Consider the following 72,089-nt stretch of genomic DNA (forward strand, 5'->3'; position numbering starts at 1 on the left):
TGAGAGTTGTGGTGAGGTTTCTCCACCCACAAGGAGCTACGTGAGCTAGCCGGAGGTCTTCCGGGGAGTAATCCACCGACGGATAGGGATCGTCCACCTTACGGACACGCCGTGGAGTAGGAGCTTTATCTCCGAACCACGTAAATGATCGTGTAGCTTGGTTTGCATTCTTTCCTTTAGTATTTAGCTTTCTACTTGCTTTGTTTGCATTTCCGCTTGCGCACTAACGTTGTAGAAAGAAGCGATGATTTGGGGGTGTCGTCTATCCAACCCCCCTTCAAGCCGGCCGTCCGATCCCCCAACACCCCTCACCTGTGGTACAATAGCTCATATGGTTTTCCATGAAGATAGATTGCTTAAAAACCTAGGGTTGCTTTATGGGAATTTCGGCCAAGACAAAAGGAAGAGTCTAAGAAATTGTAAACTAGATATGCTTATTATTTTCTTATGACATGTACCCTATGTAGGAGGTTAATCTAATGTTTTCATATTAGAATGATTAATTAGAACTTAGATCCATGAACCTTAGACTCTCGGCCAAGCATGAACAAGAGGACTAGGTAAGCTAAAGACTCAAACTAAACATGCCCCCTTGTTCTTGTGTTATGTACCCTATGATGATGTTGTTGTTAACTTTTTCTCTTACTTGTATGTTGATTGAAACTCCATTTTATGCTCATGAACATTCGGCCATGGAAGAACAAAAGGCCTAGGAGAGCTTTAAACCTAAAACTAAGCATGCTATGATTTTTCCTAAGACAAGATGTGAAGCTAAAATGTTATGCCATGATTGTATGATTGGTTTTAAATTCGATTTCATGCTTATGAATATTCGGCCATGGAAGAACAAAAGGCCTAGGAGAGCTTTAAACCTAAAACTAAGCATGCTATGATTTTTCCTAAGACAAGATATGAAGCTAAAATGTTATGCCATGATTGTATGTTGGTTTTAAATTCTATTTCATGCTTATGAAGATTCGGCCATGTTGAGATTTGAGGCCTAGGAAAGTTTAAACCAAGTCTAAGATGCTCATGACCTTCTTGATGAAATGTTATGAAACTAGTTTGATGTTCTTATGGTTGCTTGTTACATAGAAAATTGGTTACATGTAACTTTCGACCACACTAAGTTTTAGGGATAGGATGCTTAGATTTTTAAACTAAGTTTACTCATGTTGTTTCTTGTAATGATGCCATGAAAAATTGTGTAGGGTTTCCATGCTTTTAAGCCACATGAAAAACACAATTCCATGCTCACATTTTTCGGCCACCATGGGTTTAAAGGCCTAAGGAAATTTAGAACCCAACTTAGATTTGCTCATGATATTTCTTGTGATAAATGCTATGAAATGTAGTTGTGTTTTCCTTGCTCTTATGCCACTAGAAACCTAGTTTCCATGCTCACATGTTTCGGCCACCATGGGTTTAAAGGCCTAGGGAAATTTAGAACCCAACTTAGATATGCTCATGATGTTTCTTGTGATAAATGTTATGAAATGTAGTTGTGTTTTCCTTGCTCTTATGCCACTAGAAACCTAGTTTCCATGCTCACATGTTTCGGTCACCATGGGTTTAAAGGCCTAGGGAAATTTAGAACCCAACTTCGATATGCTCATGATGTTTCTTGTGATAAATGCTATGAAATGTAGTTGTGGTTTCCTTGCTCTTATGCCACTAGAAACCTAGTTTCCATGTTTAATATGTTTCGGCCACCTTGAGTTAATGGGTTTAGGAAGTTTGGAACTTGAACCAAATGTGCTTATGATGTTCCTCATGAAATGTGTAGGATATTGGCTTAAGGTTCAACCTTTTCATGCTACATGTAACCTAGAATAAGGCTTGCTAGGGTTCGGCCATGACAAGGTTAGAAGCTTAGGGAACTTAGAACCCAAATTAAACATGCTCAAGTTGTTCCTTATGAAATATGATTTGATATGAGTTTAGGGTTTACATGTTTGCATGTTGCTTAGAACTTGATTGCTCTTCATGAAGGTTTCAGCCATGAAAGAATTAGGAACCTAGGAGGGCTTAAAAATTTAGGCTAACATGCTTATGATCTTTCTTATGATAGGATGAGAAGTTATCATGAGTTTCTTATGGTTGTATGTTGTCTAGAGTTCATGTCCCTACTCTTGACTTTCGGCCATAAAAGGTTTAGTGACCTAGATGTACCTCCCATGCTATGTTATGGATTAGGAGATGTTATTTAAATGATTCCATGTATGATTATGTCTTTCTATGATAAGTGATATGTTCATTATGTATGTTTATGATCCATGCATGTGCTGTGTGCCCAAATATGCATGCCTTATGATGTGATAAATGACATGTTCATTATGTATGCTTATGATCCATGCATGTGCTGTGTGCCCAAATATGCATGTTTTATGATATGTTAAGAAATATGATATGCATGAAATGATAAGAACTATGATATGTATGACATGATATTTTACTTTATGTATGGCTTGTACCAAGAGTGGGCTCCATAAGCGCCCCGGGGTCGATGGACTAAGAAAGGAGCCTCGTTAGGGATGAGCTCCTAAGTGCCCCTAGGTCGATGGACTAAGAAACAGGCCTAGTATGTATGCCTTGTAGGGTTCAAGACTTGCTACCTTGGACCTACATAGGACGCGCGCATTTATGTATGTGGTACAAGCCGGGGCCCTAATCATGTTGAGATTATGTTTAAGTATGTATATTATAAGTTTTCAAAAGACATGTTGCATATGTTTTATGATACATGATTAAGAATTCACCTTGCATATACTTTATGATTATGCCATGATATTTATAATGATGTTATGCTATATCAGAATACATTTGATGATCATGTTATATTATGCCATGATACTTTATGATGATTATATGCCATGATATGTTGCTTGATATGATAGATTTGGTTCCATGCCTTATGACTTATGATTTTGATATGCTATGCGATTTTTGTGAGTAGGAAAGGAACTTACTGAGCCATGAGTGCTCACAGCTTACTTTCTTGTACCACAGATAAAGGCAAGGAATGAGCGTACTAGGGGAGCAGCAGGAGGGGCTAGAAGGATGTGTGTGGTAGTGGCTTGGCTAAAGGGAAAGACCTGCTTTTGTTTAATAAGAAATATGTCATGTTTATGTTATTACATTATAACTCCATGACATTAGTTATGTGTTTAAGTTTTATGACTCAAAAATTCATGTTAAGTACGCTATGTGGTTTTATATGTCCATGGTGATTTTCAAGTAAGGAATAGTATTTAGATTCTCTAAATAAGACTTCCGCTGTATTAAGTCAGTATGTATGTCCAAGTAACCCCCGTCGCCTTAGCAGGAGGGGCGGGGCGTTACAGTTTGGTATCAGAGCCAGGTTTAGCCTCTCCACTACACATGTCAAGCCTCCATCCTACCGCTCCAAGTAAGATTTTATATGCTTAATTTAATTTTTGTTTTGATGTTGTAATATTATGCATGTTTATTTATTCTTTGATTTAGTTTAGGTATGCATGATGGTAGGATAGGAATAGTAATGACCTTATGACTGTCGAATAGGAATAACGATAACTTGTTGCTATTTAATGAAGATAAGCATGGCTAGGAGACGCACTACCCGAGCGGACGAGACAGTAACTCCACCAGATCTGACTCAGGTAGTTACTGACCTCCAACGTCAGATCACGGAACAACAACAGTTGATCACGACTTTGATGGGTCAACAAGGAACTCCTACCACCCCGCCAGTAATTCAGAACGCAGTGCCCGTCGTACCAATAATTGCACCAGTACCACCGGTAGCCCCTGCCCCAGTGGTTCGACAGGAGACCTACTTGATACAATGGCTGAGGCTGAAGCCGGAGAACTTCTCGGGTACTTGCGAGCCGTGGGATGCCCAGGCCTAGTTCAAGACGGTAGAAAGCACAGTGGAACTACTGGACTGGCCTGAATCAGAGAAGATCAAATGCGTATCTTTCTGCTTCTCCGGAGATGCGAGAATGTGGTGGGAAAGAGTTAAAGCTAAGAGGAAAGTTAATCTGATGAATTGGACGGACTTTGAGACAGAGTTCTTCGAAGAGTTCTTCCATACGCAAGTGACGAACCGGCACTACGACGAGTTCACCGAGTTTCGGCAAGGTGACTTATCAGTAAACGAAGCAGTAAAGCGCTTCAACCGTCTAGCACGCCTTTGTCCCGAATTAGTGCGTACAGAAAGAGAAAGGGTCAGACTGTTGCTGAAGATGCTTCGACCTGAGATAGTACTGAACGTGGCCGGCGGAGTTAATAGACTGCAGACTACAGAGGAATTAGTCAACAGTGCACTGATTACGGAACATTATCAGAAAGCAATGAAGGAGAATAAAGGTCAGACACGAGCTGAAGGACAGAGACCCCAAAGTACCAAACTAGGCTGGAAAGGAACTTCTACCGGAAAAAGAAAGCAGTGGGATAATGCAATAGGTGGGTCAGTGAATAAGCAACCGAGATACCCCCAGTGTTCTATTTATGGGAAGCTGCATTCCGAATTGTGTCACAAAGGTACAAGAAAATGCTATAATTGCGGACAGGAAGGACATTTGGCCAGAGACTGTCCTACTCAGTTCCAGGCATCATTCTAGCAGAATAATCAGAACAAGAGTGCCCCTTCACAGCTACACCAGATGCAAACTGCTATAGAAGGGACTTCGATCAGCCAAGGGAGATTGGAAGCCCCGCCAGCGACGACGAATGCCAGGGTTTTCGCGATTACTAGTGAAGACGTGGCGAACGCCTCTACTGTCGTTACAGGGCAGCTGCCTATTTTTAATCAGCATGCTTTAGTATTATTTGATACTGGGGTGACACACTCGTTCGTCTCAACACCATTTACAAGGAAATTAGACATACCACCTCAAACACTAAATGGTACGTTCTTAACAACCTTACCATCCAGGGAAGTTATGCCATCGGATCATATGCTGCGGGCCATACCTATCAGAATCGCAGACAGAGAACTCTACTGCAACCTGATAGTACTTGACATGCGGGATTTTGACATTATACTGGGCATGGACTTCCTGAGCAAGTACGGCGCCTCAATCGATTGTCGTAACAGGAAGGTAGTCTTCCGACTTGAAGCTGAACCGATGTTTGAATTTATTGGGGAATCTGGGAAAGAAACTGAAAGATTCTTATCAGCGGTAAAGGCACAAAGTATGGTAGACCAAGGTTGTAATGGATTTCTAGCGCACGTGGTTGATACAGGACAAGCCGGAAGCCAGAAGCTAGAAGAGGTCAGAGTAGTATGCGACTATCCGGAAGTATTTCCTGATGAACTACCGGGATTAGCACCTGATAGAGAAATAGAATTTACGATTGAAGTAGTTCCGGGTACTAAACCAATTTCTAAAGAACCTTACCGGATGGCACCGACTGAGTTGAAGGAACTTCAAGAACAGCTACGGGAGTTACTTGACAAGGGACTTATTCGCCCTAGTCACTCTCCATGGGGAGCTTCGGTACTGTTTGTGAAAAAGAAGGATGGGTCTATGCGAATGTGTATAGATTACCGAGCACTGAACAACGCGACAATCAAGAACAGATACCCCCTTCCGCGGATCGATGATCTGTTTGACCAATTGAAGGGAGCAACTGTCTTCTCAAAGATTGACTTAAGGTCCGGCTATCATCAAGTGAAAGTGAAACAAGAGGATATACCAAAGACAGCCTTTCGAACAAGATACGAGCATTATGAGTCTGTAGTTATGCCCTTTGGAGTGACAAATGCCCCTGCTGTGTTCATGGATTTGATGAATCGGGTATTTGCGGCGTATCTTGACAAATTTGTGATTGTCTTCATTGATGATATTCTCATCTACTCGAGAACCCAAGAAGAGCATGCCGAACACTTGAATACGGTATTGCAGATCCTTCGAGAAAAATGACTATATGCAAAATTCTCCAAATGTGAATTCTGGCTCGATCGAATATCATTCTTGGGTCATATTATCTCCAAGGATGGAGTAATGGTGGATCCGAATAAGATTAAAGCTGTAAGCAACTGGAATAGGCCAAAGAACGCCAGTGAAGTCAGAAGTTTTCTTGGGCTAGCAGGCTACTACAGGAAGTTTGTAGAGGACTTCTCCAAGATAGCAGCCCCGATGATAGTTCTCACCAAGAAGAATAAAAAGTACGAATGGACGGACGACTGCGAGAAGAGTTTTATGGAACTGAAACGGAGACTGACCAGTGCTCCTATTCTTACTCTTCCGAAAAGCAACAAGGACTTTGATATGTATAGCGATGCTTCCTTTTTAGGACTCGGAGCTGTACTTATGCAAGATGGCAAAGTCATTGCCTATGCCTCTAGACAACTCAAAAAACATGAAAGGAATTATCCCGTTCATGACTTAGAGCTAGCAGCTGTTGTCTTCGCTCTAAAGACATGGAGGCATTACTTATATGGGGCTCAATGCAGGATTTATACAAACCACCAGAGTCTAAAATACTTCTTCACGCAGAAGGACCTAAATATGAGACAACGCAGATGGCTCGAGCTAGTCAAGGACTATGACTGCGAGATATTTTATCACCCTGGTAAAGCAAACAAGGTAGCCGATGCACTCAGCAGGAAGTCCGGTACCACCTGACGGAACTATTTTAAGTTCGAGGACGAACTTTCTATGAGGTATGGGGTACTGTAACACCCACAAAATTATAAGATAAGTATATGGGTGTTATTTGCTTTAGAGCATAAAAGTAAGAAGAATCAAAAGAAAAAGAAATAAGAGAAATAAAAAGAAGAGGTGAAGGTTTGAACCTTGAATCTCTCACAAAGGATAGAAATAAATTATGTATGATAACCACTAGGATAATGAATAACATATGAATGGAAAATGATGGGAATTGTAGTTAAAAGTGAGGATATAATTAAGTGGGGGAACAAGAGAAAATCAAGTAGCTTTCTTCCTCTTGTTTACCTCTTGGTTAAGAAAAGGAGTAAGCAAAAGACAAGTTGTCTTTTTTATTTTTTTCTCCTTATTTTCATGGGGATTAAGAGAGGGAGGATGAGGAGAATTAAGGGAGATGAATGAGGACATATTCTCATTAGAAAAGTATATACATGAATTAAGGAGAAAGGGAAGCAAAATTCATATTTGTTTCTTCCACCCACTTAGCATAAAAAGGAAAGAAAGAAAAGGATTTCATTTTCTTTCTTCTTCCTCACCATTGCCGAAACTAGAGTCCTTCTCCCTCATCACCACAAGCCAAGCTTAGGTTTTCTCCCTAAGAGAAAACTAAATTACAAGAAGGAGCCTTCGAGGTGTACCCTTCCAAGCAAGAGAAACCAAAAGGAGTGCTAAAGGAGGAAGCTCTCTTCTTCCTCTTCACCAAGGGTACCATTTCCTTAAGGATTAACAAGTGAACACTAGGTAAGCTTCCCCTCTCCTGTGGTACAATAGCTCATATGGTTTTCCATGAAGATAGATTGCTTAAAAACCTAGGGTTGCTTTATGGGAATTTCGGCCAAGACAAAAGGAAGAGTCTAAGAAATTGTAAACTAGATATGCTTATTATTTTCTTATGACATGTACCCTATGTAGGAGGTTAATCAAATGTTTTCATATTAGAATGATTAATTAGAACTTAGATCCATGAACCTTAGACTCTCGTCCAAGCATGAACAAGAGGACTAGGTAAGCTAAAGACTCAAACTAAACATGCTCCCTTGTTCTTGTGTTATGTACCCTATGATGATGTTGTTGTTAACTTTTTCTCTTACTTGTATGTTGATTGAAACTCCATTTTATGCTCATGAACATTCGGCCATGGAAGAACAAAAGGCCTAGGAGAGCTTTAAACCTAAAACTAAGCATGCTATGATTTTTCCTAAGACAAGATGTGAAGCTAAAATGTTATGCCATGATTGTATGATTGGTTTTAAATTCGATTTCATGCTTATGAATATTCGGCCATGGAAGAACAAAAGGCCTAGGAGAGCTTTAAACCTAAAACTAAGCATGCTATGATTTTTCCTAAGACAAGATATGAAGCTAAAATGTTATGCCATGATTGTATGTTGGTTTTAAATTCTATTTCATGCTTATGAAGATTCGGCCATGTTGAGATTTGAGGCCTAGGAAAGTTAAAACCAAGTCTAAGATGCTCATGACCTTCTTGATGAAATGTTATGAAACTAGTTTGATGTTCCTATGGTTGCTTGTTACATAGAAATTTGGTTACATGTAACTTTCGGCCACACTAAGTTTTAGGGCTAGGATGCTTAGATTTTTAAACTAAGTTTACTCATGTTGTTTCTTGTAATGATGCCATGAAAAATTGTGTAGGGTTTCCATGCTTTTAAGCCACATGAAAAACACAATTCCATGCTCACATGTTTCGACCACCATGGGTTTAAAGGCCTAAGGAAATTTAGAACCCAACTTAGATTTGCTCATGATATTTCTTGTGATAATTGCTATGAAATGTAGTTGTGTTTTCCTTGCTCTTATGCCACTAGAAACCTAGTTTCCATGCTCACATGTTTCGGCCACCATGGGTTTAAAGGCCTAGGGAAATTTAGAACCCAACTTAGATATGCTCATGATGTTTCTTGTGATAAATGTTATGAAATGTAGTTGTATTTTCCTTGCTCTTATGCCACTAGAAACCTAGTTTCCATGCTCACATGTTTCGGTCACCATGGGTTTAAAGGCCTAGGGAAATTTAGAACCCAACTTAGATATGCTCATGATGTTTCTTGTGATAAATGCTATGAAATGTAGTTGTGGTTTCCTTGCTCTTATGCCACTAGAAACCTAGTTTCCATGTTTAATATGTTTCGGCCACCTTGAGTTAATGGGTTTAGGAAGTTTGGAACTTGAACCAAATGTGCTTATGATGTTCCTCATGAAATGTGTAGGATATTGGCTTAAGGTTCAACCTTTTCATGCTACATGTAACCTAGAATAAGGCTTGCTAGGGTTCAGCCATGATAAGGTTAGAAGCTTAGGGAACTTAGAACCCAAATTAAACATGCTCAAGTTGTTCCTTATGAAATATGATTTGATATGAGTTTAGGGTTTACATGTTTGCATGTTGCTTAGAACTTGATTGCTCTTCATGAAGGTTTCGGTCATGAAAGAATTAGGAACCTAGGAGGGCTTAAAAATTTAGGTTAACATGCTTATGATCTTTCTTATGATAGGATGAGAAGTTATCATGAGTTTCTTATGGTTGTATGTTGTCTAGAGTTCATGTCCCTACTCTTGACTTTCGGCCATAAAAGGTATAGTGACCTAGATGTACCTCCCATGCTATGTTATGGATTAGGAGATGTTATTTAAATGATTCCATGTATGATTATGTCTTTCTATGATAAGTGATATGTTCATTATGTATGTTTATGATCCATGCATGTGCTGTGTGCCTAAATATGCATGTCTTATGATGTGATAAATGACATGTTCATTATGTATGCTTATGATCCATGCATGTGCTGTGTGCCCAAATATGCATGTTTTATGATATGTTAAGAAATATGATATGCATGAAATGATAAGAACTATGATATGTATGACATGCTATTTTACTTTATGTATGGCTTGTACCAAGGGTGGGCTCCATAAGCGCCCCGGGGTCGATGGACTAAGAAACGGGCCTCGTTAGGGATGGGCTCCTAAGTGCCCTAGGTCGATGGACTAAGAAACGGGCCTAGTATGTATGCCTTGTAGGGTTCAAGACTTGCTACCTTGGACCTACATAGGACGCGGGCATTTATGTATGTGGTACAAGCCGGGGCCCTAATCATGTTGAGATTATGTTTAAGTATGTATATTATAAGTTTTCAAAAGACATGTTGCATATGTTTTATGATCCATGATTAAGAATTCACCTTGCATATACTTTATGATTATGCCATGATATTTATGATGATGTTATGCTATATCAGAATACATTTGATGATCATGTTATATTATGTCATGATACTTTATGATGATTATATGCCATGATATGTTGCTTGATATGATAGATTTGGTTCCATGCCTTATGACTTATGATTTTGATATGCTATGCGATTTTTGTGAGTAGGAAAGGAACTTACTGAGCCATGAGTGCTCACAGCTTACTTTCTTGTACCACAGATAAAGACAAGGAATGGATGTACTAGGGGAGCAGTAGGAGGGGCTAGAAGGATGTGTGTGGTAGTGGCTTGGCTAAAGGAAAAGACCTGCTTTTGTTTAATAAGAAATATGCCATGTTTATGTTATTACATTATAACTCCATGACATTAGTTATGTGTTTAAGTTTTATGACTCAAAAATTCATGTTAAGTACGCTATGTGGTTTTATATGTCCATGGTGATTTTAATGTAAGGAATAGTATTTAGATTCTCTAAGTAAGACTTCCGCTGTATTAAGTAAGTATGTATGTCCAAGTAACCCCCGTCGCCTTAGCAGGAGGGGCGGGGCGTTACAACTGCTACCAACTCTGGAGGCGGCATCGGGGGATGGAATGCAACTCCGACATCTCGTCCTCCATGGGTTAGAACGCCTACGCTGCTACCCTTTGCGTCCTTAGTCAAACAAAAGGCAAGCTGTGCTGTGCATCGATCTAGGAAGGGGACGAGGGAGATAAGGTTGAGAGAGATGGTAGGACGGGTAGCGGCGAGGAGGAAAGTGGTGGTGGTGTTGTGAGACGACGCAATATAGGTTTAGGTTTGGAGGGAAGAGTGAAGTGTTACAAATTTCGGCTAAGTATTGGTGGGAAAATTAAATTATTTTATTTTATCATCGATATTGGGTTTTAAAAACCGCTGTTAAAATCGGTGTTTATTAACAAAAAAAAGGCGCGCATAGACATCGGCTTAAAAACCGATGTCTATGAGCGAAAATCTGCGCTTATAGACATCGATTTTTGGAAAAACTGGTGTAAAATACTCAAAGACATCAGTTTTTGCTTAAAACTGTTGTTGTTCCACCGATGTCTATGAATGTTTTTCTTGTAGTGTTAACTTCTGTAATATTGTTTAACTTAGGAAGATCATATCGGTTAAACTTGAAGTGAAAATGTTAAGTATCGTTTCCAATCCAAGTTTAACTTTTGAAGGACAATTTGGATTAATAATGTTAAGCATCGTTTGCAATCCAAATTTAACTTCAGTAGAACGCATGGGTAGCTAGGATAGTTCTATCACTACAACAAAAACCCTCATAGACATCGGTTTTCCACCGGTGTCTATTACATTTTCGACCGATGTCTATGAAGCCGATGTAAAAGATCTGCCATTTTAGACATCGAGTTAAACCTGGTGTAGTATCACTTAACGACACCAGTCTTCGAATCGGTTATTAGCCAGTGTAGTATCACTTAACGACACCGTTTCATCAACGGTGTAAAACCGATGTAATATTGTATGTTAATAACACCAGTTTTGGCAGCGGTATATGACCGATGTAATATTAGTTAATAACACCGGTTTTACAGCGGTGGAAAACCGATGTAATATGGGTATTTTTTAACAGCACAAATTTGATTTCCGAAACAATAAAAAACCGACAGTAATAAAAAAAATACACAAATATTCTTCATTCAACAGTATCCATAAAATACACAAATATTCACAAATTATATAAATAATCTTCTTACAACAGTATCCATAAAATACCCAAACATTCTTTTTACATCAAAAGCTAGCTAATAGATATCAAAATCAAGGTAGAACATTCTTTTAACAACACATCAAGGTAGAACCACACTTCAAATGTAATCTAGCATGCATTCAGCCCACTCGAACCGCACTTCATCAATTTCAACTCTAGAGTACTTGAGATTTGTAAACTGTTAAAACACATAAATAATATATTAGTAAAGATGCAATTTTGAAAGCTGGAAATGGTAAAGATGCAATTTTGATTTATTTATTTTTTTCCAAATATCTGCTCTAGCTCTAACGAGGCCAGTCTAAAGATGCAATTTTGAAAGCTGGAAATCAAGCATTTTGAAAGCTTTTCAGTGATATGATTTTGGGTTGAGAACTACCAATAAACTAAATTTGGAATGCAAAATATCTAAACCAAAGAAAGTCCCTTTCTAATTGATACTTGCAACAAAGATAATCTACAATACTTTATACAAAGTTAATTCATGATCATGACCCAATAATCCACCATATGTCAAATAACTAAAATAAATGTGTACATGTATCAAATAAAATATAATACTGAGTTTTTAAAGGCTGCTGTGGAAGACTATTGTTCATAATGCTTAATTCATTGAAGGATAATTGCGCGCATCTGCATACACACCGATACACATTTACATATGCAATTTAGCACAAAAAAATCATTGTAACAAAAGCATAGCATCCGGTTTGTATCAAAAAAATCATAGCAAGCACCAGGGGAAAAGCATAGAAATTATCAAAATCACCAGGGGAAAAGCATCCGGTTGTTCACAAATAAATCATTGTAACATAGAAACACATCAAGCACCAGGGGAAAAGCATAGCAGTAGCAAGATCTCAAAAGCTAAGAGATGTTCATAATCAATCAAAATCAATGAGTTTGTATTAATTATGATACTGAAACAGTGTTGGAAAATGCAACAAATTATCTTTAGGGCTTATATGCAAAATGGAAGATATTGTATTATTACCATTGCTGGAAGTGAATCCTTGTGGTCAACTCCAAAATTTTCAATTATATCTTTCATATATCGCATGATATAAAAACCACATTGCTCCACATCCGGTTGTTGAGGAGCCTATGTTAGAAAAGAAATATTGGAATAACTCCTTCAAGGATAGTGAAACAGTTGCTAATCAAAAGGACATACCTTGACAACTACCCATGTTGGTTGTTTTTTCCCTTTCCTTCCAGCCTCCACATTATACATTTTCAAGGCCCTTCATGCATATAACCCGTGGGAATTGTATTGCCACGTCAAAATACATACATGTTTCAACAAAGGTAAGAAAAGAAGCCAAAAAATTTACATGTTGACAACATATTTCCAATCTTGATCACGAATGCGGTGACTAAGAGGATCCAACAAAAAATAATCTCCTTCTCAACATTGATGATAGTCAAAATCCAGTGAAAACTACACAAAGAAATATAATTAGTGTATATATGCATCTTGCAAGTTCTCAAAATATGCAAGTGAGAGTGATATATAATGTTATTCTTACTCACCCAATGTTGCATGGCACAACAACCAATTGACCAGACGAGGTACCAATTAGCCTACTACTTAAGTAACAAGCCTTTTTATTCAACTGTTCTTGGATGAAATCTCTATTCTGATTTCTTGATGGTACATATTCCACAGGCACTGGATCCACCAATCTGAAATTCTGCAGCAACATCTTTTCCTGCATCTTTCTATATAGATGCCTACAATTGGAAAATATCCCAAAAAAATGATGAAATCTAAATTAATGAAACACATAAATAAAGTCCAATTCAATTGAAAGCTTACCACATATACACAACTATGCAAGTGTCTGTGATTGGCTTCAATTCACAAAAGGGAAATATGTCATCGCAATTAACATGGACTGTGCGCTCCATGCCAAATACATCAGGAACTAATTCCAAAATCACATTCTCTGTTTCATCAAGACGCTGAAAATAACTATATAAGATGTGTAAGGGTCTTGACACATTGGACGATTGTAACTTAGACTTCTCTTATCTGTTGTCAACTTTTTTCTTCCTAGTCTTCTACATATGTAGATGCAACCATATATATATTAGATATGTGACATACTTTAAATGTACACAAAATTTAGACAACACTTTATCACATTTACCTCATCCCGCATGCTGATTAAGTGCACAGGCCAAGCCACATGGCCACCTACAGCATCCCCAATACTCTGACATGCAGACGGGATTGCAACAGGCAGTGGTGTTGATTGATCAATTGCTTTATCAATGGCAATCCTCATGCAATTCACGGGTAATGGAACATCATCAATAAAGTTGCCAGGTCCATTAACAGAGACAATTGCCCCACATGCAACAGTCTTGTCGTTAGGCTGCAATAACAACATCACTGCTTTTTCCTATAAGACAAACAATTCATGAATCTTCAACATATAGTGCTTTACAAGATTCATTAGATACTAACGATGGGATAATAATATCAACGTGAAATATATATTTAACCTGTAAAGTTGAATCCTTCTCAATAACTTTCACATCATCATCATCATGTTCTTCTAGGCCTTCATTTGAGAGGTGCCTATGACGTTCAACTTCAGGTTTTATATCAAGGAGGCATTGTGGTTTAACTGAGCAGCTACCCTTCTGCTCACTCTCAAATTCTCGACCAGATAGTTTCAACACCATTGCTTCCAATTTTTCTATTCTATCACCTTGGTGAGAAAGCATAGCTTTTGCCTCCTTAAACTCTTTCTGTTGCCTTTCATAGGCAGCCTTATCAATTTGCACCTTCATTCTAGCAACCTTGAAGAAGGATGATGGAGTGACATTTGCTCCTATGCCTCTCACACGTCCACCATGTTCGTTAGAATTCAAGGCCTTCGTGAGAATATCTTCAAATGGTTTGGTAAAGGGCATCTTACCATCCTTTTTTTGGACAATATAATCATCCTGTCATGCATCCAAATACAATAACTTTAAATATATACATATATCATATATGTACAAAATAAGCAATTTATGTATACTTTTGCTTACAATCTTATTCACTGTTTGCTTCAACTCATCGCCAACAAATTCCCCAGCTTTGTTGAGCCGCCCTCTCTTCCAGAGGATGGCTCTGTTTATCTCATCGTCATCACATAAAACACTGGACTGTAAGCAAAAAACCACATGAAGTCAACGTACTCAACACCAACTATGACAACCATAAGTAGGAATTTAATGTTAACTAAATACTTACTATTTCATCAGACAAACCCGCATATCCTTTTCGAGAAAGACGATGAGGGTATATGTTTGCCTTGCTTCTTTGACTTTGTAGTTCACTTTTCCTCTACATAGTGATAGATGAATTATAACCACATATATCAACTAGAATTTAAAAAGACCGCCTTAAACAACTTACTATAAAGTCTTCAGACATCCGATTAATCACAAAACTACTCCAATCTTCACGTGAAATGCAATGCCCTTGAGGTACCTTATTGAGAAGCTTCGGATTATTTCTATTTGGCTGGATGAATGTCCTGATGAGGTGAGTTTTATACTGACGCCACTTGGTGTTTGCAGAGATCAAACACCCATTCCTCCATTTTGGGTCCATTTGGTATGTCAACTACACAAACAAATATCTTAAGTATATAAATAAAGGAAAAGAAAAAAATGCATCACATAAGAAAGTATCATGTTACTTACATTGACGGATTCCCATATCATGTTCTTAACTTCATTCGGCACTTGCTTCCAAGAGTGGTAATTAATATTAACTTTTTCCCGAGCAAGCACACCAATAAAACTTTGCAATTCAGAAGCCTTTTGGCCAACTGGCTGTCGATACTCATTAAATTTGACACTTTGTTTGACTCCCTGAACCCTTTGAACAACAAGCTTATTCATTTGTGTACGACCTCTTTTTGATCTTGTTGTTTGGGCCGTCCCGTCTGATCCTATGTCCTGGCTATCCTCAGCACCCTCTTTCTGATCTTGTTCTTTGTCTTTTGCATTTGTGTGTGAATACTTATCATCATCACGTGCTAAATGGGCCTTTTTTCTAGTGTTCATTGTGTCAAAAACCTAATCATAACAGTGAGAATTTGAAATAGAGCAGAGCATATCATTCAAAATCACAACAAAGTAAACATTCGTATATTTAAAAAAAAAACTACTACCAAACAATGAACCAAAGTTACCAAAATAAAGTAAATAGTCACATATATAAACCATAAATAAAGTTACCAAACTAAAAATTCTCATTGTCAACCCAAATCCCATCACAATCTCCACGAATACCGGATGGTTCATTGTCATTAGTTTCATCAATATCCATTGATGGCATCCCTTTTGTGAAGCATTGGTAGTGGATTGAAGGATCTCCCAACTTATCATCAGTGATGTATTCAAAATACTCTCTATTTGTAGTTGAAAGTACAATAGACCATGTGGGATCTTGAGGGTCTTCTACATGAAATACTTGCTTCGCTTGAGTGCCCAAGATAAATGGGTCGGATTTGAATCCCATTCTCTTAAGATTTACCAAGGTGAAACCATTATCATCTACTCTAATACCAGTGTTATTCTCTGCCCAATCACACTTAAACATTGGAACTCGAAAATCATGGTAATTGAGCTCCCATATTTCTTGTATCACACCATAATACATCATGTCTGTTATAATTGGATTCTTATCCTTTGAACTTGCAACTTGCATTGTTTGTGCGAGCAAGCTTACACTCGAGTTTTGAACAACTGTTACATTATCACATTCTTTCGTGTAATAAGTGACCCCATCGATCATATAACTAGAGTATTTTAGCACTTGCTTGCTAGGTCCATTTGCCAACAGCTTCACTTTTTCTGATAATTGATTGGAGGAAGATGATGTTGTATTTGTAACCTACAATTCATCATAAGGGGGTTTAATTATTAAAATTCTTAAAGTTCTTGTGTTCAATAATAAACATGCTAATATTTATGGTACTTACATGTTCATGGAACCAAGAAATAAAACTTCTGTGGTGCTTATCTTGTAACCACTTTGCACCTTTAATAGGAAATTTTTGCTTCAAGTGTGTCATATGTTCCCTAATCAAAAAATTTTGAAGAGATTAATCAGATATTTTTTTAAACAATTTTAGGAGATTATTACTGAACTAGAGGGCTTACACAATGTAAGGATCAACCTCAGCTTCATTTTCCAATACATAATGATGTGCTTGTTCCCACTCATCGTGACAACAGAAGTGCACCTTGGCACCTGACAAGGACTTAGTGAGTATTGTTTCACGATGCTTTGATGGAATCCCTATCGTGTTCATATTAAATAGAAATTCTGAGCAAAACTCTACAACTTCTTTAGCAATATAACATTCAGCCATGCATCATTCTGGTCAATTTCTATTCCGCACATAACCTTTCAATGTTTTCATATATCTTTCAAATGGAAACATCCATCTATACCAAACTGGTCCACACAACTTGACCTCACGCACGAGATGAACTGTTAAGTGAACCATTATATCAAAAAATGAAGGTGGAAAATACTTTTCAAACAGACACAACGTCGTCACAATTTCTATTTGTACATTATCCAACTTTGAGGCATCTATTACTTTGTTACATAACACATTGAATAAGAAACAAAACCTTGTGATAGCATTTCTGACATGCTTGGGTAGAACACCACGGGTGGCAATTGGAAGCAAATGTTGCATTAAGGTGTGGCAGTCATGTGATTTAAGACCAACCAGTTTTAGGTCCTTCATTGAGACAAGGTTTTTGATGTTGGAGGAGTAACCCGTGGGAACCTTAATTCTGAACAATGAATTACAAAATCTTCTTTTCTCATCCTTGCTTAATGTATAACATGCTGGGGGCAAAAATGTCCTTTTCTCCCCTTTTTTTGGTGCTAATTCTCCCCTAATTTTCATATCCACTAGGTCATTTCTTGCTGCAATTTCATCTTTTGTCTTTCCAGGCATATCAAGTAATGTACCAATCAAACTTCGCAAACGTTTTTCTCTATGTGCATCACATCAAGAACATGTCGAACATGCAGATCTTTCCAATACTCAAGTTCAAAGAATATCGATTTCTTTTTCCAGCAGGACTTACCATCATTTTCCTTTGATTGAATATTTGCTCTAATTTTTCCCCATCGGCATGTAATTCCTTCTACTTTTTTTAAAACTTCATCACCGCTTAGTGGTTTTGGGGCCATAGTAAAGTCTTGTGTCCCATCAAATGCCTTCTTCTGCCTTCGATAAGGATGATCTCTATGAAGAAACCGTCTATGACCTGTAAATGACATATTTTTACTATGCTTCAACCTTTTTGCACAAGTTTTCTCACCACAGATAGGGCATGCTTGATATCCTTTTACAGTGCATCCTGCCAGGTTTCCATATGCGGGAAAATCATTAATTGTCCACAATAGGACAGCTCTAAGCAAGAATCTTTCTTCTCGGTGTGCATCATATGCTTCAACACCAACTTCCCATAATTTTTTTAAATCGTCAATCAAAGGCGCCAAGTACACATCAATGTCATTTCCCGGCTGTTTAGGACCAGAAATCAACAACGTGAGCATCATATATTTTCTCTTCATACACAACCATGGAGGAAGGTTATAGGTGATCATCATAACTGACCAACAACTATATGTAGAACTCATCAAACTATGAGGATTGATCCCATCAGCTGCTATGGCCAACCTTAGATTTCTTGTCTCAGAAGCCAAATTTGCCCAATTATGATCCACAAGTCTCCAACAAGGTGCATCAGCTGGATGTCACATATAGGCATCACATACTCTTTTATTAGCATGCCAAATTAACTCCTTAGATATTTCCTTGCTCTGAAACATTCTTTGAAATCTAGGAATAGGAGAAAAGTACCATAAAATTTTTACAGGGACTCCTTCAATTATCCTAGAATTCTTGTCCAACTTCCACCTTGACAACCCACAAGTAGGACAATCGGTAAAATTCTCATACTCCTTCCGGTATAAGACACAATCATTAGGGCAAGCATGTATTTTCTTATAAGTCATCCCCATTGCACATAAGCTTTTCTTCGCATCATATAAAGATAAAGGCAATTCATTGTCAATGGGAAGCATTTCTCCAAACAAGACAAGTAGTTTAGTAAAACTATTATCACTCCAGCTGTATTTCGCTTTTAAGTTATATAATTGCACAATTGCAGATAACTTTGTAAATTTAGTACACCCAACATACAGGGGTTTCTCAGCATCCCCAAGTAATTTTATAAATTGATCTGGATTCTCTGAACTTTCATATACAGCGTGTACCATATCTATAGGTTTATTAGCAAAATAGTTTTCACTTTCTCCAACTGCATCATTCTCTTTCTTTAAATCTCCTAATACAGATTCTTCCCCATGCCATATCCATTTTTTGTATGTTAAGTCTATACCATTACAGTACACATGTGCCCTTATGCTGTTAATATTATTGTTCCATAGATTGCCACATTTTGTACAAGGACAAGGTATACTAGTAGGATTTGTAGCATGTTGCAGCGCAAATTGCAAGAAAGATTCTAGTCCAAGTTCAAACTCATGTGATAATCTATCCTTTGCCATCCATGCCTTGTCCATTTTGTTGTACTAATGAATCTAAAATCAATCAAAAATATCAAGACAATTACAACAATGAGCCAAAATTCTTAATCCATCATTATACAAATAAATTAACTATGCGGGTCCTCCAAGAAACCAACTACGCTTACCAAGAAAAGGATACAAATAAATTTCATAAACCAGAAACCAACTACTTCATCATTATACCAATAAATTTCTAAACCAGAAACCATGACATATCAGTGAAAAGAATTAGCATAGACATAAAAGAAACTTGATAGTTCAAGGATTACATAAAACCAACTTAGCAACAAGAACTAACAACTCCTCAATCTATCAAACAAAAATGATAAAATCAACTCAAGGTAGTGTTTGAGGAAATTCATCAAACACATTGCGTGCATCAATCAATTAATACTTGCAAACAAGAGATCAAGAAGATGAAACTGTCGAAGATGAGGAAGAAATTCAGTAGCAACGATGTATAAAGGAAAAATTACCGGAATGTGAAGAAGGACTCGAGCGGTGGCAGTGAATGCTGGACCTGAGATGAATGAAGGAAAAACTACTGGAATGCGAAGAAGGCCTCCTCTTCTCAACCAAATGGAGGAGTTGGAGGAGATGCGGTGTGGTTGGACGGAGAAGCAAGGGCGTCGTGTCTTGATCCTGATCGGGAGAGGAAGGGGCGTCGATCTAGGAAGGGGGAAGAGGGAGATGAGGTTGAGAGAGATGGTTGGAGGTTTAGGTTTAGGCTGAGAGAGATGGTCGGATGGTCGGAGGTTTAGGTGAGAGAGATGGTCGCGTTGACGAAGGGGCGCGATATAGATTTAGGTTTGGAGGGAACTTCACAGTGTTGCAAATTTTGGCTGGTGGGAAAATAAAATATTTTATTTTGGTTCATTAACACCGGGTTTTAAAAACCGCTGTTAAAATCGATGTCTATTAACGAAAAAAAGGGCGCTCATAGACATCGCCTAAAAAACCGATGTCTATGAGCTAAAATCTGCGCTCATAGACACCGGTTTTTGGAAAAACCGGTGTAAAATACTCAAAGACATCGATTTTTTGCTTAAAACCGTTGTTGTTCCACTGATGTCTATGAGGGTTTTTGTTGTAGTATATGCTTGTACAAATTTTTATACAGGGAAACTAGAACAGTATTCATTGTAGCAACCAACAACTCTGATTTACGACAGACTAGGAATTCTTAGTTCTATGCTTGCGGAGCTCTCAGTCCTCTTAGCCGCACACTAGTGGCTTCACCTTATGATAGACTCGAAATTTCTAGCTCCATGCTAATGGAGCTCTCAATCCTTCTAGCCCCTCGCTAGTGGCTTCACCTTACAACAGTCTCAAAATTTATAGTTTCATGCTAGCGGAGCTCTCGGCCCTCCTAGCCCCTCGCTAGTGACACTATCTCATGACAGACTCAAAATTCCTAGTTTCATGTTCTCCTAGCCCCTCACTAGTGGCTCCATCTTACAACAAGCTCAAAAATCCTAGTTTCATGCTTACAGAGCTCTTGACCCTCCTAGCCACTCGCTAGTAACTCTACCTTATGACAGACTTAGAATTCCTAGCTTTGTGCTAGGGGAGCTCTTGGGCCCCTAGTTCCTTGCTAGTGGCTCAGCCTTACGATAGGCACGGTGCTCCTAGCCCCACATTAGGTATTAGCTCTGTGCATCGCCGAAATTACCGTCTCATCTTCTCCTCACCTCCACGGGGTCCGATCGGGCTTATCATTGAGCTCTGAATCTCGATTCGATTTCACACCATCTCGGAGGGTTCTGGGAGGTTTACAAGAGGGCATAGAGTCCAGCGACCATCACACGGTGGCACGGCAGTGACTGAGGCGAGGCTACGGCATGGGAACAAGAAGAAAGAAGGCAAGTTCATAACCTTTATGATTGAGCGAGATCTGTGAGTTAAGGAGGTAGGAACTGAAGAGGGGTGAATCATTCACCTAGGTAAGGAGATTGGCGGAATGGTTTGCGGAAGTTTTCTATTCTATATATTTTCATTCGTTTAAGGTTTTGTTGAAGTTTTCTATTCTTGAATCGTATGTTTTCTGGGATTTTGTCACTTTGGTGGAGACGGATTTCCGGTGGATGGTTCGCTTCTTTTTGTGAATCTTGTGGTTTTGTGTGAATTGTGAATGGGTTGGACTCGATTATCTTTGTAGGTGTTGATGGTTCGAGTTTTCTGTATGTTTTTCTTCTGCTTGTTGAAATGCTGAATCGGGATGCGGATTGGTGGTTGAAAACATGGATTGAGTTTTTCTGCAACAATCTTGCTCGACTAAATGCCTATATGGGTTGCTGAAGGGTGAACTGGTGGTGTTTTGATCCTGGAATGATCTGGGTTTGAGGCGTGGTGTGATTTCTTTGAGGCTGCGGAGTGGTCCTGGTTCGAATTGGGATTTTCACAAAGATTTTGCTATGGTTTGTGATCGAAATGGGTTTCGTTTGGTTTCTTCGAGTTAATTTGATTTTAGGATCTTGTTTTTGGTAGCCTTGGTTAGCTGTGATAATGATGAACTTGTTCTTTGTGCATCTGGGAATTTGGAAAGGATTGTTGGGAATAATTGTAGGGTTGTTAATATTCTCACTGCTTTACAACTGTGTTTTATGATACTTGCATGTTGTTGCACTATTAAACTTAATGTAGTTACCTCACCTAACTGTTTAGGAGAAGTAGAATTATGGACCAATTAGAAATGTAGTCTATATTTTATCATGCACAAGTATATTTCATATTCTTTAAGTATACCATGCTATATATGAATGTAGTTGGTGAAAGGTCCGACAATATGTTGATATCCTATACCATTTAATAGTTGTAGATTTCTAAAGTTTAAGTTGTATCTATTTGTTGTATTTATTCTGTTATTACACTGTGAGTTAGCTTTGTAGTGTTTTTGATTTGTTGGGAATTAATATTCATGTGGGATTGGAACTTAGCATAGTGTTGTAGGATTGTAATTTCTTTATCTCTTCACCATGATGCAAGCTTTCATTAGTTCTTCTAGTATGGCTAATTGATTAAAAGATGAACTTTCATGGTTGATTGCTCTCTTTTGAGGATGCATGATTTCATTGTTTTCTTTAATATGGAAAAGGTTACAGTATGAATGGAATAGAAAAGCATGTTCAACTGATATAGAATATTGAGGACAGATTATGTTTTCCTTTCTTATGTAGCGAATAGGATGAATATGAGCATATGTGGTAACAGTACGGGATGGGTGACCCGGGATGAGCTCCGGGGAGGGTCCATCTAAACTTGACTGATAATTTATTGTTAGCTTCGGCTATATGACTGACTGCATGTTCTCTAGGAGGTACCTCTAGGGTCATGGGACTGTTGACTGGCTCAAATTGTGGTTGCCGGATATGTGGCATATTCACCATATTAGCTACATACTATGACTTATGCATCGGGTATCTCTATTTGCAAACTGTACTCAGTTTATATTTTCGTTTGGTTTCTAGTATCATCTCCTCTACCTTATGGATATCCTCTTATTCATATTGGTTTGTACTTGCTGGGTGGTAGACTCACAATATTTATATTACAGGTGAGGATGACCTCCAGGATATGTCGGAAGGCCCTCGGACGGAGTAGACGAGGAGGCGGGATGGACGCATGGTACTGTTCGTTGTTCGGGAGTGCAGAGTATACAATATTTACAGCGAGGGATTTTTCATTTCTTTATCATTCGGGAGGGGAATGTTTGAGGAGTTTTGGTTCATATTGATGATACGGTCATGTCCATTGGTTATGATAAATTTCTTCGATGGTACTGCACTACGATCATTCAAAAAGGTAGTTGATGAGAGGGATATATATATAAAAAAATGGGGATGTTTCAGTTGGTATCAGAGCCCACTCCTAAGGGAAAGCATGCGCCAGCCATCTCGTCAGGAACTCGACTACTTCAGCCAACAAGTTTGTAAGATTTATGTTATTATAGTTCTTCATTTAATGTGATAACTTAGTCCTGCTATGATTGATATACTGAAATGTATTTATGGGACACAAATGAGATTAAATCGGAAATATACAAGTTATGGCTGGTCGAAGAAACAACGGTAATATAGGTGGTCAGAACAACCAGTTTCTAGAGAGACTACACTCCTACGGTAGCAGAACCGTATTCATGGGGAGTAGATTCAACAACTGTTGCAGGCTAGGGATCAAGAGAGCACACCTAGTTGTCCTACACCCAGTGCGCCCCCGATCTACAAGCAGTTTCGGGAGCTAGGGCCAACGGAGTTTAAAGGCACCACAGATCCGATCGTTGCAGAAGGATGAATTCGATCTCTGGAGATGATATACGACTTCATGCAACTCACAGATGCAGATAAGGTCAGGTGCGCGATATTTATGCTACAAGATGATGCACGGGTATGGTGGGAAGGTGCATGGTTGACAGTGGACTTGGCCACACTGACATGGGCTGATTTCAAGGAGGTATTCTACGGGAAATACTTCACCGCTGACAATAGAACCCGGTTGGCAAGGGAATTCTTAGAACTTCGCCAGGGAGATTTGACGGTGACAGAGTATGTCAGAAGGTTCGAGAGGGGGTGCTACTTCGTACCCATGATTGCTAGCCAACCAGTTGAGGAGTTGAAGCACTTCATTGAAGGATTGAGAGCTGTCATTTGTCATGACGCCAGACTAAGCCGGGTCACCACATTCAAAGAAGCAGTTGACCAGACACTGATGTCTGAAAGGGATAGAGACGACATGGTTAAGGAAGCTCAGAACAAGAGATTGAGTTATCAGGGAAGGGATCAACAGGAGTTGGGCAAGAAGTCAATTTCTACCCAGTATCAGGGCAAGCAACCACCTAGACAGACACAACTACGTCCTCAGTTTCAAAAATCACAACCAGCTGAAGGTACTACTTCCAAGGTTGAGAACAAAGTCCAGTGCCCCAAGTGTGAGAAGATACATGTTGGACAATGTCTGACAGGTACCGATGTTTTCTATATGTGCAAGAAGGCAGGACATTTTGCTAGGGACTGTCCTTAGCTTAAGGAGCCAACCAAAGGAAGAGTATTTGCTATGACTCAAGAGCAGGTGGATCTAGACACAGCTATCATCACAGGTATGATTTATGTAACTAATATTCCGGCCCATGTATTAATAGATTCTGGAGCTACCCATTCTTTCATATATGCGGCATACATCACAAAATTAGACATTATACCTGAACAAATGGTTACGGGATATAGTGTGTCATTACCGTCAGGGGAGGAATTACATAGTAACAAGATAGTAAGGAACTGCCAAATGATGATGCAAAATCATATGGTAGGCGCAAGACTCATTGTGCTGGACATGACAGAGTTTGATGTGATTCACGGAATGGACTGGCTAGTTCGGCATGAGGTAGTCATTGATTGCAAATAGTGAACGGTTAAGTTGAAGCTACTGAATGAAGAATTCCTTATTTTTCATGCAGTTCTACACCTAGCCATTTTCCCCATGATTTCCGTGTGTAAAGCCCGGCGAATGCTAAGGGATGTGAGGGTCTTCTGGTCAATATTATGGTTAAATCAGAGACTCAGAAAACAAGTTTGGAGGAAGTTGAGGTAGCTCGAGATTTTCCAGAATTGTTCCCAGAGGATATTGCAGGGCTACCTCCGGATCGGGAGGTGGAGTTTGGAATAGAACTGGTACCGGGAACCACCCCAGTGTCAAAAGCACCATACTGACTGGCGCCTGCTGAAATGAAAGAACTGAAGGAGCAGTTGCAGGAGTTACTGGACAAGGATTTCATCCAACCAAGTGTATTTCCATGGGGAGCACCGGTGTTGTTTGTACGGAAGAAGGATGTGAGTATGTGCCTATGCATTGATTACCGGGAGCTGAATCGGGTCACGATAAAAAATAAGTATACATTGCCCAGGATCGAGGATCTGTTCGACCAGTTACAAGGAGCAATGGTGTTTTCAAAAATTGACCTGAGATCAGGGTATCATCATATGAAGGTGAAAGAAACGGATATACACAAAATGACATTCAGAACCCGTTACAGACACTACGAGTTCTTAGTTATGCCATTTGGGCTCACTAATGCCCCAACAGCATTTATGGACTTGATGAATCGAGTCTTCCAACCTTACTTAGACCAATTCATTATTGTCTTCATTGATGATATACTAATTTACTCACAGAATTGCCAGGAGCACCACCTGCATTTGACAACAGTGTTACAGACATTGAAGGATCAACGTCTGTATGCAAAATTTAGTAAGTGTGACTTTTAGTTAAGGCAAATACCATTTCTGGGGCACATAGTCTCAGAGAAGGGGAAAGAAGTGGATCTAGCCAAAGTGGAGGCAATCTAGAATTAGAGTACATCAAAGAATGTTACTGAAATTCTGAGTTTCTTGGGGTTGGCAAGCTATTACCGGAGGTTCATACAGAATTTCTCACAAATTGCTCTGCCCTTGACTTCGCTGACCAAGAAAGGGGTAAGATATGAATGGACAGAGCGGTGCGAGAAAAGTTTTAAGGAGTTGAATGAAAGATTGACGACGTCGCCTGTGCTTGCGATACCGGATGGCTCTGGATGGTTTGTGGTATATACTGACGCCTCCAAAACTAGATTAGGAGCTGTGCTGATGCAGAATGGGAAGGTCATTACATATGCCTCACGTCAGTTGAAGGTGCACGAGCAAAACTATCCCACCCATAATCTGGAGCTACCAGCAGTCATATTTTCCCTAAAGATTTGGAGGCATTACCTTTATGGGGAATGCTGTGAGATTTATACAGACTACAAGAGTTTGAAATATTTCTTCACACGGAAGGAACTGAATATGAGACAGAGGTAGTGACTTGAGCTAGTGAAGGACTACAACTGTAATATCAGCTATCATCCAGGCAAGACCAATGTCGTGGCAGACTCACTGAGCCGTAAATTTGCAATGTTGACGCAACTAACTACCCAACAGCAGTTGATGTCAGAATTCCAATGACTGAGTTTAGAGGTGGTAACGTCGAAGGAGCAACTTAAACTATCAGCATTGACCATAAAATCAAACCTACTGGATCAAATTCGAATAGGGCAGATAATGGATCAACAGTTAATTGAATGGAAGCAGAGGGATGAAGAAAAGGGACAAGCTATTTACACGATAGTGGATGGAATTATGTGTTACAAAGGCCGCATCTGGGTGCCTAAGATGGGGTCACTCCGAGAGGAACTCATGAATGAAGTGTTGGGTTTTTCGGGCCGCAAAAACCGCTATTTGCGTTGCGAAAACCCCGAATCCTATGCCACCGGATCCGTGCGAAGTTATAAAACAAAAATTTTCTACATGTACGAGTTTCTCTAACCTAGATCTACACTAGATCTAGAAAGAAAAGAGTTTACCCCTGATGCGATGCCCTTCGCAAATTATGCTCGTCCAAGGTTCGCTGGATCTCAAGGTTGTCAAGTGTACAACCCTCTATGTGTATCCACACGAACAAATCGATAGAGAGAACCTCTAAAGATGTGCTAGCAACCTTAGAGGATCAGCAATGGTGGAGGAGAGGGAGAGAAGAAAGGTAGAGAGGAAGAAGGAGGTTACAAAATCCAAATGAAACTCACCATTGTGAATTAAGTGGTCGACCACTTCAAGAAGGCTTATAAACCTCCATGGGATTTCAAGAGTCACAACTCTTGATCTCTCTCATGAGATGACACACACATGTGCTAGCCTTGATGATGTGGCACATCATCATTAGTCCACTTAATGCCAACTCACAAATGAGGTGGCAATGGTCAAGTCAAACTTGACCTTTCATCTTCTTCTCAAGTCAAGTCAAACTGGACCACTTCTCTCCCATGGTTGATCAAATCTAACCATTAGTTCAAGTCAATTTTAATTTAATGAATCTCTATTCATTGAATTAAATTGGCTCAATGAGTCTAAGTCCAAATTAGACTCATTTAACACATGAACCAAATTGAGTCCAACTCAATTAGTTTACTTTGGATTACTCTTAATCCAATTTGGTTCATCACATGAACCTAATCCTCTTGGCTCATCATATGAACCTAATCTCCATCTAATTATCCTTTGTGTGTGACCCTATAGGTTCTTGTAACGTTGGTAATGCTCCTAAACTCATTTAGAAGCATAAGTAATGAGCGGTATCTAGCAACACATCATTACTACCCAAGTTACAAGAATGTTGAGATCCAACATCACCTTGTGACTACTAATTGTGACTCTTCACAATATGTGACAATGTCCTTCTATCCTAGACATCTAGATTGATCAATGTGAGGCATAGACCGTGTCATCCTCTAATCAATCTAACTCTTGAACTCCAAGTAGACTCACTCAATCTGTAACACGCGAAAATTATCAAATAAATTTTAGAAATATTCTATTTTTTTTGGAATTTTAGAATATTTTTATGGAATTTTTAGAGTAGCAGAAGTAGCAAAATTAAATAAAAAGTAACACCCTAAAATTATCAAATAAATTTTAGAAATATTCTATTATATTTTTTGGAATTTTAGAATATTTTTATGGAATTTTTAGAGTAGCAGAAGTAGCAAAATTAAATAAAAACGTAAAATAGCCTAAGCAAGAATTGAACCCGCGACCTATTAGACCCTACAACTTATAGCATGGCTTTAGCAACCAAGTGGCCCCAGCAGGGGTGTGTTGAAAGAAGAGAGGAGAAATTATATTTATGATTGAGTTAGATCGTATTAATCACTTCATATAAATAGGGAATTTAAGTGAGGATTTATTATTTTTGGATCGGCAACTCTTCCTCACCCTCACCCTCTATCGCCGCCCTCTCCCTCTTCCTCACCCTCTCGGCACACCAAACCCCAAGGGACCTAGGGTTCCATCCTTAGGGTCGTAGGAGCACCTTCGGCGATAACTCTAGTACGAGGACGCTCATCTCCGCGAGAAGAACGCGTAGACATAAGAAGATCGTCGAGGAGATCTTCTTCTTCGAAAACCTAACGATCAGAACTGTAAGAAATCTAGCGCAGGAAGTAAGTAACCCCTCACCTGCAGTATAAGTAGTTAATCGTATGTTTTTAGTTCAGCCATGTGCAGATTTTTCGGCACGTAGGGTGTATTTGACCCTCCTCGTAAGTTTAGGGTTTCTTTGAGCACCTCTAGATGGGTCAGACATGTTTCCCTCTCCAGTTTTGGGGTTTTAGACGCTGTCGGGTGCCTAGAGGTGGTCCCCTAATAGAGGGGAGAGTCATAGGACACCAAGTGTTCGATAAAATGACTAGTACAGTTAAATGCTACAGTAGGCATTTTAATAGCTCAATTAAATGCCATAGAAGCATTTTAAATAGCATGCTTAGTCTTGCTTTAGTTTATATGGGACTACGGTCCAATGGGTGGGCTCCCACAGTTGCCCCTAGGTTCAGATAACCTAGCTCTAGGTTCAGATAACCTAGTAAGAGCAAGATAAGATAAATCAGCTTATGAATCAGTATTTTACTTTTATCAGTGGCACTGTGCTGAACTCTTAGTTGTCCTTGGGTTGGGCTCCCATAGTCGTCCCTAGGTTTAGATAACCTAGTAAACCCTACTAGATTCGGGACTAGCTACCTCGGGTCTAGTTAAGGATGCGCACATAGCAAGTACAGTTGTCGGGCCCATCAGCAGCATGATTATTATTTTTATCTGAAAAAAAAATAGTTTTCAAAACTTCACAAATCAGTTATGTGAATATAATTCAGATTTAGCATTAGCCTAGCATCAGTTTAGCTCAGCTTATGTATCAGTTCAGTTTTCTTATTGATACAACAAGATAGTTCTATGATCAGTATTTGATTGCCATGACTCATATATCAGTATGCCATGTTTTAGCATTTTCAGCATGAATATCAACATGTGTTTCAAATAACATCTTTTAAAAGCATGATTTCATTGAATGCATGTTTGTGAGGTAGATGGTTCTTACTAAGCTCCCAAGCTTATAGCTTCCTTTTCCTTATACTTTAGATACAGGTAAAGGGAAGATAGATTAGCGGAGGCTAGAGGTCAATGTGTCAAGATGTGTGTGAGAAGGAACTTGGAATAAAGACTCTTGGGGACTAGCAAGTTTAAAGAATTAGAATTTCTTATATTCTTATTATTCCGCACCTTTAGAATGTTTAAATGTCATGAATTGTGAACGTATACACCATGCTATGCCTAGACTACTAGTTAATTTGATGTTAGTTAATAAACCATGAACAATGACAGTAATGGCATGCCTAGGAATCTTATGATGCTTTTAAGTTGATACAATTGCATTGTATATGGATTAGTGGTGGAATGCAGTAGAAATCGCAGAAATCAGAGCTCCAATCGATCAGCCAATCGATTGGAGGGTCCTCAATCGATCAGCCGATCGATTGGGAAGTGATTTTCCGTGTACAGAGAGCTGATGAATCGATCAGCTGATCGATTGGCCATGGATCGATCAGCCGATCGATCGGAAAGTAATTTTCGCGAACAGAGAGCTGCTGAATCGATCAGTTGATCGATTGGCCCAGGCTGGATCGATCAGCCGATCGATTCAGAATAGACCTCCGTGCACAGAAGCACGTTGAATCGATCAGTGGATCAACTGAAGCCCTTCCAATCGATCGAGTCCCAACTTCAATTGATTGGGAAGTCTAATTTCAGCTGGAAACATCTGATTTCAGCTCCTGGATCAAATGGGATGTTTGGGTGCTGCTAGCGGCATGTTTAGTTGTATAAATGCTTAGTTTAGTATGAGTATTGCTACAAAACACATGGTTCCACTCGCATGCTTAGTAATTACCCAAGCATGCTAAATTTGATAGAAACACATATCAAATAGCTTAGAATGGTAGCTTAGAATGGTGTTCTATTGTATGATATAGCATGGAAAGTTTAGTTTCCCTTCTTTAGCATATGTACAATAATGAAAGTATATTCTGCATATAAATTTCCAGTTTTAATAACAATTAGCAGAGTTTTTTTTTATTTAGTTCAGCCTTTCGCACATTATTCATCAGTGGTAGACACATAATAGTTTAGCAACCGTAACCCCCGACCTTACAGTTTAGTCAGTAGAAGGTGGGGCGTTACAGAGTGGTATCAGAGCCAAGTTCCATACTTCCTCCACACACATCATCATTGAACCTGCAGCTTCCAAGTAAGAATACCTCAACTTATTTATGTTTCTTACTTCCATAGTTATAGATAACTCCATGTTTATTGATAACTAAAGCATGTTTATATATGATAGCATCTAACATGATAGTAGTAGTTATGTGAACATGATTGTAGTAGTTATGTATGTCTTCTACTTCTCTAGGAAATGGTACAAGGGCGCCCAGCTAGAAGGGCACCAGCAACTGAGCCCCAGCATGAGGTGGACAGCTTATTGCCTCCTCCAGACCTTACAGAGGTAGTGGCTCAGTTACAGAAGCAACTAGCTGAACAGCAACAGGAGATAGCCACCTTAAGGGCTAATCAACAGAACACTCCCACTGCCACCCCGGAACCTAACGTAGCAACCCTAGTAGTTACAAAGGTTTCACTAGTCCAACCTACAGCACCAGTAGCCCCAGCAGCGAGGGCAAGGAGAGAAGCCTATCTGATCCAGTGGCAGAAAATCAAGCCAGAGAACTTCTCATGCACCAGTGAACCATGGGATGCCCAAGCCTGGTTCAAAACACTGGAGAGTATGATGGAGCTCCTGGACTGGCCAGAGCATGAAAAGGTGAAATGCGCCTCTTTCTGCTTGGCAGGAGACACACGTATGTGGTGGGAGAGGATTAAAACGAAGCGCCCAGTGAACTAGATGACATGGGCCGACTTTGAAAGAGAGTTCTTTGAGGAGTTCTTTCACATGCAGGTCACAAACCGCCACTATGACGAGTTCACTGAATTTCGTTAGGGCAACCTTTCAGTTGAGGAGGTCGTGAAGAGATTCAACAGGCTAGCTCGTCTATGCCCCGAACTAGTCAGCACCGAAAGAGAACGAGTCCGGCTGATGCTCAAAATGCTAAGGCCGGAAATAGCACTGAACGTGACCAGCGACGTCCATAGGCCGCAAACCACTGAAGAACTGGTAAGTAGTGCTCTGATCACCGAGCATTACCAAAATATCATCAAGCAGCAGAAGCAAGTCTTCTCAGAGTCCAAAGGCCAAGGAGGCTCAGGTACTCAGAAATACTGTGGCCACAACTCTAACTGGAAAGGGAACTCCAGTAACAAACGTAAACCAGGGAGTTACCTAAAAGGAGGACCAGCTAGTAAACAGCCTAGCTATCCCAAGTGTTCCACTTGTGGGAAATTCCACCCAGGAGTTTGTCGCAAAGGCACACGAGGATGCTTCGAATGTGGCCAGGAAGGACATATGGTTAAACAATGCCCGAACAAGACCAGACTTCCCCCACTACAGCCGATTCAGTACGGAGGCAAACTAGCACAGTTGCATCAGATGCAGGATGCTTTAGATGGTCCACGCATCAGTCAGAGCAGACTAGAAGCCCCCTCAGCCACGACGAACGCGAGAATCTACTCACTAACCAGAGAGGACGTAGCGAATGTCTCGACAGTTGTTACAGGTCAGATCAGTATTTTACAGCAAAGTGCAACTGCCTTATTCGATACTGGGGCAACCCATTCTTATATATCCAGGACATTTGCCGAAAAATTAGCAATATCTCCAGGTGTACTCAGTGGTCAGTTTTTGACAACACTACCTTCCGGAGAAATCATGGCATCCACGCATTAGCTCTGAGCAATGCCAGTCATTATAGCGGACAGAGAACTCTTTGGTGATCTGATCGTGCTAGATATGGCAGACTATGATGTCATCTTGGGAATGGACTTCCTGATCAAGTACGATGCCTCCATAGAGTGTCGTAAATAGAAAGTTGTATTCCAACCTGAAGCAGGAGTGCAGTTTGGGTACATCGGAGAACCAAAGAGAACGACCAAGAAGTTTCTCTCAGCTCTGAAAGCACAAAAACTACTGGATTCAGGATGTACGGGATTCCTAGCACATGTAGTCAGTACCAGTCGGGACAAGAACCAAAAGCTAGAAGAGGTCCGAGTTGTATGTGACTACCCAGCAGTCTTCCTTGAGGAGTTACCGGGCCTAGCACCAGACAGGGAGATTGAATTTGAGATAGAACTCATCCCCGATACAAATCCCATCTCCAAAGCACCCTACCACATGGCTCCAGCAGAACTGAAGGAACTTCAAGAGCAACTACAAGAGCTGCTCGACAAGGGTTTCGTACGCCCTAGTCACTCACCATGGGGAGCTCCTGTATTGTTTGTGAAGAAGAAAGATGGGAGCATGCGCCTGTGTATAGACTACCGGGCACTAAACCAAGTCACGATTAAGAACAGATATCCTCTTCCCAGGATAGATGACCTGTTTGATCAGCTAAAGGGAGCAGCAGTGTTCTCTAAACTAGACCTCAGATCAGGATATCACGAGATGAGAGTTAAAGAAGGTGATATACCCAAGACAGCTTTCAGGACCAGATACGGACATTATGAGTTCGTAGTCATGCCCTTTGGCGTGACGAATGCTCCAGCTACTTTCATGGACCTCATGAACAGGGTATTCAGAGAATACTTAGATAAGTTTGTTATCGTGTTCATCGACGACATTCTTATCTATTCCGGAACTCAGGAAGAACACGCAGGGCACCTGAAGATAGTACTGCAAACCCTTCAGTAGAACCAGCTGTACGCCAAGTTCATGAAATGTGAATTCTGGCTCAATCAGGTATCCTTCTTGGGTCACATCATCTCCAAGGATGGTGTCATGGTAGACCCCAGTAAGATAGAGGCTGTGAGTAACTGGAAAAAACCTAAGAACGTCAGTGAAATCAGAAGCTTTTTGGGACTAGCAGGCTATTACAGAAAATTTATAGAGGATTTCTCCAGGATAGCCTCCCCACTGACAGCTCTTACCAGGAAGAACAGAAAATTTCAGTGGACAAAGGACTGTGAGAACAGCTTTATCGAGCTAAAAAGAAGATTGACCAGTGCTCCCATTCTGACTCTGCCAGAAAACACAGACAGCTTTGATATTTACAGTGATGCCTCTAAATTGGGACTAGGAGCAGTACTGATGTAAAATGACAAGGTGATCGCCTATGCTTCCAGACAACTCAAGGACTATGAGAGGAACTACCCTACTCATGACCTTGAGCTTGCAGCAGTCGTCTTTGCCCTCAAAATTTGGAGACACTACTTGTATGGAGCTCAGTGTAGAGTGTATACAGATCATCATAGTCTGAAGTACTTCTTCACCCAGAAGAATCTGAATATGCGACAGCGCAGATGGCTCGAGCTGGTCAAAGACTATGACATAGACATCCTCTACCACCCAGGAAAAGCCAATAAGGTGGCAGACGCACTTAGCAGGAAGTCCAGTGCCACCTTACTATCCCTAGCAGCCATGTCACCGCCCTTACAAAAGGAGATTACAAATTTCAGACTTGAACTTATAGTTGGACAACTCTCTACTATGATATTAGTACCTACCCTGCTTGGTGACATCCAGACAGCTCAGGATCAGGACCCCGAGATTCAGAAAATCAAGCAAGGGATAGCAGAATCAGAAAATGGAGAGTTCAGAGTATCTGATAGTGGGGTATTGTATTTTAGTGACGGACTATGTGTTCCAGATCAGGAGGAACTACGGAGGAAGATCCTAGACGAGGCTCACAGGACTCCTTATGCGATGCATCCTGGTTCCACCAAGATGTACCAAGACCTAAAGAGACATTTTTGGTGGCCTGGGATGAAAAGAGACATCGCTAGATATGTCAGTACCTGTCTGACCTACCAGAGAGTCAAGGTAGAACACCAGAGACCAGGAGGAGTTCTGCAACCTATTCAGATTCTAGAATGGAAGTGGGAGGATATTTCCATGGATTTCATAGTGAGACTACCCAGAACCATGAATGGTTTTGATGTCATCTGGGTCATAGTCGACAGATTGACTAAATCAACCTACTTCTTAGCTATCAGGATATCCTACTCCATGGAGTAGCTAGCTCAGTTGTATCTCAAGGAGATTGTCAGACTGCATGGAGTTCCATGGACCATCATTTCAGACAGAGACAGTAGATTCACGTCACACTTCTGGGAGTGTGTACAGTCAGCATTGGGCACCAGGTTAAAGTCTAGCACAACTTTCCATCCTCAGACAGATGGTCAGACGGAACGAGTAAATCAGGTACTTGAAGAAATGCTCCGAGCGTGTGCCCTAGACTTCAAGGGAAGTTGGTGCAAATATCTGTGTTTAGCAGAATTTACATACAACAATAGCTATCAAGCGACTATCGGCATGGCACCCTATGAGGCTCTCTATGGGAGGAGGTGTAGATCTCCAATCTGCTGGTATGAAAGTGGTAAACAAAAAGAACTAGAACTTCAGACAGATCTAATAGTAGATACCACAATAGCCATACAACAGATCCACCAGAGGATAGAGACAGCTCAAAGCCGCCAGAAAAGCTATGCTGATACACGGCGCCGACCCTTAGAGTTTTCAGTGGGGGATACAGTATTCCTCCGAGTGGCTCCCATGAAGGGAGTAATGCGTTTTGGGAAGAAGGGCAAATTAAGTCCCAGATATGTGGGACCATACCTTATCACCAGAAGAGTTGGCAAGGTAGCATATGAGCTAAAGCTACCCCAGGAGATGTCAGCTATCCATAACGTATTTCATGTCTCTATGTTGAAGAAGCATATCCCAGATGCCACCCAGGTGATTGAGCCCCAGTCGGTACAAGTTCCCGAAGACCTCAATTATGACAGTCGACCTATTCAGATAATAGACCGAGCAGTTAAGAGATTACGGAACAAGGGGGTACCATTAGTAAAAGTCATTTGACAAAATCACACTGCATAAGAGGCAACTTGGGATACAGAAGCTAGTATGAGACAGAAGTACCCAGAGTTATTTTAAGTTTGAGGATGAACTTTTTATAAGGTATGGGGGATTGTAACACCCGAAAATTCTCAAATAAATTTTAGAAATATTCTATTATTTTTTTTAGAATTTTAGAATATTTTTATGGAATTTTTAGAGTAGCAGAAGTAGCAAAATTAAATAAAAACGTAAAATAGCCTAAGCAAGAATTGAACCACGACCTATTAGACCCTACAACTTATAACATGACTTTAGCAACCAGGTGGCCCCAGCAGGGGTGTGCTGAAAGAAGAGAGGAGAAATTATATTTATGATTGAGTTAGATCGTATTAATCACTTAATATAAATAGGAAATTTAAGTGAGGATTTATTATTTTTGAATCGGCAACTCTTCCTCACCCTCACCCTCAATCGCTGCCCTCTCCCTCTTCCTCACCCTCTCGGCACACCAAGCCTCAAGGGACCTAGTGTTCCATCCTTAGGGTCGTAGGAGCACCTTCCGGCGACGACTCTAGTATGAGGATGCTCATCTCCACGAGAAGAATGCGTAGACATAAGAAGATCGTTGAGGAGATCTTCTTTTTCGAAAACCTAGCGATCATAATTGTAAGAAATCTAGCATAGGAAGTAAGTAACCCCTCACCTATAGTATAAGTAGTAAATCATATGTTTTTATGTTTTTAGTTCAGCCATGTGCAGATTTTTCGGCACGTAGGGTGTATTTGACCCTCCTCGTAAGTTTAGGGTTTCTTTGAGCACCTCTAGATGGGCCAGACATGTTTCCCTCTCCAGTTTTGGGGTTTTAGACGTTGTCGGGTGCCTAGAGGTGGTCTCCTAATAGAGGGGAGAGTCAGAGCACACCAAGTATTCGATAAAATGACTAGTACAGTTAAATCCTACAGTAAGCATTTTAATAGCTCAGTTAAATGTCATAGAAGCATTTTAAATAGCATGCTTAGTCTTGTTTCAGTTTATATGGGACTACGGTCCAATGGGTGGGCTCCCATAGTTGCCGCTAGGTTCATATAACCTAGCTCTAGGTTCAGATAACCTAGTAAGAGCAAGATAAGATAAATCGGCTTATGAATCAGTATTTTACTTTTATCAGTGGCACTGTGCTGGACTCTTAGTTGTCCTTGGGTTGGGCTCTCATAGTCGTCCCTAGGTTTAGGTAACCTAGTAAACCCTACTAGATTGGGACTAGCTACCTCGGGTCTAGTTAGGGATGCGCGCATAGCAAGTACAGTTGCCGGGTCCATCAGCAGCATGATTATTATTTTTATCTATTCTGAAAAAAAATAGTTTTCAAAACTTCACAAATCAGTTATGTGAATACAATTCAGATTTAGCATTAGCCTAGCATTAGTTTAGCTCAGCTTATGTATCAATTCAGTTTTCTTATTGATACAACAAGATAGTTCTATGATCAGTATTTGATTGTCATGACTCATATATCAGTATGCCATGTTTTAGCATTTTCAGCATGAATATCAGCATGTGTTTCAAATAACATCTTTTAAAAGCATGATTTCACCGAATGCATGTTTGTGAGGTAGATGGCTCTTACTATGCTCCTAAGCTTATAGCTTCCTTTTCCTTATACTGCAGATACAGATAAAGGGAAGATGGATTAGCAGAGGTTGGAGGTCAATGTGTCAAGATGTGTGTGAGAAGGAACTTGGAATAAAGACTCTTGGGGACTAGCAAGTTTAAAGAATTAGAATTTCTTATATTCTTATTATTCAGCACCTTTAGAATGTTTAAATGTTATGAATTGTGAACGTATGCACCATGCTATGCCTAGACTACTAGTTAATTTGATGTTAGTTAATAAACCATGAACAATGACAGTAATGGCATGCCTAGGAATCTTATGATGCTTTTAAGTTGATATAATTGCATTGTATATGGATTCGTGGAATGCATTGTATATGGATTTGTGGTGAAATTAGAGCTCCAATCGATCAGCCGATCGATTGGAGGGTCCTCAATCGATCAGCCGATCGATTGGGAAGTGATTTTCCATGTACAGAGAGCTGATGAATCGATTGGCCATGGATCGATCAGCCGATCGATCGGAAAGTAATTTCCGCGAATAGAGAGCTGCTGAATCGATCAGCTGATCGATTAATCGATCAGCTGATCGATTGGCCCAGGCTGGATAGATCAGCCGATCGATTCAGAATAGACCTCCGTGCACAGAAGCACGTTGGATTGATCAGTGGATCGATTGAAGCCCTTCCAATCGATCGAGTTCCAGCTTCAATCGATTGGGAAGTCTAATTTTAGCAGGAAACGTCTGATTTCAGCTCCTGGATCAAATGGGATGTTTGGGTACTGCTAGCGGCATGTTTAGTTGTATAAATGCTTAGTTTAGTATGAGTATTGCTACAAAACACATGGTTCCACTCATATGCTTAGGAATTACCCAAGCATGCTAAATTTGATAGAAACACATATCAAATAGCTTAGAATGGTGTTCTATTGTATGATATAGCATGGAAAGTTTAGTTTCCCTTCTATAGCATATGTACAACAATGAAAGTGTATTCTGCATATAAATTTCTAGTTTAATAACAATTAGCTGAGTTTTTTTTTTATTTAGTTCAGCCTTTCGCACACTATTCATCAGTGGTAGACACAGAATAGTTTAGCAACCGTAATCCCCGACCTTACAGTTTAGTCAGTAGAAGGTGGGGCGTTACACAATCAAATGAGTTCAACATCTCATATTGACTCATTTAAGCATGGCCATGCACTTAGTGGTCTCACTCTATCAAGAATAATGATGTCACTCCCGTCATATAGGAGGGATAGATCCCATCTACATCACTCACATCCCTCCGCATAATTTGTTATATACCCAGTAATCGCCTTTATAGTGCACCCAGTTACGGGTGACGTTTGATGAAGCCAAAGTATGTAACTCCTTATGTAGGGAGCCATGGTGACTTCAGGTCCAAGGACTAATAGTCATACTAATAGCCACATGAGAAAGTATATGACATTCATATAACGATCAATGATACTTTCTCATGGCGGGTCATTCAGTATACATTCTCCAATACATACCCATGTGTCAACTTGATATCTCTATATCCATGACTTGTGAGATCAAGTCATCGAGTTGACCTACATACTAGTCTCGTCACATTAACATTGTCCCTGAATGTTAATACTTTACTAGGAATGATTAAGAGTAGTGTTCCCTATATCATTTCACTATCGATTCAACCAATCGATTGATATATGTAAGAACCTTCTACTCAAGGACGCTATTATACTTAGTTATTTGTCACCAATACAAGTAAGTATAATAACCATAAACAAATACCTTTATATATATAAGAAATATGATATAATGAGTCCATATAACAATCATCAAATGATTGCCTCTAGGGCTCTAACTAACAATCTCCCACTAGCACTAGTGCCAATCAGTATAGGCTCTAAGGCCTAATGACCTAGTGTGACCATCATTCTTTCTCTGTGCCAAAGCCTTGGTCAAGGGATCTACGATGTTAGCCTCAGTGGGTACTCTGCAAATCTTCACATCTCCTCTATCGATGATCTCTCGAATGAGATGAAAGCGTCGTAGTATGTGTTTGGTCCGCTGGTGTGAGCGAGGTTCCTTAGCCTGTGTTATTGCTCCATTGTTGTCACAATAGAGCTCTATGGGATCAGCTATGCTAGGAACCACCCCAAGTTTAGTAATGAACTCGTGGATTCAAACTACCTCCTTTGCTGCTTCTTATGCAGCAATATACTCGACCACTATTGTAGAATCAGCGACTGTGTCATGCTTCGAACTCTTCCAACTCACAACACCACCATTTATGCAAAACACGAACCCAGACTGCGATCGATAATCATCCTGGTCAGTTTGGAAGCTAGCATCACTGTAACCCTTTACAGTTAGCTCGTCATCGCCTTCATATATTAAGAAATATTCTTTAGTACTTCTCAAGTACTTAAGAATATTCTTGACCGCTATCCAGTGACTTTCACCTGGATCTGACTGGTATCTGCTCGGCATGCTCAAAGCAAACGAGACATCAGGACGAGTACATAACATGGCGTACATGATAGATCCTATGGCCGAAGCATAAGGGATCTGATCCATGCGGTCTTTCTCCTCTCTAGAAGAGGGACTTTGAGTCTTCAAAAGACTCACACCATGTGACATCGGCAGAAATCCCTTCTTGGAGTTCTGCATGACAAACCGAAATAATACCTTGTCAATGTATGTACGCTAACTTAGGCCAAGCAATCTCGTAGGTCTATCTCTATAGATCTGTATGCCTAGAATGCGGGATGCTTCACCTAAGCCCTTCATTGAGAAACAAGTCCCTAGCCAAGTCTTGACAGACTGCAACAAAGGGATGTCTTTCCCAATGAGTAGTATGTCATCCACATACAATATAAGGAAGACAACTGTGCTCCTAACAACCTTCTTGTAGACACAAGGTTCATCTTAATTCTTGATGAAACCAAACTATTTGATTGCATCATCGAATCGAAGATTCCAGCTCCGAGAAGCTTGCTTTAGTCCATAAATGGATCTATGCAGCTTGCATACTCTGCCAGTATGCTGTGGATCTAAAAAATCCTCAGGTTGTGTCATGTACACATCCTCAAGCAGGTTTCCATTCAGAAACGCGGTTTTGACATCCATCTGCCAAATCTCATAATTGTGGTATGCTGCAATAGCAAGCATGATCCGAATGGATTTAAACATCGCTACTGGAGAAAAGGTTTCATCATAGTTAATACCATGAATTTGCTTGAAACCTTTAGCTACCAAGCGACCCTTATAAATAAGTCCATCCATGTCAGTCTTTCTCTTAAAGACCCACTTACACCCAATGGGTTTGACCCCTTCAGGTGGATCAACCAAAGTCCATACTTAGTTGGTGTACATGGATTCCATCTCGGATCTCATGACCTCTAGCCATTTCTCGAAATTTGGTCTCATCACAGCTTCCTGATAGGAGGTAGGCTCATCCTCAATGAGCACAACGTCATCATGGTCAGACAAGAGAAATGAGTATCTCTCAAGCTGACGACGTAACCTATCAGATCTGCGAAGAGGTAGGTCTACTCGAACTAGTTGTGGTTCCTCAACTCCTTGTGGAACAACATCATCCACAACACTTTGTGGTTCTAGTTCAGCTTCCATCGAGGCTTCAATGCTATGGTCCACATCTTGAACTTCTTCAAGATCGAACGTACTCCCACTAGTCTTTCTAGAAACAAAATCCCTTTCTAGAAATACCCCAGCCTTAGCCACAACTATCTTGTATTGACTGGGAATGTAGAAGTAATATCCCTTCGTTTTCTTGGGATATCCAATAAAATAGCACTTATCGGATTTGGGTCCCAATTTGTACGAGACTTGATGTCGAACGTAAGCCTCACAATCCCAAATCCTCATAAAAGACACCTGGGCATCTCTCCCAGTTCATATCCTATATGGTGTCTTTATTACAACCTTAGATGGAACTCGGTTAAGAATGAAGGTTGCTGTGTCTAGAGCATAGCCCCAAAGAGATGTATGAAGATCTGTGTGACTTATCATAGACCGTACCATATCTAATAGGGTGTGATTCCTCCTTTTGGATACACCATTCCACTGTGGTGTTCCAGGAGGAGTGAGCTGGGATAGAATCCCACACTCAGCTAGATAGTCACGAAACTCATGGCTAAGGTATTCTCCACCTCGATCTGATTGAAGTATCTTAATACTCTTGCCAAGCTGGTTTTATACTTCATTCTTGAATTCTTTGAACTTTTCAAAGGATTCTGACTTATGTGTCATCAAATACACATAACCATATCTACTGAAGTCATCAGTAAATATAATGAAGTACCTATAACCACCTTTTGCAGCGACATTGAAAGGGTCACATACATCACTATGTATAAGTCCTAACAAGTCAGTCGCTCTCTCGCTGTGTCAACTAAAGGGAGTCTTGGTCATCTTGCCCAGTAGGCATGACTCGCATGTCTCATATGATTCAAAATCAAATGAGTTCAGCAAACCATCTTTATGGAGCTGGGATAAGCGTTTGTCATTTATATGACCTAAGCGACAGTACCAGATATAGGTTTGGTTCATGTCATTTGTCTTGAGCCTCTTGATACTTATGTTATAGATAGGGTTCTCAAGGTCTAGAATATAGAGTCCGTTCATCAGAGGTGCACTACAATAGAACATATCATTTAAATAAATTGAACAATATTTGTTTTTTATTATAAATGAAAAGCCTTTCTTGTCTAAACAAGAAACTGATATAATGTTATTAGTCAAAGCAGACACATAACAACAATCATCCAATTCTAGTACAAGCCCAGAGGGCAGAGATAGAGAATAAGTTCCTACAGCAATAGCAGTAACCCGTGCTCCATTGCCTACTCGTAGGTCCACCTCACCCTTCGTCAATGCCCTGCTATTTCTTAGCGCCTGCACATTGTACAAATGTGAGAAGAACATCCGGTATCTAATACCCATGATGAAGAAATAGATAGATTGACTTCTATAATATATATACCTGAAGTGAAAGTCTCACTTCTCTTCTTCTTAAGATCTTCCAAGTACACTTTGCAGTTCCTCTTCCAGTGCCCGGTCTGACCGCAGTGGAAGCAGGTAGCATCCTTGGCAACCCCTCCTTTGGGTTTTAGTGCCTTACCTTTGCCCTTGGCTTGGGACTTTCCCTTACCTTTGGGCTTGCCCTTGCCCTTATGTTTTTGTACCATCAGAATGGAATTGGGCTTAACCTTCTTAAGGTTGAGCTCAGCAGTTCTTAACTTGCTAAGTAGCTCGGACAGTGGCTTGTCGATTTCGTTCATGTATAATTTAGAACGAATTGACTATAGCTATATGGCAAGGATTGCAAGATCAGGTCAGTGGCCAGCTCTTGGCCAAGTGGGAATCCCAACCTCTGTAGGTTTTCTATGTACCCAATCATTTTTGAGTACACATGGACCCACGAGAGTCCCATCTTGCATCTTGCACTGAAATAGTGCCTTAGAGATCTCGAACCTCTCGTGCCTCGCTTGTCCTTGATATAGTTGACGAAGATGTTCAACCATATCATAAGTGTAGGACCGTTGCGGCCGACTAGGAGGGGGTTGGATATCCTGCAAACACAAAAAGATAAACTCTCCTCGAACTCTTTAAACTAACACTTGTATATATAAAGTAAGCCGATAAATTAAAAGCATAAAGAAAAAGTGAGGCACAAGGATTTACTTGGTTACAACCGATGTGGTTGTTAATCCAAGGAAGATTAAGCTCACTAAAAACTCCTTCAGGCAGAGAAGCCTCGTACCGATGTGTCGTCCTTCTCGCTAGCTGCGTCTTCCGCTCGAGTACCTGTGCTCCTAAGCTCCTGCACACTTAGACACCAGGTTAGAAATAACGCAGGACCTAACTTAACTTATTGATCACACCAAAACAACCTTGGGGTTCCAACAATCTCCCCCTTTTTGATGTGATCAACCCAAGTTAAGCTAGAGTCAAAAATAGATATGAAAAATTAAACAATGTTCAATTTTCAATTTTTCAATAACGTGCAACAAGATAGAAAATTTTAATTTTCAATTTTTCTACCTCCCCCTAGACTTATACTTTTTCTTCTCCCCCTTTGATCACATAAAAAATTGGGGTTGTAAGAAAAATCTAAGGGTTGATACTTTGAAACATTATAAAAATATATTTCAATGATTTTCTGAAAAATATTTCTAAGTCAAGACAAATTTCTAAGTCAATAAATAACTTTTGAAAAAAAGTTTCTAAGTATTTGTCATCAATAAAAAACTTTCTAAGCCGAAAAATTTATGCAAGAAAATTTAAGAGAATTGATAACATTAAAAGAAATTTTCTATGCATTTATTTATTTATATATTCTAATGCTTTTATCAGAAAATTTTAAATTTCCATTTTAATTTATCATGATTTCTTAACTTTGAAGCAAGAAACTTTGAACATGTAGAAATTTGTGTAAATTGTAACATGTCATTTTCTATTGTATTTTGAATTCCTAATTCACAAAGATATTTCGATAATACAAACTTGATAAAGTTTTTTGACAATACTTCTGATTTGCAAACTTCGTTCGACAAAATATTTTGTAATTTGCAAAAGTATTTTGACAACATAAATTTTAATTTGCAACAATCTGTGGATAATAGATTTACTACTCCGAGAAACTCTTTCGATAATAACTCTAATTTGCAAACTTTGTTTGAAAAGATATTTCGTAATCTATTCGACAGAAGATTTTCTAATCTGAAAAGCTCTTTCGATAATCTCTCTAATTTGCAAACTTTGTTCGAAAAAATGTTTCATAATTTGCAAGATTCGTTCGACCAAATATTTTGTAACCTGCAAGAATCTTTTGTCAAATCATTTTGCAATTCGAAAAACTCTTTCAACGAGATAATTTGTAATTCGAAAAAAATTTTAGATACGGAAAAAGTTTTCGAAAAAATACTTTGTGATTCGCAAGAATCTTTCTTCAAAACATTTTGTAATTCGAAAAATTCTTTTGATGATTCAATTTTTGATTCGCAAAAATCTTCAGGTAATTTGATTAATTGAACCAGTTGTTCAGAGGTTCGAGTCCATACCTTACTTACCTCGTCGGTCGTTGGTTCTCCCCCTGTTGAATTACTTTCTTCCGAAGATTCTCCCCCTTCATTGATCTCGGGATGTACTTCGGCTGTTGGGGCTATCTTGGTAATTTCTTCCGTCTCCGATTCTGATGACGGCTCGATGTCTATTGAGGGGACAACTTCAATCGGTTCTTCGTAGAGTTTTAAGAACTTTTCCCAAAGTTCTTTTAAGCTGTTGTATTCGTCGATTCTTTTGAGATCTTCATTTGGTATCACGGTTAGGAGATGAAATTCTCCCCGTCCGTTTGCCATCGATTCGTTACGTTGCTTCTTGTTCCAGAGACATAGATCGAGTCTTTCTCTGTTCGTGTTCTTCGGTTCTTCATAACCAGATTTTAAAATTAAAGAAATACCAAGGTATGAGTTAAGGTATACCTCCATTTGTTTCATCCATGAAGAAAACTCCCCCTCGAATGCTGGTGGATATTCGCTAGCTCCGGCCATCGTTTTGTTGCTTCAGACGGCGGTTAGTTCTTCTGAGGCGTCTCGACTCTGATACCACTTGTAGGACCGTTATGGCCGGCTAGGAGGGGGTTGGATATCCTGCAAACACAAAAAGACAAACCCTCCTCGAATTCTTTAAACTAACACTTGTATATATAAAGTAAGCCGATAAATTAAAAGTATAAAGAAAAAGCAAAGCATAAGGATTTACTTGGTTACAACCGATGTGGTTGTTAATCCAAGGAAGATTAAGCTCACTAAAAACTCCTTCAGGCAGAGAAGCCTCGTACAGCGTTGAAGCGCAGAAAACAGAAGCTCAACTCTAGACTAAAGCTTACAAGCATTGGAATTACAATTCAGAGTTCGTTCTAAAGCTTCTGGACCAAGGCTATATTTATAACCTTGGTCGGGGCGCCTGGAAGGGTTCCGGGCGCCCTGGGGGGATAAAACTTTATCCCCCAACGTTTAGAACGCATTAGACGTGTTCTGGTCAAAATTCAAGTTCCAGGCGCCCGGAAGGGTTTCGGGCGCCTCAGGCTGCTCAGGGCGCCCCGGACCCTAAGTCAACTCCGGTTGACTTCTTTCGCCTCGGTCCGGGTCTTCAACTCCGGTTCCGCTCGCTTGGGTGATCTCTGCCATCTGGAATAGGGCTCACCCGAACCCAACTTTCGGTCTTCTTGAGCAGCCTTCCGCTCCGGCTTCTCGTCCCTCGGAATTGCCGCATGTTTCCTTCTCGTCCACCAGCGTACTCATCCGCAGTCTTCGTCCCTCGGTCACACCCCGTGCCGACCTTCTTGCTAGCTGCGTCTCTTGCTCCCCGAGCAATCTTTCGCTCCGGCTTTCGTCCCTCGGAACCACCGCACGCTTCCTTCTCGTCCACCGGGGTACTCTTCCGCAGCACCTCGTCCCTTGAACGCACCACGTGCCGTCCTTCTCGCTAGCTACGTCTTTCGCTCGAGTACCTGTTCTCCTAAGCTCCTACACACTTAGACACCAGGTTAGAAATAACGCAGGACCTAACTTAACTTGTTGATCACACCAAAACAACCTTGGGGTTCCAATAATAAGCGCCCATCAACTTGTGTTGCTTCTGAAGCTCAAAGTTCATGGTCGCGAGCATAAGATATGACACATCTAATGCATCATCTTGATGCTTCTTGTAAGCATCTTGGTTAGCTCGCGTGGCAGTGGCAGGAGGTGCCTCAGGAATGGGCTGCTCCAGGACGTACAGTTTTCATTCCTGTGTGAGAACTATTCTCAGGTTCCTGTACCAGTCCAGGAAGTTAGCTCCATTGAGCTTGTCCTTATCGAGGATAGAACGTAGGGAGAAGGAGTTCGTGTTTGACGACATGGTAATCTACAACAGAAAAATGCAGAAAATAAATATCATATTCCAATTAATCATCTAATTAGGCCTTTAATTAAATGATGCTCCCACTGAATTATAGAACTTTTGTAGAATCAAGTCATGGGCGTAGTCAAACCACACCTACTAGATTCTAACCAACTATAATTTGTGCCGGACAAGATCCACATCATACTACGCCCTGAGTTAGCTTTGGCTACATCGCCCAAGACTTAGTATGATCGGTAGGTAACTAATTACCAATTACATCTCTATGCAACTCTTGTTTATAGGATCAAGATCTGCATATATATTAAAACTTAAGTTAGCTTTGACTAAATCGCCCAAGAATTAATATAAATGTGATTTTGACCTATCTACCAACCATTGAAAAATGTCTATAGTTAAACTCGATCCAATTGAGTTAACTAGTTACTCAATCTAATTGAGTTGTACTCACCCATGTGTTGATAGGTGGGACCAAGATTGTCCCTCCGCACCCTACCAAGATAATATGTGTTGCTCTACTTTGGCAGATTCAACAACAACATGTGATCGAGGTAGTGATGGGTATCACGGCATGGTAGGCATTTCGAGTTGACGCAATTAAGATCTAATCTAATCGACGATGTGCATCATATACGCGATTTAGATCTAATCTAATCATGGAGGTGCATCATGTACGCGATTTAGATCTAATCTAATCGTTAAGGCACTAATTAATTACTAATCTAGCATGCATCACATACACACACACAAGCAATTAATTAAATTTTGTGATTAGCCATGGCCCTACTACAATCTTCTCAAGCCAATGAGAAGATCGGATGGTCAACCTAGGGTCAACAGTTTCATCAAGCTCCTCCCTTTGACCGTCATGTTTTGCTCGCACCCTCCTCGTAACTCCTTCTCGAGTGGACCTTCCACCGCTCTAATTTTGTACATTACAAAAGGTGAAACTCGAGTTACATTCGAGTCTAAAAACTATTTTACAACAGGAATATAAATAGAAGGGCACGACGCGCAGGTCGCGAATAGAGTACAACATGCACAAACACACAAAATGGCGCGCAGGCCATATTATGAATTACAACACATATTTCCAATCAAATTGGGTTCTTTGGGCCATGACCATCACAAAATGATACATAATTCTAAATTATGTGATTTTCGTAAATTTATGTAATTTTTCTAATATTTTTACAATTTTATGAGTCGCAACTTCCCGGGAGTCCCGATTAGCGATTTTCGGGCGCGATCGCGGAACAAAGCCCCTTGTGAGGTTAGGGGCAGCACCCCTACTTGCGATATAACCATCGCAAGTGTTCCTAAGCGATCCTACAGCGCCTTAGCCCGCTGTCCCAAATCATTTTGGGCGAGACCTTACCGGTTCGGAAAGTGTATCTCGGTAGTCGAAACCTACAAGTGTTCAAACACTTGTTGCTTCGCTTCTATGAGAAAAATATCCATAAAATACATAAAAATCATAAATTTACAGAAAGTTACAGAACTGATATTTTTTTCAAAAAAAAATACAAACGAAACTCGTACACGTTTTGCACGTGGCTCTGATACCACTGTTGGGTTTTTCGGACCGCAAAAAATGCTTTTTGCGTTGTAGAAACCCCGAATCCCATGCCACCTGATCCGTGCAAAGTTATAAAACAAAAATTTTCTACATGTACGAGTTTCTCTAACCTAGATCTACACTAGATCTACAAATAAAAGAGTTTACCCTTGATGCGATACCCTTCGCAAATCCTGCTCGTCCAAGGTTCGCCGGATCTCAAGGTTGTCAAGTGTACAACCCTCTATGTGTATCCACACGAACAAATCGATGGAGAAAACCTCTAAAGATGTGCTAGCAACCTTAGAGGATCAGCAATGGTGGAGGAGAGGGAGAGAAGAAAGGTAGAGAGGAAGAAGAAGGAGGTTACAAAAATCAAATGAAACTTACCATTGTGAATTAAGTGGCCGAACACTTCAAGAAGGCTTATAAACCTCCATGGGATTTCAAGAGTCACAACTCTTGATCTCCCTCATGAGATGACACACACATGTGCTAGCCTTGATGATGTGGCACATCATCATTAGTCCACTTAATGTCAACTCACAAATGAGGTGGCAATGGTCAAGTCAAACTTGACATTTCATCTTCCTCTCAAGTCAAGTCAAACTTGACCACTTCTCTCCCATGGTTGATCAAATCTAACCATTGGTTCAAGTCAATTTTAATTTAATGAATCTCTATTCATTGAATTAAATTGGCTCAATGAGTCTAAGTCCAAATTAGACTCATTTAACACATGAACCAAATTGAGTCCAACTCAATTAGTTTACTTTGGATTACTCTTAATCCAATTTGGTTCATCACATGAACCTAATCCTCTTGGTTCATCATATGAACCTAATCTTCATCTAATTGTCCTTTGTGTGTAACCCTATAGGTTCTTGTAACGTTGGCAATGCTCCTAAACTCATTTAGAAACATAAGTAATGAGCGGTATCTAGCAACACATCATTACTACCCAAGTTACAAGAATGTTAAGATCCAACATCATCTTGTGACTACTAATTGTGACTCTTCACAATATGTGACAATGTCCTTCTATCCTAGACATTTAGATTGATCAATGTGAGGCATAGACCTTGTCATCCTCTAATCAATCTAAATTTTGAACTCCAAGTAGACTCACTCAATCAAATGAGCTCAACATCTCATATTGACTCATTTGGGCATGGTCATGCACTTAGTGGTCTCACTCTATCAAGAATAATGATGTCACTCCCGTCATATAGGAGGGATAGATCCCATCTACATCACTCACATCCCTCCGCATAATTTGTTACATACCCAGTAATCGCCTTTATAGTTCACCCAGTTACGGGTGACGTTTGACGAAGCCAAAGTATGTAACTCCTTATGTAGGGAACCATGGTGACTTCAGGTCCAAGGACTAATAGTTATACTAATAGCCACATGAGAAAGTATATATGACACTCATATAACGGTCCATGATACTTTCTCATGGCGGGTCATTCAGTATACATTCTCCAATGCATACGCATGTGTCAACTTGATATCTCTATATCCATGACTTGTGAGATCAAGTCATCGAGTTGACCTACATGCTAGTCTCATCACATTAACATTGTCCTTGAATGTTAATACTTGACTAGGAATGATTAAGAGTAGTGTTCCCTATATCATCTCACTATCGATTCAACCAATCGATTGATATAGGTAAGAACCTTCTACTCAAGGATGCTATTATAGTTAGTTATTTGGCACCAATACAAGTAAGTATAATAACCATAAACAAATGCCTTTATATACATAAGAAATATGATACAATGAGTTCATACAACAATCATCAAATGATTGGCTCTTGGGCTCTAACTAACATGAAGCACATATTATCCCCTACTCCGTTCACCCTGGAAGTACCAAAATGTACAAGGATATGCAATTATTATACTGGTGGTCAGGCATGAAGAAAGACATAATCAAAGTAGTACATGAATGTCTTACATGTCAGCAGGGAAAGGCCGAACATCAAAGGCCAGCGGGACTACTGGAACCACTTCTGATACCCATCTAGAAGTGGGAAGAGGTCTCCATGGATTTTGTGGTGGGACTACCAACCTCACCTAGGGGATCAAACGCGGTGTGGGTTATCGTGGATCGATTGACAAAGTCGGCTCACTTCTTACCAGTAAAGACCACATTCACAATGACATAATATGCAAAATTGTATATACGAGAGATAGTGCGGCTACATGGAATTCCGGCCCAAATTGTGTCAAACAGAGACCCAAAATTTTCCTTCGGGTTCTGGGAAAGTCTGCATCATGGAATGGGTACCAGGCTCACTTTTAGTAGCACATTTCATCCCCAGACGGATGGCCAGTCTGAACGGGTGATTCAGATTTTGGAGGACCTGCTATGAGCATGTGTAATGGATTTCAAGGGAAACTGGGAGTCAAAGCTGCCTCTGATAGAGTTCACTTATAATAACAGTTATCAGGCCACAGTAGGTATGGCTCCATATGAAGCGTTATATGGAAGAAAGTGCAGAACACCGTTGCATTGGGATGAGGTCGGGGAGAGGGCAGTTCTAGGCCCAAACATAGTAACCCAAACTGTGGAACTGGTGGAGAAAATTCGAAACAGAATGCAGGCAGCGCAAAGTCGACAAAAGAATTATGCTAATCAACGACGGAGAGATTTAGAATTTGCAGTAGGGGATCACGTGTTCCTTAAGGTGTCACCAATGAAAGGAGTATTGAGTTTCGGAAAGAAAGGGAAGCTCAATCCAAGATGTATTGGGCCTTTTGATATTCTGGACAAGGTTGGAACTCGAGCTTATCGGGTTGCCCTACCACTAAATCTTTCTGGGGTACACAATGTGTTTCATGTATCTATGCTTAGGTGATACATTACTAATCCATCTCATGTGATCGGTCATGAGTTCATGTAGTGGACACCAGATCTGACCTATGAGGAACAGCCAGAACAGATCTTGGATCACCAAGTCCGAAAACTGAGGAACAAGGAGATCAAGATGGTGAAGATCCTATAGGGAAGTTAACATATGGAAGAGGCTACCTGGGAAACTGAACAAGACATGCACAATCGATACCTAGAATTATTTGGTAAGTCAAATTTCGAGGACGGAATTTTTATAAGGGGGTAGAATTGTAAGGTTCCCCAAGCGTTAATTAAGGAATTTAATTTAAGTAAACATAATGAATTAAGGACTCGTGAGTGAACACAAGGAAAATTTTATTAATTAAAATTTTCTATATATTTTAGGGATTTTTAGAGTTTTAAATGAATTTGTATGGCATAATTTAAGGGGATAGAACTACTTAATTTGTGGGAAACATATATCATTCAAGTTTAGTTGGGAATTGATTATAATTACCCTAGGTTATGGTTAATTACCCTAAGTTGAACCGATTAAAACCTAGGTATAAAGACCTAGTGGTAACAAATCCCATGCTCCTCTTCACTATGCATCACCGAAATCACCATCTCATCTTCTCCTCACCTCCACGGGGTTCGATCAGGCTTATCGTTGAGCTCTGAATCTCGATCCGGGTTCACCCCATCTTAGAGGGTTCCGGGAGGTTTACAAGAGGGCGTAGAGTCCAACGACCATCACACTACGACACGGCAGTGACTGAGGTGAGGCTATGGCATGGGAACAAGAAGAAAGAAGGCAAGTTCATAACCTTTATGATTGAGCGAGATCTGTGAGGTAAGGAGGTAGGTGTTGGAAGCAATCCCAATGGTCCGTGCAGCCATGTGTTTTGATGTTTGGGAAAAGGATTTAAGTTAGGTTCACCCTTGTATTTGATATGTGTATTTGAGTTGTGCAGGTTTGCAGGATACACATGTGACTCAGGTTGATGGCTTTGGGTCCAGTGAAGGATAGAGTATCCGAGGGACTATTGACAAGGCAGCGAGGACAAGGGCCGAGGGAAGCAACTTCGAGGCATACGCGAAGGATGACATTGGAGACGAGCCGCAGGCTTGAATGCATCTGAGGGACGAGAGCCAAAGGAAGTAGACTTGAAGGCAAGAGGTCAAGGCTGCAAAGAAGCATCAAGTGAGTCATAAGGGTGAGGGTACGAGTGCATGAGAGATTGTACTCGGAGTAAAATCCTAGTTTTAGTGTTTTACTATAGCATTACTGTAGCGGTACTGTAACTGTACTATAGCGTTACTGTAGCAGTCGACTGCATGTTTTAACAGTCGACTGCATGTTTTAGCAGTCGACTGGTGCAGTCGACCGTGCAGTCGACTGTGAGCGAACAGAATGCTTTTGTTTGTTCGGTCAGTGTGGAGCAGTCGACTGCTAGTTTTAGTAGTCGACTGGTATCGAGTCGTTGGGATGTAACGGTTGAATTTCCATAGAGGGCAGTCGATTGCATGTTTTGGCAGTCGACTAGTAGCCGGGGTTTTCAACCCACGGCCTATATAACCAAGGCTTGGAAGCTTGGTTATCCCTGACGAAATTGGACTTGGTTAAAGTCTAATTAGTAGTCTACAAGTGCTCAAGAGTTTCCCTTGTGTCCAAGAGGTCTTGGTGAGTTTGTGGTGAGGTTTTTCCACCCACAAGGAGGTTTGAGCTAGTCGGAGTTTGTCGGGGACTAATCCACCGACGGATTGAGGGATCGTCCACCTTACGGACAGCCGTGGAGTAGGAGCAAGCTATCTCTGAACCACGTTACATCGACGTATTAGCGGGTTGCTTATTCTTTCTTACTCTTTGTATTTTTTTTAGTGTTTAGCTTGTTTGTTTTGTTTGTATTCCACTGCGCAAGCTAACAAGTGTAGGAAGAAGTGAGTATTTGAGGGTGCCGTCTATCCAACCCCCCGTCAAGCCGGCCACTGATCCCTTACAAGTGGTATCAGAGCGAGGTTCGCACTTCACCGGACTAACCGCCGAGAAGAGCAACTACAAGAAGATGACCGACTTGATTGAACCTCCAAAGTTTGAAGGAGGAAGCCTTGGGGACATCACATTTTGGATGATGAAGATGGAAGTCTTCTTCAACACGGATTGGGACACCATGATGGTGATCAAGGACCCGTTCGAAGTCCCAAGAGACAAGAAAGGGAAGAGACTCTGACCATATCATTGGAAAGAGGAGCAAACCTCACGATCAAAGGCAAATGATGAGGTAATATCTACATTAATTGATATTTTGCCTAATGACATGATGAGCCGTGTAGGTAAATACGAGAATGCCCATAATTTGTAGAGCAAAGTGAAGATGGTTCTAGGAGAAGAATCTAAACCTACACAAGAAGAAAAAGAACCCAAGAAGATGGGTTTAATTGCTCAAGTTGAGGAGGAGCAAACGGAAGTTGAGTCACGCTCAACATCCGAGGAGGAAAAGGAAGATGAGGTAGCATCTACATCCTCAATGGTTGAAGAATCCAAGACAAGTGAAGAGGATGAAGAAGAGGTCTTGGAAGTGGTCAACCTAGCAAGCACCTCCACCGAAGCAAAGTCAAAGGATCACATTTTATGCTTTGGGTGCAATGAGAAGGGGCACTACAAGAGTAGGTGTCTAATGGGTAAGAAGAAGGTAAATCCTAAACCCGTTCAAGTTAATTTAAACACTAACAAGGGTTGTAGGAATAAAGAAACCCAAGGAAAAAGGATGCGCATCATATGCTTCACGTGTGGAGAGAAGGGCCACTACCACACAAAATGCCCCAAGAAGAGGGAGATCAAGAAGCTTGCACAATTAAAGAAATGGGAGAAAGAGAAGAAGAAGAAAATCTCAAGTCAAGGGAGAGCTTCAAGGGTAAGGGAGGTATACCCTAACTTGAATTGCAATTCAAGGTTTAATTCTTATACACCCATGCATGCTAAAAATAATTGCTATTATTTACCCATGCATAACTTTGGTTTCAAATATCATGATAGAAGTAGGGTTAATGTAGATCAAAACCCTAAGGTATCCATTCATGATAACTCTAGAAATGGTAGACCTAAGGAGACCTAAGGCATTAATCCCAAGAAGGAGAGACATATGCCTAAAAAGGGTAGGTCTAGGAATGCCCATGGTGGACATGTTAACTCTAGGTTTAGGAACCTAGAAAGGGAAAATCAAGCTTTGAAAGCAAAGCTTGATAAGTTGGAGAAAACCCTAGAAAGATTCAATGTTGGATCTAAGGGTTTAGGTATGGTGTTGGGTAGTCAAAGACCCAACAATGATAGATCGGGTCTAGGATACCGATCTAGGGTTTCCAATGCTAAGAGAAAGTCTTATGCTAGGGTTGCATATGACTATAGTAAGGAGAAACCAATAAATGATAAGGGAAAGTCATTTAAAGGTAAGGAGAAATTAACCAAGGACAAGGTGTCCAAGGTTAAGAAGGTTAGGTTTGTAGGCCAAGTGTCACCGGAGTTGTATCGATGTGGCCTAGCGATTGTGGATGAGTCACCTAGGGAGGTGGCTATGGCTAAGAGCTCTAGGGGGAGCTCAAAGAGTCAATTTGGGACCCATGACCAATGGATCTCAAGTGGATTTTACTTAGGAGTCTAGAGGGGTCATGAAATGTGGCAAGTAGTTTGTAGACGGACTTGAGACTCAAACCTAGGGAATTTGCACACATGAGTTGTGTTTCATGCTTGGAAATATGGCATTGGGGTCATATAGCATAATAATTGATTTTGGATGTATAGATGTCATATAAACCAATGCTAGGGATGCATTGTGGGTTAGTATGGGAAAATACATCAAGAGGAAGTCAAAACTATGACTTTGGGTCAAGGTTCAATTGAACTTTTTAGCTAATTTTATGTTTTGTGTCAATCTTGGGATTTGTGATAAATATATTTTTATATATATTTTTCCCAAGTATATATTGATAAAATAGACCTCTCCACAAAATTTGAAAATTTTTGGAGGTCTGTGGAATTTCTAGCGCATTTATGAAGTTGGACAGAAAAGACTAATTTTTGCATGAATAGTATACCAGTCGACTGGTACAGTTAGCAGTCGACTGATAATAGTATTTTTGAGCACCGAATGTCTCTGTAAGCTCATTTCGATAAGGTCAGTCGACTGGTACTTCTTGCAGTCGACTGATACCAGTCTGAAAGTGTTTTCAGCACTAGATTTTGACCGGGTCAGTTCGTATATGTGATGAAATCCATGGGGGATTAATACATGAGTTTAGGGTCAATTTGGATGACAAGTTTTTAACAATTGGGATATTGTTGAAGAACTTTTTGGATGTTAGGCAAAGGGGGAGAAGTAATGTTTAGTTGGGAAAACCGTAGTGCCTTTGCGTAGGGGGAGCCTTGTGATAGGTTATTAAATAACCATGTGATAAAATTTCTAGCTCAATGGGAAGCCTAGGTGTAGGGGGAGCCTTGGCATAGGTTCCAATGCATGATGCATTTTCATTTTGGCGGTGTAAATCCAAGTGTATATCCTTGGCAATGTAAGTCCATTTGTTTTAGCATATTTATTTGCTATTGTTTTCCCTAACTTAAACGTATTGTCAAACATCAAAAAGGGGGAGATTGTTGGAAGCAATCCCAATGGTCCGTGCAGCCATGTATTTTGGTGTTTGGGCAAAGGGTTTAAGTTATGTTTACCCTTGTATTTGATATGTGTATTTGAGTTGTGCAGGTTTGCAGGATACACATGTGACTCAGGTTGATGGCTTCGAGTCCAGTAAAGGATGGAGCATCCGAGGGACTGTGGACAAGACAGCGAAGACAAGGGTTGAGGGAAGCGACTTCGAGGCATACGCAAAGGATGGTATTAGAGACGAGCCGCGGGCTTGAATGCATCCGAGGGATGAGAGCCAAAGGAAGTAGACTTGAAGGCAAGAGGTCAAGGCTGCAAAGAAGCGTCAAGTGAGTTATAAGATGAGGGTACGAGTGCATGAGAGATTGTACTCGGAGTAAAATCCTAGTTTTAGGGTTTTACTGTATCGTTATTGTAGCATTACTGTAGCATTATTGTAGATGTACTATAGCGTTACTGTAGCAGTCGACTATATATTTTAGCAGTCGACTGTGAGTGAACAGAATGCTTTTGTTTGTTCGGTCAGTGTGGAGCAGTCGAATGCTAGTTTTAGTAGTCGACTGGTATGGAACCGTTGGGATGTAACGGTCGAATTTCTATAGAGGGCAGTCAACTGTATATTTTGGCAGTCGACTGGTAGGCGGAGTTTCAACCCGTGGGCTATATAACCAAGGCTTGGAAGCTTGGTTAACCCTGACGAAATTGGACTTGGTTAAAGTCTAATTAGTAGTCTACAAGTGCTCAAGAGTTTCCCTTGTGTCCAAGAGGTCTTGGTGAGTTTGTGGTGAGGTTTCTCCACCCAAAAGGAGGTTTGAGCTAGCCGGAGTTTGCCGGGGACTAATCCACCAATGGATTGAGGGATCGTCCACCTTACGGACAGCCGTAGAGTAGGAACAAGCTATCTCCGAACCACATTACATCGACGTGTTAGCGGGTTGCTTATTCTTTCTTAGTCTTTGTATTTCCTTTAGTGTTTAGCTTGTTTGTTTTGTTTGTATTCCGCTGTGCAAGCTAACAAGTGTAGGAAGAAGCGAGTATTTGGGGGTGCCGTATATCGAACCCCCCTTCAAGCCGGCCATCGATCGCTTACAGTAGGAACTGAGGAGGAGGGGTGAATCATTCACCTAGGTATGGAGATTGGCGAAATGGTTTGCGGAAGTTTTCTATTCTGTAGAGTTTCATTCGGTTAAGGTTTTGTTGAAGTTTTCTATGCTTGAATCGCATGTTTTCTGGGATTTTGTCATTTCGGTGGAGACTGATTTCCGGTGGATGGTTCGCTTCTTTTGTGAATCTTGTGGTTTTCGCATGAATTGTGAATGGGTTGGACTTGATTATCTATGTAGGTGTTGATGGTTCGAGTTTTCTGTATGTTTTTCTTCTGCTTGTTGAAATGCTGAATCGGGATGCGGATTGGTGGTTGAAAATGTGGATTGAGTTTTTCTGCAACAATCTTGCTCGACTAAAAATGCCTATATGGGTTGTTGAAGGGTGAACTGGTGGTGTTTTGATTCTGGAATGATCTGGGTTTGAGGCGTGGTGTGATTTCTTTGAGGTTGCGGAGTGGTCCTGGTTCGAATTGGGTTTTTCACAAAGATTTTGCTATAGTTTGTGATCGAAATGTGTTTCATTTGGTTTCTTCGAGTTAATTTGATTTCAGGATCCTGTTTTTGGTAGCCTTGGTTAACTGTGATAATGATGAACTTGTTCTTTGTGCATCTGGGAATTTGGAAAGGATTGTTGGGAATAATTGTGGGGTTGTTAATATTCTCACTACTTTACATCTGAGTTTTATGATACTTGCATGGTGTTACACTATTAAACTTAATGTAGTTACCTCACCTAACTGTTTAGGAGATGTAGAATTATGGACCAATTAGAAATGTAGTCTATATTTTATCATGCATGAACAGATTTCATATTCTTTAAGTATCTCATGCTATATATGAATGTAGTTGGTGAAAGGTCCGACAATATGTTGATATCCTATACCATTTAATAGTTGTAGATTTCTAAAGTTTAGGTTGTATCTATTTGTTGTCTTTATTCTATTATTACACTGTGAGTTAGCTTTGTAGTGTTTTTGATTTGTTGGGAATTAATATTCATGTGGGATTGGAACTTAGTATAGTGTTGTAGGATTGTAATTTCTTTATCTCTTCACCATGATGCAAGATTTCATTAGGTTCTTCTAGTATGGCTAATTGATTAAAAGATGAATTTTTATGGTTGATTGCTCTCTTTTGAGGATGCATGATTTCATTGTTTTCTTTAATATGGAAAAGGTTACAGTATGAATGGAATAGAAAGGTATGTTCAACTGATACAGAATATTGAGGACAGATTATGTTTTCCCTTCTTATGTAGCGAATAGGATGAATATGAGCATATGTGATAATAGTACGGGATGGGTGACCCGGGATGAGCTCCGGGGAGGGCCCATCCAAACTTGACTGATAATTTATTGTTAGCTTCGGCTATATGACTGACTGCATGTTCTCTAGGAGGTACCTCTAGGGTCATCGGACTGTTGACTGGCTCAAATTGTGGTTGTCGGATATGTGACATATTCACCATATTAGCTACATACTATGACTTATGCATCGGGTATCTCTATTTGCAAACTGTACTCAGTTTATGTTTTCGTTTAGTTTCTAGTATCATCTCCTCTACCTTATGGATATCCTCTTATTCATATTGGTCTGTACTTGCTGGGTGGTAGACTCACGATATTTATATTACAGGTGAGGATGACCTCCAGGATATGTCGGAAGGCCCTCGGACGAAGTAGACGAGGAGGCGGGATGGACGCATGGTACTGTCCGTTGTCCGGGAGTGCAGAGTATACAAGATTTACTGCGAGGGATTTTTCATTTCTTTATCATACGTGAGGGGAATGTTTGAGGAGTTTTGGTTCATATTGATAAACATATTCTAATACGGTCATGTCCATTGGTTATGATAAATTTCTTCGATGGTACTGCACTACGATCATTCAAAAAGGTAGTTGATGAGAGGGATATATATAAAAAAAACCGGGGATGTTTCAGTTGCAGTATCTTCTATACTCTGGCGTTGATGAGCAACTCCAGATCATCCTATAATATAGTAATGGTGTTGGGTTTGCCAGCTTCCTCCATCTCCATAGCTTCAAATCCAGGTGAATAGTTCCCACAGACGGCGCCAAATTTGATCTTGTCTGAAATTTGTGAAGATGAGCATTGGTTCCAATGAATGATGATGACCTCCGATGAAGATAAACTCTGAAGATCAGAAGAAACTCCTCAACGCTCCTGCGCACAATGAGATGAGCCAACAAAGCGTTAGTGACCTAAGATCAGGGTGGGGATCTCTGGCTAGGCCCTCCGATGCTCAAGTCAGTTCCTCTCACAAATGGAAGAAGAAGAAGAAGAAGAATAGTAACTGATGTGAAATAGAGTTTGGATGCTAGAACTTGCGTACCTCACCAACGGAGAGGATCCCTCTTTTTATACTACCTCACGTGACCTCCATAGTCATGAAGTGGTTCCCGGTTCATTAAGGTTTGTTAGGAGATGAAGTCATCTTCTATACGTTACGCATTAATCCATTAGGGAATCTTTTTTGTACCCCAGATGTACCTATTTTATCATTTATGACTGGTATTCATAATGGGGACATGTCATTATCACTTAAGAAGCTTCTAGAAGATATTTTCAGCCGAATATTCTGTTGAGCATGTCTTGGTCAATCGTTCAAGCTGACTGTATATTAGGAATTCCCCCTGTTGAATATGTCTCAGCTAGTCGTTCAAGCCGACCTTATATACTATTAAGAAAACCTCCTATTGAATATGTCTTGCTCGGTCATTCAAGTCGGCCGTATATACTGTTCATACTACCTCCTGTTGAATATGTCTCGGCTGGTCATTCAAGCAGACCGTATATAATGTTCAGAATGCTTCCTGATGAATGTGTCTTGGTCGGTCGTTTAAGCCGACCGTTTATACTGTTCAGAATGCTTCCTGTTGAATATGTCTCGGTCGGTCATTCAAGTCGGTCGTATATAATGTTCAGAATGCTTCCTACCGAATGTGTCTCGTCCAATCATTCAGGTCGGCCGTATATATTGTTCAGAATGATTCCTGTTGAATATGTCTCGACTAGTCGTTCAAGCCGACCATATATAATGTTCAGAATGCTTTCTGCTAAATGTGTCTCGGTCAATCATTCAGGTCGACCGTACATACTATTAAGAATGTCTCCTGTATTATAAGGCTAAATGCCTTTATACTCGAGCGAACATTGCCCGGCCGAGCATATATGAACACGTGGGTGCTCGTTCGGCCTGCGGTCGACTAATATTGTGTTTAGACTTATACATAAGGCTAAATGCCTTTATGCTCGGGCGGGTTTTGCCTAGCCAAGCATATATGAGCACGTGGGTACTCTCTCAGCCTGCGGTCGATCGATACTATGTTGAGACTTATACATAAGGCTAAATACCTTTATGCTCGGGCGGGCTTTGCTCGGTCGAGTAAATATGAGCACGTGAGCGCTTGCTCGGCCTACGATCAGCCGACAATATGCTGAGAATCTTATATAAGGCTAAATGCTTTTATGCTCGAGCGGGCTTTGCCAGGTCAAGCATATATGAGCACGTGGGTGCTCACTCGGCCTGCGATCGGTCGACAATATGCTGAGAATCTTATATAAGGCTAAATGTCTTTATGCTTGGGCAGGTTTTGCCCGACCGAGCATATATGAGCACGTGGGTGCTCGCACGGCCTACGATCGACTGGCAATATGCTGAGAATTTTATATAAAGTTAAATGTCTTTATGCTGGGGCGGGCTTTGCCCAGCCGAGAATATATGAGCATGTGGGCGCTCGCTCGGCCTGTGATCGGTCGGTAATATGTTGAAAGTTATATATAAGGCTAAATGCTTTTATGCTCGAGTGGGCTTTGCACAGCCGAGCATATATGAGCACGTGGGTGCTCGTTCGGCTTGCGTTCGACCATTAATATGCTGAGAGTTATATATAATGCTAAATGCCTTTATGCTCGGGTGGACTTTTCCCGGCCGAGCATATATGAGCACGTGGATGCTCGGTCGGCTTGCGTTCAATCGACTATATACTTTTTATATCTCTCTTGACCTAAACCCCTCCTTCACTCGCTCGGCTGATCTATTAGAACCCGTATCAGCATACAAGAACAAGATTGTAAAAAAAAAATTATCACAGATTTTAAAATTATAGAAATTATACTGAAATGCTGAAAATATAAAATACAAAATTTGAATTGCAAAAAGGAAGACTGTAAAAAAAGAAATAAAATGTGCAAAATAAAATTGCATAAACAGAATTCCTAAGACTAGTTACAAGTATGAAGAAGAAAAGAAAGAAACGTTTAGTATAACTCAAATGATTATCTGTAATGTTATAAGCGCAGTCCCCGACAACGGCGTCAAAAACTTGTTACGCAACCGCAAGTACAAGATTTCTTCATTAGTAATAAAAGATATCGAACCCACAGGGATTGGTTATAAGCACTAGAAATTTCTCACGAAGAATTAGCTAAACAATCTTCTAAGATAGAAAATGTGTTAAGTAAAGAAACAAGGCAAAGAAATAGAAAAGTATATGAGAACCTTGGTTTTTGCGAGTGTTCTAGGAATTCAGTTTTATTGTGATATTCATCAATGCAAAATGGTTCACCAATTCATATTCTCAATTAACATGCCTTTGTAGGAAGTCGTTTGTTCTCTCCTGTAGAAGACAACCGGCAAGGGACCTAGATCGACATCACTAGCAACCCAATAGATATGATTCCTATGAAGTCCGTTAGCGGGATCTGTGTGTCACTAGCGTTCCTCGGTCATACAACACAGAAACACATACTCTACCTAATGTACATAGTGATGAAAGTGATAATTGTATTCAATCATCCCACCTCCTTATAGAGACTTGCTTCACCTTTCAAGATGACACCCTAGACGTCCGTTAGTGGGACTGTCTATCTCTAGTGTGTCCCTCAATCATATGATCTAGGGCATCCCTCTACAGGATCTAAAAGTATTACAAACATTCAATCAAATATGGTAATTAAGTCCAAATACATAGATCCACACAAGATCGAATAGATACAAGACATGTCAACATCATCTAGATAGGAATTGGTATATCCATGAGTTCTTTCATCAAATCACACCACAATTACTCCCTTAATCTTAGAACAATAGATCTACTCCATAGCACAAAGATAAAGAACTGAAGACATAAAGATTACAAGCATTCCAATTCAAATCGAGAGAAAAAAAATAGAAATGCTTATCCAAATGGCAATGAGTGATCTTTGAAACTAATTCTTAGCTTCTAGAGTCGATGTAGAGATGGAGACGGCCTCGAATCGTCGAATCAAAGTTGGAGAAGACGAAGATCGACGCCAAGATGGATCTCCCCAAGGGAAGAACCTTCCTCCCCCAAGAAAGGGAAAGAAACCCCCTTTTATAAAGCAGGGCACAAGCACCACACGACCCGTGCCACAACTATGTGGATCCACATGGCCTCCCCCTTCTGGCTCACGGCTGGAATGACAGCCGTGTGGATTCACATGGTCATGTTCTGCTTTGGTTCTGGATGAGTCACACGACCGTGTGGCTCACACGATCGTGTGGCTCACACGACCTAGCTTCTCTTACTTTCTGGAGATATTGCACGGCCATGTGAATTCACACAGCCAACCTCTGCTTGCTCTCCAGATGTGCTTGTGGGGTGACATGGTCGTGTGGGTCACACGGCAGTGCCTTGCTCCTTCTCTGAAGAGGCCACACAACCGTGTAGCTTCACATGACCTAGCAGTTCTTACTTTCTGCTTCTTTGACATGGCCTATGTGGGTCACACGACCTAGTGCTATTTGCCTTTGGTTGCTGCCTGGATCGACCACAAATGTCGTTTTCTCTCCAAATTCAACTCCTATCAACAAAAAATGCACAAATAGCAGATCTCTAAATCAAGAAGAGTAATTATGCCGAAAGTAAGACAAGGGTATAAAAAAGCATAGACAAAGCACACGTAAAGTATATGAATGTGCGTCAAAACATGCATAAAAGTGTATATAATCTACGCACATCAAGAACTCGATGACATCAAGATTAATAGCATTGCCCAAGTGGAAATCAATTAGCATCTGCTCATCTTGAACTCTTGAATCCTCTTCTAATTCAAGATGCTCTACTGAAAAACATTCCTGTGAATCCATGTTTCTTGCAGTTATTAGATAACAAATTTCAATTTTTGTTCTTCGACAAGTGTCAACAATGGGGTTGAACACTCTAATCTGAATATAGACTTTAAGACCTTAGGTGCATGATTATGTGGTCAAGCTCTTGGGTGAGACAATGTTAGTTGAGTCGACTAACTATTGTCGTGTAACCCATCATACTATGATTGCTCTACCTAAAGTTCAAGAACCTCTAATGATGAGTAATGCACATAATGGTAGGGGAACACTGTCATTACATAGCTGGTCGAAATAATTATCAATCGACGCTCTGCTCCTCAAAATTTATCTTTTTTTATTCCAATTTCCAGTCAGTTATGGTCGAATCTCATAGGTTTTAAGTAGTTAGCACCACCTTCTTTGCATCATTATGTGTTATATATCCTAAATATACCTTCTAAGTTATCTAAGTAGGTATGAGAGATTCATGGTCAAAATTCTCATGGAATAGGATACTTCAATCCTCTACAGACTAGTCAAGTCAATAATAGTGTACATCAAATTTAGTCCTTTCTACGTCTACAAAGGTCATGTACTCTAATGTGTCATCCAAGTTATCTAACCAAGCACAAGTAACCTAAGGGTTAGAATCTCTATGAAATAGAGTAACTTGATCCTCTACTAACCAAACCAACAAGAGTAAATTGGTACTTTACTGACAGAGCCAACATGAGTATGCAGGTACTATCCACTACCCAACTAATAATAGCAGGGGTTAGTATGGTTGGTGGTATTTTCCTAATACTATGTTCCTTAATCTCCACTAGGTTGTTGATAGATTTGACCCTCACTTTTCGACTCGGTATCAATCGGTGCTACCAAATAAAAGCATTCTCTTCATCAAGGTCGAGTCCTCAACGTGTCACTAATCGCTACCATGGTCGACCTCGACCACAATTGCAAATATGACTTATTGACTAAGTGGCATCATGCTACACTAAGTTAGTGAATACCTACTAAACAAATATAGAAACAGATACATAATCCAAAAAAATTGGAGAGTATCTAGCTACAACCTAACAAGGTAGTGAACATAGAAGGTAAGATAATCACCAGAAGTATACCTTACTTCCTATAGCTTGGAGATGTCCTGTCAATGCTTGATCCTAAAACTTAAAAAGTCACATCGAGAAATAAATCACGAAATCCAAAATATAAAAAAAGGCTTCGTAACCTGAGCTCTGATACCAATAAATTGTTACACCCTGAGGGTAAGGTTTTTCGACGAAAATCAGACAGCACCTCCTCTGTAACAATAACAATTGAAACTTAAATACATAGCTACACAACTAAACAAGAATAATAAATCGGCCTATATGACTGAAAACAACCACAACCACGCAAGATAAGTAGCAACCCACACGGCTGGGTGAAAAACACAACAGAAGACATAAGGTAAACTACATAAACAAAACAATAGACTGCAAGTCGGCCTGGCTTGACACAACAACCATCAAACTGAACGAAAGACCAACACAAGACAAAAAATCCTCACTCAAGTTAATTATTACATGAACATGTTCAAAAAACCAAAATATGAGTAAAAGAAATAGTAAAAAACAGAACATTTCATGCGATGTGGGACTAGCAGGTAAGATCCTCCAAGCAACTCCATACATATATCATCTATCTGCTACCTGAAGGAAGAAAAATACAATAAATAGTGAGTCCAAATGACTCTGTTGGAAATAGAAGATAGTGTATGATAATAACATAAGGAGAAACAAGGTATATAATTTCAGGAAAATACTTACTATAAAAGTAAGTGTGCCACTAGAATCATCTACTACTAAAGCATAACCAACAATAATAATCCTCCATTAACTTGCTCAACCAAGGGTGACCAATAAATCATGAGTACATATGGTACATTACAACCTTCATGAACAAATACATGATCGACATATAGTATGTAACAAGTATTGACTATAGGAGAATACTCTATCATGGATGGTCTCATGGGAAGTTAAGGTAAACAAATAGTCACTGTCTACAAGTGAACTCGCTACCACGAATGGTCTCATGGGTAGACAGGGTGTGTAAATAGTCACTATTTATGGGCAAATTCGCTACCATGAATGGTCTTGTGGGAAAACAGAGTATACACTTAGTTGTCTAGATATAGACCGCACGCAAACTCGATACCACAAAGGGTCTCATGGGCAGATAGGGTATATACATAGTTATCTAGCTACGGACCGTACATGAATTCGCTACCACGAATGGTCTCATGGGTAGTCATATATATATATCATGATCGCTAACGATTCTCTCAACAAAGAGTGGGAGACAATAGTCAATAGGATATAATAACAATTATTGATAACTCTCTCAACCTCGAATGGGAGGCAATAGTTGACAGTATATAACAATGTAACAATATGCAGAAGGGTCTAACCTCAATAGTGTTTAGACATAAGCCTAAATAATAGACAAGGTCACATAGGATCCTACATTACGGTATGATTTTATAATACACAAGCTTGAATAAATATCATGTCTATAACTCAATTTAATATTCTATAGTTATGCTACGGTATAGTATCGCTAGCATAATAGTATGAGCACAAATGGTCATAAATAACATGTATAACAATGAGATTGCTTGGATATCAAAATAGATGAACATACAAGATCAAGAAATAAAAGATCAAGCTCAAGAAGTAAAAATGAATAGAGTCAAGGTAAATATAGCAATTATCTAAACATAGATCATGCAATAAGGTTAAAATACTAAAGGAACAAGGTAGAAAGTACCCGCTTCTATTGTAGATCGTTCAAATAGTCTTCAAGTCCATGAGATCACATCAACCTCAAATCCCAAACCAAATGCACCGTTGTTGACTCACGGTTGAAGAAGCTTGCTATCAAAAATAGTGGTGGAAGCTAGGTGAAGCTACTGCAGGAAAACAATGGTCGGAGTTCCAATGGTCACCCAAATAAATGCACACCAATATCCCACTACCCATCAGGGAAATCCCTAATGCAACTAAATCATGTAGCTTCTTTTTCTCTGGCGATGGCTCACAACAGCCGACAGTCAAAGTGAAGAAAGGGCCATGACGTTGGCCAAGCAACATCTTCGACGAACTAGCTTATCGATAGACCCATCGATTAAAATAATCATGGTCAGAGAGGTTGGGCCAGTAATTTGGTGACACTGGTGGTCGGCAATCGAGAGGAAGAGAAGAGGATGGTGGTGGCCGACCTCGAGTAAAAACCACCAATGACTACAAGGAAGGACAACGTCGGCTGTGGGCTCACAGACGGCCGGCATGGCAGTTGTACCGGAGCGAAAATGCAGAGCTAAAGGCACGGTAGGGTACTACTGTCTCCAGTGAACTGAGGTGATAGCCGGCGGTGGGTGATCGGTGGTGCGGCAGTGGGCGATCGGTGGCACGACATGGCTTGGTTGGGTGACAGCACAAGAGAGGAAGGGTGAGGTGTGCGGGGGATGAGGAGGGAGAAATCGGGAGAGGGACATTCATGCGAGGTAGGTTTTTTTTTATTTATATAACTTAAGGTTAAAATTATTTCAACCTAAGTTAATTTCCTCAATCAACTACCCCTTAAATGATAATTCAAATAGGCTTTCCTTAAACCTAATAGATCTATCCCCTTAAATGTGTCATCCATGCTCAGAATAAATCTTGAAAAATTTCTAAAAATTCTCAAAATAAATCTACAAGGCTATTTATCAAATAGCAATTATTTTTTATTATTATTTACTATTATATCTTACACTTAACATACTCAGAGTCTTCGTATCTCCGACAAACTCTAAAACTTAATAGCCCTCTTAGTGTCACACACTAACTGCTGAGCATTCTAATAGTCTTTGTATCTCATGAGACTCAGTCTCAATATTTTTGGAAAACTCTGTAACTAAATAGCCCTCTTGATCCCACGCTCTAATGACTTAGTATTCTGATAAACTAAGCACTCTAGAAGACATAGAACTTCATCGTATGCCCGCTCTTGGCTCCACTCGCCAAGGGCTCCACCTTACGATAGGCCAGGAGAACTTAGCATCGCTCTAGCAACAAAAACTCAATAGCCCTCTTAGCCCCACTCTCTAACGGCTCAAGAGGTTTATGTTCTTAGCCCCACTCTCTAATGGCTCAACCTAGGAGCAATAGGCCTCTTAACCCCACTCGCTAACGGCTTGAGCTTTCGAAGTCTCAACCTCAATCTCAACAGTCAACACTCTCTATATCTTGGTCTTAGACCTAGTGACCTACCAGTCTCAGTCTTAATTTCCTTGTCAATCATCGACACCCTTCGTATCTTGGCCTCAGGTCCCCCGCTTCGCCTTAGATCCTACCACTCATCCTTGCCCCGACAAGCCTATACCTCCTAGCCCCGTGCTAACAGTTCAACCTTATGACAGGCTCAGAGCTCTCAGCATTACTAGCCCCATGCTAATAACTCAACCTTACGACAGACCCAGCCTCGGATATCTCATCTTTCATTACTTTCGCTTAAGATTATCCGCTTTACTCACACCACCAAATAAGTGTGCAAACAATTTTATATAATTTATATTCAATATATTTCATCTATCTCCCATAGAGATTCTCCTAGCCTCACTCTAGCAATTTATCCTTTTGATAGGCTCAGAATTCTTAGCTCTCTTAACCCCTCGCTAATGGCTCAGCCTTACAACAGACCCAGCGTCATAAATCTCATCTTTCATTACTTGGATGCTTGAAATTATCCGCTCAAGTCACCTCAACAGATAAGTTCGTAATCTATTTTATATAATTTTAATTCAATATATTTCCTCTATATTCCATGAAGATTCTCCTATCCTTGCGCTAGCCATTCAATTTTACGATAGGCTCAGAATTCTTAGCCTCCTAGCCTCTTACTAATGGCTCAGCCTTATGACTGGCTCAATCTCGGATATCTCATCTTTCATTATTTGGCCGCTTGAGATTATCCTCTTAAGTCACCTCGACAGATAAGTCTACAATCAATTTTATATAATTTTTATTCAATATATTTCCTCTATCTCCCTTGTAGATTCTCCTAGCTTTGTGCTAGCCATTCAACCTTATGACAGGCTCAAAATTCTTAGCCCTTCTAGCCCCTCGCTAATGGCTTGGCCTTACGATATCCCAACCTCAGATATCTCATCTTTTATTACGTGGTCACTTGAGATTATCTGCTTAAGTCACCTCGACAGATAAGTCTATAATCAATTTTATATAATTTCAAGTCAATATATTTCCTTTATCTCCCATAGAGATTCTCATAGCCTCGTTCTAGCCATTCACCTTTACGAAAGGCTCAAAATTCTCAACCCTCCTAGCCCTTCGCTAATGGCTCAACCTTATGATAGGCCAAGCCTCGAATATCTCATCTTTCATTACTTGGCCACTTGAGATTATCTACTCAAGTCACCTCGATAGATAAGTCTTCAATCAATTTTATATAATTTTAATTCAATATATTTCCTTTATCTCCTATGGAGATTCTCCTAGTTTTGCACTAGTCATTCAAACTTACAACATGCTCAGAATTCTCAGTCCTTCTGCCCCTCACTAATAGGTTAGCCTTACGACAACCCTAGCCTTGGATATCTCATCTTTTATTACTTAGCCGCTTGAGATTATCCACTCAAGTTAGATCGATAGATAAGTCAAAGCTCGGATGTGTCAATCTTACAATAGGCTTGGCACCCAGCTCCGGATCTAGATATCACCCTAGCTCAGTCTCAGATCCTGATATCATCAATATCACTACCTTAGTCATTGTCTCTCTTATTTATCACTGGAGCAAGCCATAAGAATACATTGTTGGTCCTGGTGTGGCCGACAAGAAGGGGGTGAATTGCCTACAAAAATTAAATAAGTCCTTTCACAATCTTTTGATTTGATTAGTTATGCATAATTATTGAATAAAATAAGAATGCATAAAATTTACAACTTCTAAGAGAATAGTAAGAAGGCTAAATTTACTTGGTTACAATCTATATGGTTGTTAATCCAAGACATTAAAGAAGATCCACTAGAAATGTCCTTTGTTGAAGGTAGAGTAGCCTCTTACAGACATTGACAACTTAGAAAAAGACTAGGAAGTGATTACTGTTGGTGCAACCTTAGGTCAAGGTTGACCTGGGTGATTCGACTCGAGTTGACCTGACTCGAGGTATATTTTGATGTTTGACAAGAATAGAGAAGTTATATTTTGATGTATGACAAGAATAAGAACTTGGGGGATTGTGGGTGCAACCTTTGGTCAAGGTTGACCTGGTTGACCCGACTTGAGTTGACCTGATTACGGAAAAGTCCAAGCAGGGAGCTTGGCACGGGAAAAGTCCAAGTATGGAGACTTGGCACGGAAAAGTCTAAGCAGGGAGCTTGGCACAGGGAAAAGTCCAAGTATGGAAGCTTGGCATGGGAGGTCGGAGATGGCTCGGTAGCTCGTTCTCTGGAACGGACGAAGTCGGAGAGGGCTCGGTAGCTCGTTCTCCGGACTAGGTCAGAGAGGGCTCGGTAGCTCGTTCTCTGGACCGGACGTGGAAGTCAGAGAGGGCTCGGTAGCTCGTTCTCTGGACTTGATGGAGTCAGAGAGGGCTCGGTAACTCGTTCTCTGGACTGGATGGAGTCAGAGAGGGCGCGGTAGCTCGTTCTCCGGACTAGGTCAGAGAGAGCTCGGTAGCTCATTCTCTGGACCGGACGAAGTCGGAGAGGGCTCGGCAGCTCGTTCTCCGGACTAAGTCAGAGAGGGCTCGGTAGCTCATTCTCTAGACTAGGAAGACGTTAGGGTTTAGGGCTGGGAAGCTCTAAAACCAACAGAGGCATTGGATCGGTCTATTGACCGATCCAGTGATACTTTGGCTGTCTGGATCGGTCTGTCGACCGATCCAGTGATACCTTAGTTATCTGATCGGTCTCGTGACCGATCAGTAACCACACAGTAGCTCTCTGTGAGTTATCTGATCGGTCTGGTGACCGATCAGTAAGAAGCGATGGGATTCAGAAAACAATAGGGGATCGGTCTGTGGACCGATCCATCTATAGGCTGATCGGTCCACAGACCGATCAGGGATCGCAACCAACTCTCTGTGAGAGTTGGGATCGGTCTGGGGACCGATCAGCGTAGGGCCTGATCGGTCCCCTGACCGATCAGATCCGCCCTGGACCGATCAGGGTGGAGCCTGATCGGTCCAGGCCTAGCCGTTGAGTCACAATGGCTAGATTTTTGTGTCTCTGTCTTCTTCTTCTTCGCAGGTTCATATAAATCAAGAGGTGGAGGCGGGCCTCGAGAGTTACTGGTGAACTTCTTCTTGCTCCTGCGATCTGAGCTTTGCTGAGCTCTCCATTGCTGAAGCTTCGTGTGAGCTTCCCTCGGCTGGGTTTCCAACTGAACAGTTGCTGCTGTGGTTGGCATCCGTGAAGTTGCTGCTTCATCAACAGTCGACGAGAAGGCAAGTAAACTAGTGTTTTTACATTCATATTGTTCTTGGCTTCTTGCTGTATTTCTTGTACTCTGATCTTGCTGTTGCAAGAGAAATTGTGGCAAGGTTTCTCCACCCAGAAGGAGTTTTCATTAGCCGGTTTTCCGGGGTCTCATCCACCGACGGATTGATAGGATTCGGCCACCTTACGGACACGCCGAGGAGTAGGAGTATCATCTCCGAACCTCGTTATATCGTCGGGTTTGAGGTTTGATATTCTCCATTTTCGTTTCTACTTTTTATTTCCGCTGCGCTAACTTAAATTGTAGGAAGAAACGAGAATTTGGGGTCGGCTATTCACACCCCCCCCTCTAGCCGCGTCCGAAGATCCTAACAATTACAAAAGTTGTAATTGAGTTATTGTTAATTTCCTAGCTCCAAGAGTCTTTTTATAGCCACTGGGAAAACCTATACGTGGCTCGGAGGCGCCTTCAAATAGGTCCAAGGTGCATTCAATAGATTAAGTTTTATCCATCGAAGATAAAACTTTATATTCGACTAACGGGTATTGAAGACGCCTTCAACAGGCTTGAAGGTGCCTTCGCACTGTTCATGTGAGGTGTTTTCCAAGTTATTGGAGACACCTTCCATGAAGTAGACCAGCCTCTAAGCTAATCTTGTTCGCGTGGGTGATGCTCCGGTTAACTGTAGTTGAGCTCACCCGAACCAACTATGACCTCCTTGCGTAGACTTCCTCCCCGGCTTCTTATCCCTTGAATGTCACACACGTCCTTCTCATCCACCAGTGTACTCTTCCACAGCACATCGTCCCTCCGATGCACCGAGCCCGTTGACTCTCTTCCTGTAACATCCTTCTCGCTAGCTACTTTTTTCACTTGACTTCTTGTATTCCTAAGCTCCTGCACACTTAGATATAAGGATCAAATACAAACAGGATCTAACTTAACTCAGTTGACCACATCAAAACTACCATAGGGTACTAACAATCTCTCCCTTTTTGATATGCATCAACTCAGAACGTACCTCACTTAACTCATGATCTGACGCTCCCCCTTCGTCATTACTTTCTTCCGAAGATCCTCCCTCTTCATTGATGTTCATTTCTGAGGAACATTCATCATTCCTCTAGTGGTCTACCATCAGGGCTAATCTGGCATATTCTTCTAACTCTAATTCTAATGATGATGATTCGTCCAATGTCGCCTTCAAGGTTTCATACTTAGATCTTGTTAGTCTTTTGCTATTGTCTTTCTCCTTTTTTTAAATTTTGGGCAATCGTCCTTGATGTGCCCTTCTTCTTAGAAGTTTTAGCATCGAACTTTTCTTTTGTTCTGAAGGTGTTTTTTGCTTGCGACTTATTAAATTTATTATCTTTAAGAAATTTACTAAAATTTCTTACCATTAAAGTTGCCTCGTCTTCGTAGATGGATGCTTCGGAGTCTAGATCGTCTGTCTTGCCTTCAGGTTAATTGTCTAACTTGGCTCATTCTTTAATTTTGCACATCTAGATTTGTAAACTTCTAAAGTAAAAAAAATAAACTTTCTAATGTATTTATGTCTAGATCTTTATAAATATAGTAGGAGTCAATTATTGAGGGTCATTCAGGTGTCCTCGAAAAAGCATTCAATACATACCTTAGAGAATCTCAATTTGTTACCTTTTCTTCAAAATTTATGAGTCTGGTGATCATCTCCTTCCGTTTGGAGTGTAGTTGTGCTACTGACTTGCCTTTTAGCTGGAGGTTCATCAATTGGTTCTAGAGAAGGTCCCATCTCGTGAGCTTTTCTTCTAACGTTCCTTTGTATAGCTCTAGAAATTTTTTCTAAAGTTCCTTTACTGATTTGTAGGCGCTGATCGTACTAATTTCTTGAGATGCTAGCATGCTTAGTAGGTAGAATTCAACTCATCCATTCATCACAAAATCTGCTTGCTCTTTCTTTGTCAAAATGTACTCTTCTTTTTCTTTGTTTTTTAATCTTTTAGAGCTATAAAACTACATTTTATTATTAATAAAACTTCAAAATCAATTTTACAAAATACCTCTATTCTATTTTTTCATAGGGTGAACTGCCCCTCGAATTTCGACGGGTAGATACTTAGTTTGACCATCATATTGTTTGCTTCGGTTAGCGGCTAGTCCTTTTAAAGTGGTTGAGCTTTAATACCAATTGTTGGTCTCGGTGCGACCGACAAAAGGGGGGTGAATTGCCTATAAAAATTAAACAAGTCCTTCGTGATCTTTGGATTTGATTAGTTATGCACAATTAATTGAACAAAATAAGAATGCATAAAATTAACAACGTATAAAAGAATAGTAAGGAGGCTAGATTTACTTGGTTACAACCTAAGTAGTTATTAATCCAAGGCGTTGAAGAAGCTCCACTAGAAATCTCCTTTGTTGAAGATGGGCTAGCCGCTTACAGACGTTGACAACTTAGAAAAAGACTAGGAAGTGATTATAGAAGTTGTAGTTTAGTTGTTGTTAATTTTCTAACTCCAGAGGTCTTTTTATAGCCCCTAGAAAAATCTATCTGTGGCTTGGAGGTGCCTTCAAGTAGGTCCAAGGTGTATTCAATAGATTAAGCTATATCCATCAAAGATAAAATTTCATCTTCGACTAATAGGTATTAAAGATGCCTTCAATAGGCTTGAAGGCGCCTTCACATTGTTTATATGAGGCGCCTTCCAAGCGCTTGGAGGAGCCTTCCATGAAGTA

At 40.4% G+C, this 72,089-nt stretch overlaps 1 protein-coding gene across 5 annotated transcripts; it reads left to right on the top strand.

Annotated features, from left to right (window-relative positions):
* The first annotated feature begins 20,732 nt into the window (after positions 1 to 20,732).
* LOC121980324 lies at positions 20,733 to 37,018 on the top strand. Of its 5 annotated transcripts, none has more exons than XR_006111489.1 (3): positions 20,744 to 21,204; positions 22,815 to 23,189; positions 36,764 to 37,018. XR_006111489.1 is itself a non-coding variant. In XM_042532316.1 (2 exons), the coding sequence occupies exon 2, from the start codon at positions 23,567 to 23,569 to the stop codon at positions 24,275 to 24,277; it is 711 nt and encodes a 236-aa protein (XP_042388250.1). In that variant the 5' UTR covers positions 20,733 to 21,204; positions 22,815 to 23,566; the 3' UTR covers positions 24,278 to 24,342. The 5 variants fall into 5 exon arrangements, 3 of the variants coding, with proteins under 3 accessions (XP_042388250.1, XP_042388253.1, XP_042388252.1); XR_006111490.1 differs by having other exon boundaries at positions 22,815 to 23,185; positions 36,764 to 36,819; XM_042532316.1 differs by lacking the exon at positions 36,764 to 37,018 and having other exon boundaries at positions 20,733 to 21,204; positions 22,815 to 24,342.
* Positions 37,019 to 72,089: the final 35,071 nt, after the last annotated feature.

The sequence above is a fragment of the Zingiber officinale genome, chromosome 5A (genome assembly GCF_018446385.1).
Source record: "Zingiber officinale cultivar Zhangliang chromosome 5A, Zo_v1.1, whole genome shotgun sequence".
NCBI classification, from domain to species: domain Eukaryota; kingdom Viridiplantae; phylum Streptophyta; class Magnoliopsida; order Zingiberales; family Zingiberaceae; genus Zingiber; species Zingiber officinale.

Coding starts and splice junctions, on each gene's coding strand:
- LOC121980324 (XM_042532316.1), top strand. CDS start 23,567: ATGATATACGACTTCATGCAACTCACAGATGCAGATAAGGTCAGGTGC.